This window comes from Chiroxiphia lanceolata, assembly GCF_009829145.1.
Source record: "Chiroxiphia lanceolata isolate bChiLan1 chromosome W unlocalized genomic scaffold, bChiLan1.pri scaffold_40_arrow_ctg1, whole genome shotgun sequence".
NCBI lineage: Eukaryota > Metazoa > Chordata > Aves > Passeriformes > Pipridae > Chiroxiphia > Chiroxiphia lanceolata.
This window is the reverse complement of record NW_022476499.1, coordinates 247595-316849: the sequence shown is the minus strand read 5'-3', so window position 1 is coordinate 316849 and position 69255 is coordinate 247595. Positions and strand designations below refer to the sequence as shown.

At 53.0% G+C, this 69255-nt stretch overlaps 3 protein-coding genes, 1 long non-coding RNA gene and 3 pseudogenes across 5 annotated transcripts; 4 read left to right on the top strand and 3 right to left on the bottom strand.

The window, feature by feature from the left end:
* The first annotated feature begins 15244 nt into the window (after positions 1–15244).
* LOC116781328 lies at positions 15245–16893 on the top strand (annotated as a pseudogene).
* An 8916-nt stretch (positions 16894–25809) lies between these two features.
* On the bottom strand, positions 25810–26432 carry LOC116781308 (annotated as a pseudogene).
* Positions 26433–27443: 1011 nt separating this feature from the next.
* On the bottom strand, positions 27444–32322 carry LOC116781307 (maestro heat-like repeat-containing protein family member 7). The gene is made up of 13 exons (XM_032677006.1): positions 32173–32322; positions 31741–31928; positions 31515–31652; positions 31121–31235; positions 30812–30949; positions 30425–30601; positions 30142–30291; positions 29882–29983; positions 29578–29680; positions 29251–29307; positions 28308–28491; positions 27626–27773; positions 27444–27491 (listed from the first exon to the last, which is right to left on the bottom strand). The coding sequence occupies exons 1-13, from the start codon at positions 32305–32307 to the stop codon at positions 27444–27446; spliced, it is 1683 nt and encodes a 560-aa protein (XP_032532897.1). The 5' UTR covers positions 32308–32322.
* A 227-nt stretch (positions 32323–32549) lies between these two features.
* LOC116781305 lies at positions 32550–34138 on the bottom strand. Its single transcript, XM_032677005.1, has 5 exons — positions 34132–34138; positions 33499–33924; positions 33185–33249; positions 32923–33072; positions 32550–32738 (listed from the first exon to the last, which is right to left on the bottom strand). Exons 1-5 carry the CDS (start codon positions 34136–34138, stop codon positions 32550–32552), a joined length of 837 nt encoding a protein of 278 aa, XP_032532896.1.
* A 1871-nt stretch (positions 34139–36009) lies between these two features.
* On the top strand, positions 36010–42017 carry LOC116781304 (annotated as a pseudogene).
* A 4594-nt stretch (positions 42018–46611) lies between these two features.
* Positions 46612–50184, top strand: LOC116781354. Of its 2 annotated transcripts, none has more exons than XR_004354851.1 (3): positions 46612–46747; positions 46877–47075; positions 50106–50184. It is a non-coding gene; the product is annotated as an uncharacterized LOC116781354 (long non-coding RNA). The 2 variants fall into 2 exon arrangements; XR_004354852.1 differs by lacking the exon at positions 50106–50184 and having other exon boundaries at positions 46877–46904; positions 46952–47190.
* A 291-nt stretch (positions 50185–50475) lies between these two features.
* LOC116781346 (zinc finger protein 586-like) lies at positions 50476–51295 on the top strand. The gene has a single exon (XM_032677038.1). The coding sequence runs from the start codon at positions 50855–50857 to the stop codon at positions 51284–51286; it is 432 nt and encodes a 143-aa protein (XP_032532929.1). The 5' UTR covers positions 50476–50854; the 3' UTR covers positions 51287–51295.
* Positions 51296–69255: the final 17960 nt, after the last annotated feature.

The following is a 69255-nucleotide window of genomic DNA, read 5'->3' as shown; positions in this document are numbered from 1 at the left end:
ATTTATTATATTAATAAGCCATATCTGGCACCCAGAAATGGGGCACTCCCTGTACCAGGGATGATTAAAAACTGCCTCAAAACAAGGAGAATTATAGCAGTGTTCCCACAAGCTTGTTGTAAAGCTAAGGAGCACTTCCTGAAGAAAAAAAGCCAGATGTCGCATACCGAGCTAAAGGCGGGCGAAGGATGTCGTTAAAGAAAGGACGTTGGAAACCAGTGAGAAAAGGACTGGGACATCGTGCGGTGGGGACCGTGCTGGGAGCTCTGAGAATCTGAGTATTGTGTGCATGAGAGACCTGGCAGAGTAAGCTTTGAAAGAAAGAAAAGGCAAAGCTACAGGAGAGCCCAGTTAAGAAGTCGGCATGGGAAGTTTAAGTTTAAGGAAAATAGACATAAATGCAAAAGCTTTGAGACAATATTCAAAAGAAACCTTGCAAATCAAGCTACTCGGACCATTAAAATGGATAAAAACAATCATATCAGGATTCCTGCTAAGCAGAATCCTTTATGTGACAGCTTGGAAAAAGTTTGGGAGATAGCTAGAGAGAAAGCAAAAATAGAAGATGTGGACACCTTAAAATCTGACAAAGAAACTTAAACTTTTCCATGGAGAAAAACTTTGAACCTCCTGTTCCCCCCACGAGCCCTAACAGGCAAAGAACTCCCCCAGACACTGGGAACGGACAAGGGGGTGGGAGAGAACCGCGTGCGGACCAAGAACCACGTGCAGACCGACAGGACCTAACAAAGGACTTGGGCTGGGTTTTGCGCGGGCAGGAGCGAGCACGTGGCACAGACCGTGTGGTTGTTGGGGAGAGACAGACCTTGAGTCCCCCAGACACTGCCAAGTTGCAGCCACGTGGTGGCCACGCCGTGGGTTGGGCATCACCATCTTGCCCACGGCCAGCTTGTTCTAGTGTCCCAGCTGGAGGAGGCGTGCACAGAACATGTTAACCCGGTAAGCGATGAATCGATAGAGGACACCGGGGAGGGTCGGTTTTGCCATTAACAAGGTGTGGAGATTTTGCCATTAGCAGTTTACCGGTAACTTGAGACTGTTCTCGCTGCGTGGACACTACGTTGGCCGCCTGTGGCTCTCTCAGTTCTCTGCCATCTGGGTCCCAGTGACTTTTAGCAGGGTCCTGCAGGGCGAGGGTCCCAGATGCACTCGGCAGTGCCGGAGCAGGGGAACCCCCACCATCCCACGGTCTCCCGTCCCCATCGGATGATGCAGGTCAGGCTCTAGGAATTTCCTGAGAAAGTCAAAGTGACTGTAAAGACGAGTTATCGTTCATGCCATGGCTGGCAGCTTCGCTTACCTCCTGGTGGTGCTGAGCATCTTCTTGTGTGTGGTGAGAGTGGATGACAAGAGAGAAGAGGCCACTCAAGAGCTTCTGTATGAGCATGAGGAGCAGCAGAGGCAGGAGATGGCTTGGCTGCTGCCAGAGATGGAGCAGAGGAGTCAGCTGCTGCAGGAGAGGGAGCAGGAGAGCCAACTGCTGTTTGAGATGAAGCAGAGGTACCAGATGCTGAAGGACAGAGAGAAGAGGAGCCAGAATCTTTTTGAGATGGAGCAGAGGAGCCAGGTGCTGGCTGAGAGGAATCAGAGGAGCCAGATGCTGGTTGAGAGGGAGCAGAGGAGCCAGATGCTGGCTGAGAGGGAGCAGAGGAGCCAGGAGCAGCCCGCAATCACCCAGGAGAGCGTGCTCCTCTCTGCCTGCCAGCACTGGTGGTTCTGGGTCCCTGCTGAAATCCTCCTGCTGCTCTTTGCCGCCTTCTGGCTGCCCAGGCGGAGGAGCTCTGCCTACAACCACTCAAACACCAGGAAACCTCTGGCAGAGCTAAGAAGAAGCATGAGGAGGTTGCAGTTGATGCCTGGCAGCACATACTGAAGTACCCAGCTGTATCCCATCAGGTCTTTCATGGGGGTCCAATAGCAAATGGAAAACTCTTTTTTTTTCTTCAAAACTTTGGACTTGATACTGCTAAATTCTAAGCATCTGACCCCACGCCATGGTGCTATGGACATGAATTTAAACTTAGAAATAAATTTTACAGTATTCCTAAGTGTTCATGCCAGTCACGAGCAGGACATTAGGATTAGATTCAGCTTCCACAAAAAACATTTGCAGCTTCTGTTCCAGCATTGTTGCAGGGAGGATGGGATGTGCTGGGCTTGGCTCACTTCCTGTTTCTGCCCAGGAATGGTTTGTTTTCGAATTATAATGTCTTGGAAGGGTGTTTAGGACAAGGGAATGTCCTTGGGTTTGAGTGTAGGAGGCTGGAGGGTAAAAGCAGGGAGAGGTAGGCTCGTCCAGATCATTTTAGTGGGGGAGAAACTTATGTGCCCGTCTGAGGTTGCGAGCTGTGCTGGCGGTGGTACATGCCTTCGGTAGGGTCTTCCATGCCAGACAGGTCAAAACTGAAGGGTCAGATAAAATGTGTCCATGGTCAGGATGGGCTCACTAGCCTTCCAGCAGTCATCCTAGGAGAAGGACAACTCTAATTCCAAACCCGGGCAGATGGAGCTCGCTTAGCCCTGTAAGGCCATTGTCATGGTTTGAGATAGCCCAAAATCCAATTCCCTAGCTCCATTCCCCCTCCCACATCTCAACCCAATGTGAGATGGGTTTTTCCAGACAAAACACAACCAGACTCAGAATGGGGGAAAAGGGAATATATTACAATGACTGTACAAATAAATACTACAATACATTATATACAACCTTAGCTATCTCTACTATGACATAAGTATTTACAATGGATCAGATCTCTTCTCCCCTCCAAATAAAAGTCCAGGAGGGAAAGAAGGACAGATCCCTTTCAGTCTCAAAGGGCAGCAGCTTCTTCAGAGCAGCAGTCACTAAGCAGCAGCATCTTCTAAGGCAGTAGGTTCTCTCTCTTCTGTTTCTTGCAGCAGCTGATAGCTGGATCTCTACCAGCACACACGAGGGGGTATCCGCCTCGGCCACTCGTCTCTCCAAACGAGGGGTCTTCCGTGGGCTGCGTTTCCCAGGACAAGGGTGCTATCACCACGTCATATCACGAAGCACAGGGGGTCTTCACGACAGTCCTTATCTTCGGGGGACTCAGCCCCTTGCAGAGCTCCTGTACCCTGCCTCAAAGATGGCTGCGAGCTTCTTTGTAGCTTGCAGCAAGGGAGGGCCTCAAGGCCAACCTCCCACACTCCGTCCTGGCTGAGCTCTCAGGACGACCGAGCTTCTTAGCTCCTTTACCCATTTAGGACTTCTAATCAGTAAGAGTCCACCTCCCTCCGTTTTTGGAGGGATCTCCAAGGAAGTTTAGGGGAGTTTTACAGTTCTTACCCCCAAGCTTTCTCTCTGTAGAACTTAGTTCTGTTCTCTGCTGCCGGTTCTCTACCTCGGCTTGAGCAGCTCTGAGTCTTCCTTGGCTGCATGCTGTTTCTGCTGCTTCCCTGGTTCAGGTCTTATCAGTTGGCTTTTAGCCATAACCTCTGGACGCTGCCGCCGCTTCTGCTCTGTCTCTGCTCACTCATGATGGAAAACATCCTCCAGCTCACAGCTACAGACACATAGTCCAGCTTAACACTGTTCCAAGTCTCTGTAGCCCCCAGCTGGGGCTGGGGGGGGGGGCAGAGGCCCCCCCAGAGGGCTCCTGCCCTCTCCTCGTGGCTTTTCACAACATGGCTTCTACTTCTAACCCCAAAACTACAACTCTTCTCTTCCGTTTGGTTGTGGTATGTTTACATTTTTGCAGGAGCGCTCATTGGACAGAATTTCAAAACTTCCAGGGGTTTCCACCCCTTGGGGTCTACCACTTTTCTTATCCTCTGGGGGAAAACAAAGTCCAAACCACTACAGCCATCCATCCAAGAGAAGGTCACTCTAATCAAACCTGCATCCTGAGGACTTCACTGTCACTGTCCAAGCTTGCTAGGCCCTGGCAGGTGAACCTTAGGAGTAAAGGGTGGGACCAGTTCTGAGCATGCTGTGTCTCACCTAAAAAATCCACTGTGCAAGCTCAAAGGATATATCCACATCTGTAAAGCCCTGTAGTGACAGGTGAGGGTCAAAACGGCAGGTGAAAGGTGCACTGGAAGCCGCAGACCCAACCCTGCATGCAGGTGGTTCAGGACATTGGTTGCTTGAGGCTGACCCCAGAGATGACAGCCTTGTTCGGCAACATCCTGAATGACCAAGCAGCCTTTCTCAAGGAGAGCACTGCTTGCTCCACACGGAGAGGGGCCTTGAAAAGGTGGCTTAACCAAAGCTCATCTCCACCCTTCACCCCCTTGGTTAACTGCAGCCAACAGGCATCTTCTGATGCAGTCAAATAAAGATAAAGAAACAAAGGCATACACCTACCTTTAAAGGAGTGTTCAAATTGACACTTGCATGCTGGAACATCAGAACCATGCTTGACACTGCGGACAGTGGACGTCCTGAGCGTCGCTCTGCTCTAATTGCCCATGAACTGTCACGACTTAACATTGACATTGCTGCTCTCAGTGAAGTTCGTCTCCATGAGGAAGGCAGCCTTAGAGAACATGGTGCCGCTTATACACTCTATTGGTCAGATAAACCCAGAACTGAAAGTCATCTTTCAGGAGTTGGCTTCATGATTAAAAACTCTATTGTCTCTAAACTTGAAAATTTGCCAAGAGGTCACTCCAATCATATTATCTCCTTACACCTTCCACTACACAACAAACAACACGTTGTCCTCTTTAGTATATATGCCCCAACTCTCCAAGCTGACCCTGCTGAAAAAGATAAATTTTACACCGACCTGCACCACCTTACCCAAAAGGTTCCTGCAGATGATAAGATCATTATCCTTGGTGATTTCAACGCCAGAGTAGGAAAGAACTTTGAAACTTGGAAAGGAGTATTAGGCAAGCATGGTGTTGGAAACTAACGATAATGGACGCCTCCCGCTGGAGTTTTGTGCAGAGCAGCAGCTCACCATCACCAACACTATCTTTCAGCAGAAAGATAGTCTGAAGACAACCTGGATGCATCCTCGATCCAAGCATTGGCACCTCATTGACTATGTTTTGGTGCAACAGAGAAATGTTCACGATGTTCATCATACCCAAGTGATGCCTAGTGCAGAATGTCAAACAGATCGTTGCCTTGTGCATTGTAAACTTAACTTCCACTTTAAGTTCAAACCTAAAAGGGGCAATATTCCAAGGAGGAGACTCCAAGTTAACAATCTTCAAACAGCTACAGTGAGAGACAGATTCCAGGTAAATCTTCAAACTAGACTCGAAAATCATTCCATAGATCCCTCTCCTGAAACACTTTGGCAACATATTAAAAATAGCATCCTGCAGTCCTCTGAAGAATCCTTAGGGTTCTTCTTCAAGAAGAACAAGGACTGGTTTGATGACAACAATCAAGAGATCCAGGACTTGTCGAAGAAGAAGAGAACTGCTCACCAAGCACACCTTGCTCAGCCACCTTGTTATGCAAGTAAAGCAACCTTTCGTCTTGCATGCACCAAGCTCCAACAGAAGCTTCGAGACATCCAGAACAAGTGGTGGATCAATCTAGCAGAAAAGATTCAATTATGTGCAGATTCAGGTTATTACAGAGGCTTCTATGAGGCTTTGAAAGCAGTGTACAGATCCACACCATGTTCAAAGCCCTTTACTCAGTGAAGATGGTCAAATGCTTCTGACAGATAAAACCTCCATTCTGAATCGATGGTCTGAACACTTCCAGACTCTTTTCAGTACCAACCGTGTAGTTCAAGGCTCAGCGATTCAGTACATTACACAACAATCGGTGAAAAATGAATTGGATATTGTCCCTACTTTAGGAGAAACCCTTAAGGCCATACAGCAGGTGAAAACTGGCAAGGCAGCTGGGGTTGATGAAATTCCACCTTCCAGTCTGGAAGCACGGAGGCCAAGCACTCCATGCTAAATTTCACGAGTTTGTGGTGCACTGTTGGAAACTAGGTGAACTACCATCAGACCTTTGTGACGCAGTCATCATCACCTTGTATAAGAAGAAAGGAGATAAATCAGACTGTTCAAATTACCAAGGTATTACTCTGCTCTCCATTGCTGGCAAAATCCTGGCAAGAATACTTTGGAACAGACTAACACCCACTATAGTAAAAGAACTTCTACCTGAAAGCCAATGTGGTTTCAGAGCCAACAGAAGCACCACAGACATGGTATTTGTTCTCAGACAACTGCAAGAGAAGTGTAGGGAACAGAACAAAAGTCTCTATGGAACCTTTGTTGATCTCACCAAGGCTTTTGATACTGTGAGCAGGAAAGGTCTGTGGCAAATTTTGGAACGTTTAGGATGTCCCCCCAAGTTCCTTAAAATGATCATCACACTCCATGAGGATCAGTGCGGCCAAGTCAGATATGGCAATGCACTCTCTGAGGACTTTCTAATAACCAATGGTGTGAGACAAGACTGCGTTCTTGCACCAACCCTATTCACAGTCTTCTTCAGCAGGATGCTCCAAAAGGCCACAGCAGACCTCAATGAAGAATATGGTATCTACATCCAATATCATACTGATGGAAGCCTATTTAACCTAAGGCAACTGAAGGCCCAAACTAAGACCTTAAACGGAGCTGCTTTACGCTGACAATGACGCCCTAGTTGCCCACACAGAAGTAGATCTACAGCATTTAACATCCTGCTTTGCAGAGGCTACTGGGCTTTCTGAGCTAGAAGTCAACCTGAAGAAGACTGAAGTTTTCTATCAACCAGTACTTCAGGAAGTCTTCCATCATCCCCACATCACCGTTGGCGAATCAGAGCTCAAATTGGTCCAGCAGTTTAATTATCAGGGAAGCATCATCTCCTCAGACTGTAAGATTGACAAAGAGATAGACAATAGGTTAGCAAAGGCATAGAGAGCTTTTGGAAGACTCCATAAAAGAGTTTGGCAAAATAAACACCTGAAGAAAAGTACAAAGATCAGTGTTTACAGAGCCATTGTGCTGTCTACTCTTTTATATGGGTCTGAATCATGGGTCATCTACTGCCACCACCTGCGACTCCTAGAACGCTTCCATCAACGCTGCCTCCGTAAAATCCTAAACATCCACTGGTCAGATTTTGTGACTAATGCATCTGTTCTTGAACAGGCAGCGGTTACGAGTATTGAGGCCATGTTGCTGAGAACACAGCTATGTTGGGCAGGGCACATCTCCAGGATGAAGGACCAACCACCCCCTCCCTAAGATCTTGCTTTAGAGTGAACTTACCACCGACTGCTGCAAGAGAGGAGCCCCAAAGAGGAGATACAAGGACTCCCTGAAACAACATCTCAGCCATGACCATATTGATCTATATAACTGGTCTACTCTGGCCTCCAACCGGGAGGTCTGGAGACACGTCATCTATAACGCTGCTGATGCCTTTGAGAAAACATGTAGGATCACTCTTGAGAAAAGACAACGCAGAAAGAATCGTGTCTTGCAGAATATACCATCTAAACAGTCTTTCTGCTGTGCCTTTTGCAACCGGACGTGTCAATCTCGTATTGACCTTTTTAGCCACCAACGCACTTGCAACAAACGTGGGTAGTGCCCTTCCCAAATCATCGTTCGCGAAGCCCGGCCATGATGATTATGAGTTTTGTTCTTTTACTGAGCCTGCCTGCTCAGCTCTCCACAGCTCCCCCAAAGTATCTGAGGGCCTTCTTTCCCTAAGCCTGCTATTGGAGAAAAACCTCAGAAAAACTTCCCACTTTACTCGTAGTTTATACCAGATCAAAGGATCTCAGTTTTTCAGGAAAAGATTCAAATGAAGAAATTAGGGCTAAAGAATATCCATATCCACACTTAAAACTTGTGGTGGGCTGGGGGCGGGGAGCGGTCCCTGCTCTTCCTGGCGGTGCAGGGAGAGCGGCTCCGGCAGGCAGAGTTCTCCCCAGTCCATGTGCGCCCAGCGACAAACCCTCCGTGCGCCCCGCGGGGAACAGCAAAGTTCCCGGGGCCGACCCCGTGCACTCGGCACGGGCGGGGAACAAAAGCTCGCCCAGGCCCTGATCGAGGGCTCAAAGCCCCACCCTGAGCTCATGAATATGCAGCAGGGTGGGACATTTGCATCCCCTGGGACGGCCCATTGGTGGGGCGGCGGCCAATCAGGTGGCAGGGGCAGAGGGTGGGGGCGGGGCAGTGACCTTGGAACAAAGCCTTGGAAGTCTTTGATCCATACATGGGATGACTGGAACCATCACTCACATCAGGGTTATCTCTACCTGCTGTCTTTGTGTCGTCTGACATCCAATGCGTGGGTTTCAAAATAAGAGACGAAAGGGGTTGCACTTTTTAAAGGTGCAAGGAACACTAAATTCAACCCTCACAGTTGAATAAGTAACACTACAAAAAATACCGACATCACAAAAGCATCTCTTTTAAGTCCTGAAAACCAGAAAAGGGACTTTCCACATGGGTGTCCTGTCATCCAGAACTATTAGGAAAGAATTCAATAGAATAGAGAAGTCTGGAAGTGTTCTGTCCAAGATCCAGGTGAGATTCTCTCTCTTCTATCATTTCACTGACCTAGGAAGCAAGAATTTGGCACAGAATTCATACTGGAGAAAAATGAGACCAGTGAAACCTCCTGAGCTCAGGAGAACCTGACTGTGCTGGGGAATCAGAGCTTTCCCCCTGGGAAATGAACTGCTCTGAAAGAGTGGGAAGAAGCCAGGAACAAAGGCTGAGTTCAAATGCTGCAGAGTCAACAAGTCCTTCCTCACCAAAAGGTCTGAGCTCCCCTTAATTCATCTCTAGACATCCCTGGAAATAAAACAGCCTGACCTTGAACCCAAGGGAAACAAAGACAAATTCCACGGCTTTAGCTGGAGTAAGGTTGGGGGGGATGTGTCACTCCTCTATGACATCAAATGTTCCCCATGACATCACATCCTTCCTGTGACATCACACCTCCCCTATGACATCACATCTCCCCTATGACATCACATCCATCATATGACATCACATCTCTCCTGTGATACCATATCATCACTGTGACGTCACATTCTCCTGTGACATCACACCCTTCCTGTGACATCACACCTCCCATGTGACATCACATCTCTCCTATGACATCACATCCATCATATGACATCACATATCTCCTGTGATATCATCTCATCCCTATGACAGCACACCTCTCCTGTGAAATGACACCTCTCCTGTGACATCACAGCTGACATCACATCCATCATATGACTTCACATCTATCCTGTGATATCATATAATCCCGGTGACATCACATACTCTGTGACATCACACCTCCCCTGTGACATCACATCACTCCTATGATGTCACATCCATCATATGACATCACATGTCTCCTGTGATATCATATCATCCCTGTGACATCACATCCTCTGTGACATCACATCCTACCTGTGATGTCACAGCTCCTCTATGATGTCAGATTTATCATATGATATCACACCTCTCCTGTGATATCATATCATCTCTGTGACGTCATGTCCTCCCCTGTGACATCCCACTGTCCCCATGACATCACATCTCGTCTATGACATCACATCCTTCCTGTGACATGACATTTCCCTTATGACATCCCACCACCTCATAACATGACAGCTCCCCTGTCACATCACATCTCCCCTGTGACATCACACCACACCATGACATCACAACTTCCCTATGACATCACATCCTCCCCAGGACAGCACAGCTCACCTATGACATCACATCCTTGTCATGATATCAAGGTTCCTCGATGACATCACATCCATCATATGACATCACACCTCTCCTGTGATATCATATAATCCTATGACATCACATCCTTTCTGTGACATCACATCTCTCCTGTGATATCATATCATACCTGTGACATCCCGTGCTTGCCTGTGACATCACATCCTCCCCTCTGACATCACACCTCCCTGTGGCATCAAACGCTTCCTGTGACATCACATGCTTCCTGTGACATTGCATGCTTTCTATGACATCACATGCTTTCTATGACATCAGCCCAACTGACCCAAGGGACATTGCAGACCATGGGAGGTCAGCTCAGCTCTAAAAGCTGAGGCAGGGAGCAGGAGGGGGGCATTCATTGTCTGATGGCTGCCTGCTGAGGAACCCTCACAGGTACCCAAGCCCTGCTCCTCGGGAGTGGCCGACCATGGCTGTTCATGGGAGTAGAGAACAAACCCTGCTCTTTTGCTTTAAATAAACTGCCTTATCTCAACCCACGAGTTGTTTTTTTCCACCCTACTCTCTCCTCTGTCCCGCTGGGCAGGGGAGTGATAGAGCAGTTGGGAGGGCACCTGGTGTCCAGCCAAAGTCAACCCACCACACACCTGAACACTTCCAGAGACTCCACCCCCTCCCTGGGCTACTTGTTCCAATACCTGAACACTCTCTCAGTGGAAAAAGATTTCTTTAATATCTAATATGAACCTTGCCCAAGGTGATTTAAGGCCATTCCCTCACAACCTTACACTACAGCCTTGGCAGAAAAGACCAACCCCCACCACACTAAAACCTCCTTTCAGGTCATTGCAGAGAGCAATGAGGTCTCCCCTGAGCCTCCCCTTCTCCACACTCAACCAGCCCAGTTCCCTCAGCCGTCCCTCAGCAGACATGTTTTCCAGAGCCTTCCCCAGCTCCGTTCCCTTCTCTGGACACGCTCCAGCCCCTCAAGGGCCTTTTGGCACTGAGGGGCCACAACTGGACACAGCACTCCAGGGGGGGCCTCCCCAGTGCCCAGCACAGAGGGGCAATCAGTTCTCTGCTCCTGCTGGCCACACTCTTCTCCACAAAGGCCAGGATCCCCTTGGCCTTCTTGTCCCCCTGGGCACACTCTGGCTCATATCCAGTCTCTGTCAAGCAGCACCCCCAAATCCCTTCCTGCTGAGCAGCTCTCCAGTCCCTCTGTCCCCAGCCTGCAGTGTTCCAGGGGGGTGTTGGGACCCAAGTGCAGGTGCTGGCATGTGGCCTTATTGATCCAGTCTGTCCAGATCCCTCTGCAGAGCCAAAGTCGGGCCACCAGCAGTCCAAGGTGTCAGTTCTGCTGCCCCTCCTTCCTTCACTCAGAAAGGAAAACTCTACCATTTTGGGGTCTCTGTGCCCAAGACGGTTCTGACCACCACATCCCCACCAGTCACAGAATCATGGAATGGTTTGGGTGGGAATGGACATTAAAGAACAACTTGTTCCAACCCCCGACTCTGCATCAGGTTGTTCTGAGACCCATCCAGCCTGGCCTTGAACACTTCCAGGGATGAGGCAGCCAGAACTTCTCTGAGCAACCTGTGTCAGGGCCTTATCACCCTCCCCATAAAGAATTTCTTTCTAATATCCCATCTAACCCTTCCCTCTGTCAGTGTGAAGCCATTACCCTTGTCCTGTCACTCCAAGACCTTGTAAATAATCTCTCTCCATCTTTCTGAAGGTCACAATTAGATCACCCCAAGGCCTTCTCTTCTCCAGGCAAAAAAAGCCAATTCTCTCAGCCTTTCCTCACAGCAGAGCTGCTCCAGCCCTCTGATCCTCTTGCTGCTCCCCTCTGCACTCGCTCCAACAGGTCCATGTCCTTCCTGGGCTGGAGCCCAGAGCTGGAGGCAGCTCTGCAGGGGTGACAACATTACAGCCCTGTGTGTTCCAGCAAGGACACTGTGGAACCTCCTGGAGTAAATAGGCCATTGTGACACTGTAGGGCCTTCTGGAGCCAAAGGAACCCTGGGACACTGGGGAATCTCATGGAATCAAGGGAGCATTGTGACAATGTGAAAACTCATGGAATTAAGAGGTCATTGTGACAGTGCAAGGTCTCATGGAACCAAAGGAATCCTGGGAGACTGTGGAAACTCATGGAATCAAGGGGCCATTGTGACACTGCAGGGCCTTGTGAAATCAAAGGAATCCTGTGGAACCTCATGGAACCACTCTGGAACCTCATGGAACCAAGGATTCATTGTGCCATGAAGGGCCTCAGGGAACCAAGGGAGCCCTGAGACATTTCGGCACCTCACAGAATCAAGGGGCCATTGTGACACTGAGGAACCTCGGGGACTCAAAGGCCACTGTGACACTGCAGGGCCTCATGGAACCAAAGGATTCCTGCGACACTGTGGAATCTCATGGAACCAAGGGGCCACTGTGATATGTGGGGCCTCCTAGAACCAAAGGAGTCCTGAGACATTTTGCAAATTCATGGAATCAAGGGTCCATTATCACACCACAGAGCCTTACGGAGCCAAATGGACCCTGAGACTCTGTGGAACCTCATGGAATCCAGTGGCCATTCCCACACTGTAAAACCTCAGGGATACTGTCAGGTTCCCATTATGAAAAGACGCCTCTGCCCAAATTCAGCTGCAAAGGAGACCATGTGTCAAAGTCAGCAGTCCAGGTTTGATTTAACAGTAAATAGGAGGGAGAGACAGAGAAAGAAATAGAAAGAGAGAGAGAGAGAAGAAAGGGGTGGCGGGAAGCCAGTGAGAGAGAGACAGAGATGAAGTAAATGTATCACCCCACGTAAATCCCTGAGGCTTCCACTGGTCCTTCTTCCCCCTGCTCTGCTCGGTGGAGGGTCCCCAAGTTGTGCTTCTGGGCTATCACTTTTATACAGCCCAAGCCCAGGGTATTCAGGGGGGTAGATGCTGTTCCCACAGCTTGGGTTGGCACGTGGACAAGGACTTGCTTCCTTTCCCACAGTTTGCCATGGTGGGAGTTTTGCCCGGTGTGCTTCCAGTCTGCAGGTGGGAATCTTTGTCTGGATGGGTTCCCCAGACCTGCCTTACCAGCCCTGGCTTCCTCTTGGGGCTGTCTGCTCTTTCCCACACTCTGCACAGTGCAATTCTGTCCTGGGGGCTACTTGCAAAACTTCACCTCCCTTTAGGCCTTGGAATTAAAGGCCTTCCTGTTTGCCACCAGTGCTTATGTGTTGTGGCACCTTATGGGATTTTCCTGCTTTGACAGTGTTTTGAGACAGTTCACTGTGCCCTTCAAGTCCTTCCATGTGCACACACACACCACTCTCACCAGTGTCTGGCCCTCCAAAGAACACCAGCCCTGATGATTTGTAGCTCCCACTCCAGTGGTTGGCACTTGGAGCTCCCTCTGTACCCAGAGCTCAGAGCTCCCTTGTGCCAGAAAGTTTAAAGAGATTGTGCCTCATTCTGCCAAGACAACCCTTGGAAAAAAGTGTCATTCTGTGTTTTCTGGGATAAGAGTACTCTATTGTCATCTTCCAAAACCTTGGAGAGGTCCCAGAGATGTCCCAGGAAGGAATTTGGGGCCTCAAGCCCATGACCCATATACAGAGGCTGAGGACTCAGGGGTCAGTGGAGGACAGTAGAGGAGTAGCCTGAGAGGTCTGGAAGGGGGGTGTGAGAGCTGGTGGAGCTTTTCTTGCTGGCAGAAAACAGCCTAAGGAAGAACTAGTGCCACCAAGGGCAGCTGGGGTGGCCTAGACTGGTGACAAGAAGTCAGAAATTTCCCTCCAAGGTCATTGTTGTGCTGCAATATGTCACCCAGGAGGAGTCTGGATGAGGCCAAGGCTTTGTGTGTGCAGGAAGAGCCAGGGAGGACGCAGAGATGTCAGTGCAGGAAGGTGCCAGCCAGGTGGGGCAGCCGGGGGGATGACGACAGCCTGCAGGGAAAGGGGCAGGGCATGGACACCGTAGGACAGCCTGGGCTGGAGAGGAGACAGGGAGGGGGAGAAGCTGAAAGGCCCTGACACAGCCACCTTCTGCAGGCCTTTGGCCAGGGCTGCTGTCTGTGCCCCTGAGGCCAGGAGGAGGGGAGTGCCCCTTGCAGCCCTGGGGCCTCCTGGCCTCCTTGTCCCTGCTCAGCAACCTGGCAGGTGCCACCCCATGGTCCTGCCCTTGGCATTGCACATCCCACATCCCAGTGCCCCAGGAAGAGCCCTGAGGAATGAGGCAGGGACAGGATTTGCCTTCCCAGGTGCTGGGGTCAGGGCTTGGCCCCTTGGATTAAGGAAACAAGTCAAGGTTTCTTCAGCATCAGAGCCACCTTTCCCTTGCTTGTCCATCCTTGGCATCACTGTCTGCAGTTTTCTGCTCTAACTGGAACCTGGGCACACGTTCTCAGTTGTGTCCCTCAGTGAGACTCATTAGCACTACAAGAAACTTTAGTGTTTCAATCTCACTTTGACTTCTTGAAAAGTTGTTTGAACTTCCTCTCAGGGACTGAGTCTCATGTAAACAACACCAAACTCCCCTGAGGGTCATGAAATGCCTGGGGCTGCTGCTGTGCTGCTGAGCTGGGCCGGGCTCCTGGCACACAGGGAGCTCCTGGCAAGCAAGAAGAGCTTCAAAGAGACAGCTCTGCTGGTGAGCAGCTCCTCTGCACAGCCCAGCAGGGCTGAGGGCACTGCCAGGCCAGCTCAGGGACACCAGCAGGGCACAGACAGAGCTTCCAGGGGCTCAGCACTGGCAGGATGGCTGAGAGCTCCCTGCAGGAGGAACCTTGGCAGAACTGCACATGGTGAGTCTGGGGCTGCAGGGCAGTGCAGGGGCAGCTCCTGGAGGCATCTCCTAAAGCTGGCCCAGCCCCAGCTGATGGGATGGGGGAGCAGGGGCTGTTTTGGGGCCCTTTGGCAGAGCTGTGAAGCCGGGGGTGCAGCCAGGGGTGCCCAGGGCTGTGGGGCAGAGCAGGGTCCTGCAGCCCAGGGCACTGTGCTGGGCAGGGACTCTGCTGCCTGCCAGGGGCAGCTCTCAGCCGGCCTGGGGAGCTGCTCCCAGGGCTGGGGCACAAGGGCTGTGGGCAAGGAGCAAACCTGGCAGCTGAGGGAGGATCTTTTCCATGTCTCGCTGTTGCAGGGTCAGACCTGCTCACAGCTCCACACCACTACACCATATAGAATGGAGAACTTTTTGCAAAGCTCACAAAAGACAGGGGTTACAGGAAAGGAATTAGTCCTGAGGTGTGTTTCCTGCTCAGGCATTGTAGCAGAGACATTGTTCTCTCAGGTCAGGAGGCTGCACTGAATTTCCAACTCTTTTACTCTCAGAGGTGAATATTTCAGGTAGTCTCAGAAATGAGCACAGGATCCTGGGCAGTGCTGAGCCTTCCCTTGGGGGTGGGCACTCTCCTGTCCCAGCCCTTGGCTTCTCTACAGTAGGGCTCCTGTCCTGCTCTGTCCAGCACAGCTGCACCTCTGGGCTGGCACAGGGGACACTTCCCAGAGCTGCCCTTTCCAGCAGCGCTGCCCTGCTCTCAGCACAGATCTTGGTGGGGTTTTTAAAGATGAATCTGTGTGTGAACTCCTCTTCAAGGCAGCAAGAGGGAAAGTGCAGGGCAGATGGGAAACAGGCTGAGAGGCACTGCAGCTCTCCTGGTTCTACAATAAGCAACGGAGAGCTCAGCTTTTCTGCCTGTCCTGGCTCGACACTCTTCAGATTTCTAGTCAGAAAAATATGCCCCTAAATAAACACTCCCAGGTGTTATGACTGTAACCAAAAAACCCAGTCAAAATTATTTTAAGGATACACTGTGCCTCTCTCCTGCAGCCCAAATTGTTCCAAGACAACAGTCCAGGAATTGAACTTTTCCATCAAAGCTGGGTTCCATGTGACATCCCCTGGGATCATCAGAGCTGTCCCAAACCATCTCCATGTCTGCACTGCAGCAGAGCAAAGCTGAGCCCTTGGAAGCACATGGGCAGAGCTCCTGCTCCTCACAGCACCCTCAGAGAGCACAAACCAGAGAAAAGAAATGCTTTGACTTGGAGGGGATTTCCCTGAGAACTGCACTGGCTTTGCTGAGAGAGGGCTGTCTTAATTGTTCCTTGTGCTTTCCTTTTCTGAACAGACCCTGTGCTAAGGAACAGCAAATGTCCAACAGCAGCTCCATGGCCCAGTTCCTCCTCCTGGCATTGGCAGACAGGCGGGAGCTGCAGCTCCTGCACTTCTGGCTCTTCCTGGCCATCTCCCTGGCTGCCCTCCTGGCCAACGGCCTCATCCTCAGCGCCGTAGCCTGCGACCACCACCTGCACACCCCCATGGGCTTCTTCCTGCTCAACCTCTCCCTCACAGACCTGGGCTGCATCTGCACCACTGTCCCCAAAGCCATGCACAATTCCCTCCAGAACACCACAACCATCTCCTACATGGGATGTGCTGCACAGCTCTTTTTCTTTGTCTTCTTCATCTCAGCAGAGTATTTCCTCCTCACTATCATGTGCTACGACCGCTACGTTACCATCTGCAAACCCCTGCACTACGGGACCCTCCTGGGCAGCAGAGCTTGTGCCCACATGGCAGCAGCTGCCTGGGCCACTGGGTTCCTCAATGCTCTGCTGCACACAGCCAATACATTTTCCCTGCCCCTGTGCCAGGGCAATGCCCTGGGCCAGTTCTTCTGTGAACTCCCACACATCCTCAAGCTCTCCTGCTCACACTCAGGTTACCTCAGGGAAATTGGGTTCCTTGGGGTTACTGCCTGTTTATCACTTGGTTGTTTTGTTTTCATTGTTTTCTCCTATGTGCAGATCTTCAGGGCTGTGCTCAGGATCCCCTCTCAGCAGGGACGGCACAAAGCCTTTTCCACGTGCCTCCCTCACCTGGTTGTGGTCTCCCTGTTTCTCAGCACTGGCACATTTGCCTACTTGAAGCCTCCCTCCATCTCCTCCCCATCCCTGGATCTGGCCCTGTCAGTTCTGTACTCGGTGGTTCCTCCAGCACTGAACCCCTTCATCTACAGCCTCAGGAATCAGGAGCTCAAGGATGCCCTGAGAAAAATGATGACTGGATGCTTTTCAGGAGCAATAAAGTGCCTGTTTTCTGGTGTGTAGCATTCAGAATGGGACTCACTAATGGCCCAGCCTTCCTGCTCAGGTTTTTCGTGGAGGTCATCGGATTCTTCTTGCAGTAATTTTTTCTGCAATGAAATATTATTATGCATCTGCCTTCTAATTTATTGTCTACTCACTGAATTTTACCCAGTGATGTATAAAGGATGAATTGTGCTCTCTGAGTATTTAAACAAAATAAAGGACCCTGCAGTACCTTCTTTGTCCAAGACCCTTCTTCTCAGATGTTCCTAAAGGACAGCACACTGCAGGACAGGGTGTCTTTGCAAACGGGAAGGGGACAATAATCCCAGCCCAGCAGCACTGCCAGGGAGCAGCAGTGCTTGGTCTTCCCAGAGCTGCTCTCTTGCCACTTCCACACTGTCCTCCTGAGCCCCTTTCTCGCTGTAAGGCCTGAGTGCTCTCTGAGCACAGTCCTGGGGGTTGGAAGCCCTTGGAGCACAGGCAGGGACAGGCCCTGGGAACTTGTGAAGCAGAGCTGGGCTCCCTTCCAGCATCTCCAGGATGCTCTGGGATCTTCTGAGGCCACTGCATGGACTGGGTCACTTCTTGTGTGACCTTGCTCCAGGGCTGGAACTCTCCTACAGTGTCACCAGGACACTCCTGCTCTCTGCTTTCCACGTTCCATTTTCAGATCCACTCTTCCCCTCCTGTTCCCAGGGACATCCTGGGAGTGCTTCAGAGCTGCCATCCTGGGGCAGCTCCTGCCCAGTGTGGGCAGGAACAAGGTCTCTCCACCTGCTCCTCTCCCCTCCCCAGTGCCACTGTTTTCTGCAGCCTCCTCCTCCTTGCCCAGCACAGCCCTCCTGGCACAGTTGGACACAGCCCTTGTTCTACTCCCTCCTCAGGCACCTGCCCAACCCCCTCAGCTCCAGCCTGATGGCCACAAACCTTCAGGGCAGGGAGGCACCAGGGAAAATGCTCAGGAAACCTTTCAGCTGCACTCAAATCCAATTGGAGGGGTTGGCCTCTTGGGAGAAATCCCTTCTCATTCTCCAGAACCACCAGGACAACCTGTGTTGTGTCCTGGGCACTCCTCTAGAAGTGTGGGCTATGGAAAAGGGTTTGGTGTCAGGGCTATTGGGAGGCGGGGCAGTGTCACTGGGAGACCTCTCCCAAACCCTTGGAAAGGCCAGAGCCAGCCCAGAGCTTCCTGGGGCCTTGGCAAAGGCAGACATGGAACCTGTCTGCAAACAGGGCAGCAAGGAGGGTTGGCAGAGTTCCAGACTGCTCAGGCTCAGCAGGGAAGGGGATAGGGCAAGTCCTCCTGCAGCCATTGCCAGGCATGGGAAGGACAAGGCAGGGATTGCAGAACCCCTGTGGGAGGGAAAAGAAGGGAATGTTGTGTGTCCAGTCTTTATCAAGGCCCTTGACATGGTCTCCTGTGCTCTCTTAGGGCCAGACTGGTGCGAGCTGGACTGAAGAAGTGGAAGATGTGGTGGGTGGGAAGTTGGCTGAATGAAGAGTGTCCAATAAAATCCATGGTACAAATTCCTCTTGGCAGCAACTTCCTGGTGAAATCCCTCAGTGATCAGCCCTTTAACACCTCTATAGAACATCTTTTTTATCTCTCTGCACATTAGGACAAAACACATTTTCATGTCCTTTGTGGACGATCCCAAATTTCAGGGAGCATTTGAGCAACCTGTCCTGCTTTAAAGACACATACTGGGGCAGGAACTCCAGTAAAATGAACTCACTCTCCATTTATCCCTACCAGTACAAGGAGACAAAACACAGGGATGTACAAGTGAAAAAATAGCAGTTTACTGACAAGAAACACAGCAGCAAAACCAGCAAAACAAACAGAACAGTTCAAAGCAACAGCAGAGAGAGAAATTGCCTCCTCTCTCCCCCCCTGCCCTCCCTTTTGTAAACAGATAAAATCAGGGATCAACATATGCCTCCCTTCCCCCTTTTCCCCCTCAATGAACAAAGAACAAAAAACAAAACCAAGGGAAAAGAGGGGCAAAGCAAAATGTGGGAAACTCTCTGGTCTGAGCTCAGTTGTGCTGCCCAAGAACACGCTGACTCCAGAGGTGTCCAAGTGGGGCAGAGCCGGCGACTCCGGTCCGTGCGGCGGCGGGGGGGAGGCAGTGGCTCTGCTTGATTCCATGGAGTTCTGGGGAGGCACAGTGGGTTCCATGAGACTCTTCAGTGTCACTAGGGCCCCTTGGTTCCATGAGATTCCACAGTGTCCCTGCATTGCTTTGGTTCCATGAGGCCCTGCAGTGTCACAATGACCACTGATTCCATGCGGTTCTGCAGCATCAGAGTGACCCATGGATTTCAGTAGATTCCACAGTGTCCCAGGGTTCCTTGGGTTCCCTGAGGCCCTGCGGTGTCACAGTGGCCCCTCGAGCCCATAAGGTTCCCCAGTGTCACAATGGCCCCTGAGATCCATGAGCTTCCATTATGTCCCAGGGTTCCTTTGTTTCCAGAAGGGCCTGCACTTTCCAAATGGCTGCTTGGATCCATGAGGTTCCAAAATGTTTCAGGGTTCCTTTCTTTCCACAAGGGCCCAAGTGTTTAATGGCCCCTTCATTCCACAAGATGGACAAGGACCTGGAGGGCCCAGAGCAGGCCCAGGGGGTTGGCAGAGGAATGGGAGGTGACCTGGATCTGCTCAGCTCTGCAGTGACCCCCAGGAGAAGGGCCTGGGCTCTGGGAGGGATGTCCTGTGGCACAGGGGCTCAGGATCCAAGTTTGTAAGGCCAACTGCACGTGGGGCTGCCTTGGGGGGAGTGTGGGCACCCAGATAAGGGAGTTGTCACCTCCCTGGACTCAGCCCTGGGGTCACCACATCTGGACTGGTCTGTCTGTCTGTGAGGTTCCCCATTGTGGAGGAAGGAGGAAGAACTGGAGAGGGTCTAGAGGAGATCTGACAGGATGGAGCTTTACTTGGTGCTGGAAAGAAAAAGAAACTCATAATGTGCAGCTTGGAAGGTTCAGACTGAAGGTGGGGAAAAAGGAATGTTACTCGAAAGGGGAACCTTATGGTGCCAGAGGTCACCAAGATTGTGATGGCCTGGCTTTGTGTTCCAGGGAACAGCCAGAGCTGGTGCAGAGACATCAGGGAGGGTCTAGAAATGCTGCTGGGAGGGGGTGAGAAAGCAGGAGGGGTGTGTGCAGCCTGCAAGGCCAGAGCAGCAGCAGGGCCAGGGCAGGACAGCCTGCAGGAGAGATGGCCAAGGGCTCTGGCAGGGCTGCAAGGCCCAAAGGCACCCAGGCCTTTGTCCCCTTGCCTCTGGCAGCTGCCTCTGCCACTCAGGCCACCACAAGCAACTTTCCTGGCGGGTTCTGCACTTGGGTTCTGCCTCGCCCCTCCCTCAGCAGCCTGGCAGGGGTTGCCCAGTTTTGGGCCTTTGTTGTTCCTCCCCCTCCCATCCCAGTGCCCCCCAAAGAGCCCTGAGCCAGCCGGGAGGGACAGGATCTGCTGGGCCAGGGCCTGGGGCTCAGGCCTTGGCCTTTGTGCTCCACAAAACCAAGGCAGGCTTTGCTCAGCAGTGCAGGGGCCTGCCCAGAGCCTTTGTCTGCCTGCACTCCTGGCCTCCAAGGAGCTGCTCCAAGGAGGCCCTGGGGAGGCTTTGGCAGTGCCTGCCCTCAGTGGGGCCCAGCAATGCTTCAAGGCACTTGCAGTTTGGCTTCTGACTTCTTCAGCAGCTGCTTCAATCTTCTCTCAGTACCTCAGGATCATGGGCTGGGCTGCAAACACACCGTGGGGCTCATTAAAATGCAGAAATCCCTCAGGATCTCTTTGTCTTCCTTTAATTGTCTTCAAGGCAATTTCAAAACAAGTCTTCCAAGTTTGTATTTTTTTTTTTAATTCAATGATGGATATTTTTTAGTTCAGAGGTCACAGAGGTGTTCTTCAAGTGATCTTGATGCTGAGTGTCTCCTTAGGAGATCCACACTGACCCTGGATGATCAACCTTGCTCCTCACCCCCAACCTCACCAGTTCTGACATGGCCCATCTTGGACTGACAGCTGATGCAGCTCCAAACACACTGTGGGACCCATTAAAATACTGAAAAACAAATTATTTTAAACACTGCAAAACAAATTATTTCTCTATCCTTTGATTTTCTTCAAGTCTTAAAGACTTCTACAGCTAAATAGAGTTGTTTTGTAGTTTAGCTAAGGAGGAAGATTTTAAAGTGGAAGTCACAAAAAATATATTTTTTTTTTATGTAAGGGAATGATTTACACAATGCCTTGGGATGCAAGAGGGTCAGGGCACAAAGGATTTGGATCCAGAGACAAGGGGACAAAAGAGATTGGTAGCACTTCATCATTGACCAGTTGAACAGTTATCAAGTGGTTCAATAGCATGTGCTACAATTTTAACAGTGACTGAATTAGAGATTCACAACAACAACATTCCCACCACAGTCAATTCACAGCCACACCCAGGCAGAGATGTGTGCACACATCAAGAGCTGGGGGTGGAAAGGTCCCTCTCCCAAATTCTCCTTGTTGTCAGGGAAACACTCCCACCAATCCCTTTGTGTTTGCCAACAGACAAGGGTCCCAGCTGGAGGAGTGTTTGTGGAGGGGGATCAGAATTGTCCTGGGCATCAGCGCCGCTCTTTGGAGTGTTGCAAACTGGAGGGTTCCCGAGCTGGGAGAGGCTGCCAGAGGTGTCCCACTGAGAGGGAGGTGCTGGGGAGCTGCCAGGGCCTCCGGAGCTCAGCCCTGCTGGGTGTGGGCTCCCAAGGGGACTGGCTTTAGTGATCTGCTGAATTTCCATCCTGGTGTCAGGAATGACTGGAGTTTCCAAACTATTTGGGAATTGTATCCAAACTGTTCCATTTGGGCTGTGATTCAGGCAGGGAATGTTTTAAGGCTTTCATGGGATGACTGATTTTCCTGAGTTCCCAAACTGTTCCACTCTGGATTGTTCCCACCTGTATCATCCAGAAGCACCTGGTCCAGTCCAGGGACACTTCCCCACAGCCCTGGTCCAGTCCAGGGGCTCTTCATTGCTCAGCTGGTTTGGTCAAGGCTTGTCAGGAGCTCCTGAGATCATCGACCAGGCCTGAGGACAATGGGGGGAGGATGCACCACCACAGAGACTTCTAAGAAAGATGGGGACAAACTTTTTGTAGGGCCTAGATATGGTGTGATAGGACAAATGGTTTTCAACTAAAAAAAGGCAAGTTTGAAGTAGATATAACCAAGAATTTTTACACTAAGGGTGGTGAAACACTGGCATAGGTTTCCCAAAGAGGTGATGCCTCATCCCTGGAAACATTCAAGGTAAGGTTGGACGGGGCTCTGAGCAACCTGATGTAACTGAACAGGGCCTTGCTCATTACAGGGGAGTTGGAATAGAACTTCAAAGGTCCCTTCCTACCAAAACTCTTCCATCATTCTACTGATCCAAGGCTGACAAAGATCACCCAGGTTTCAGACCCAGCTGAGCATCCCCTTTGATGGCCCATCTGGCAGCTCTGCTACAAAGCTGCTGCAAAGAACCTCCAGACCTAGAGGAGCTATAGGGCTTTGCTGCCTGGGGGGGTCTCTGCCACCGTGGAGGGCCTGGAGGCTTCAGGTGACTCTGATCTGCAGGAAGGACAAGGTGATGATGGAAATGTCCTTGGCTTTGGACATCCTGTGATCCAGGAACACTGTGAGAATCACTGGTCTGTTCCTTGGCTGCAGCATCAAAGGGATGGCTAAGGATTATCAAGCATTGGAACAGAATGTCCAGGGAAGTGATTGAGTCACCACAGAATCATAGAATTGTTAAGGTTGGAAAAGACCTCTGAGATCATGGAGTGCAACCATTGACCCAACACTGGCATTGCCCCCAATGAACCGTGTCCTCAAATGCCACAGCTCCATGTTTTTTGAACACTTCCAGGGATGGTGACTGTAAGACCCCAGGGTTGAGCTTCGAGTTCAGCAAAGGGGTTTTACTCTGAAAAATAGAAAAGGCACCAAAAGTATCCTCCCCACAGTTATTTGAAAAGGGCCTTCAGTTCTTATAATACCTTGAGAGAGATCACAAGGGAGAAGACACTGCACACATTTTCTCAAGTGGTAAATAACACACTTTTAATGGCAAACTTCAGAAAAAAACGAAGCTTGGCAAAAGGTTATAGGGCAACATTCAACCAGAACAGAGCATTCCCCAAAGCACTGACTGATCACAAGCCAACCCATCCCAGTCAGCTGGATGGTTTATTGACAATGTGTCCCGAGGGGCGGCCCCTCCGATGCCACAGAAACCCCTCCCCTGGATTAGGAAACCTTTGGAATTCAGGAGCTGTTCCAGTGGAGCATGAAAATGAACAGCAAGTTTCCTAAAGCCCAGCCCCAAGCAGAACCAAGGCAGGCCCCATGAGTGGCAGAGCAAAGGTCCCCCCATGGCTCTGTGCCTGTGGCCGCTGAGGCGGCAGCGCAGGCCCGAGGCGGTGCCGGGTCCCGGTGCAGCCGGGGCAGAGCGGCGGCTGCGCGAGCGGCAACCCCGGCGGTGAGTGCGGCAGCCCCGTGGCAGCGGCGGCTCCGGGCACAGAGGCCGGCGGCAGCCGCTGTGGCGGCGGAGCAGCGACTCCGAGGCGCTGCAGGAGCGCCGGCTCCGCTCGCAGGCGCCGGCAGTGTTGGGAAGCCGGGGCCGGGCGGCTGCGGGGCAGCGCAGGCCAAAAGCGGCAGCGGCGGCAGCCTCGTGGCAGCGGCGGCTCCGGGCAGACACGGCCCCGCTCCAGCGCTGCCGCCTCAGCCGCGCTCAGGGGACGGCGCGGCGGCTCCGGGGGCAGCGGCCGGGGACTCCCTCTCGGGGCAGCCCCGGCCACCAAAGAGGACCAGGGCCCGCCGTGTTCGCAGCTCGCTTCTCTGCAGTTCTCACGGCATCTGAGCACAGCAGGGGATGGGGAAATTGAGCTCAACCCCAACAGGAGCTCAGGGAACCGAGTGGCCACTGGGACACTGCAGGGCCTGCTGGAATCCAGGGGCCGGTGGGGCACTGGGGAGCCTCTTGGAGCCAAGGGAACCCTGGGATATTTTGGAACATGGTGGAATCAAGGAGCCATTGTGACACTGCAGGGCCTTAAGGAACCAAAGGATCCAAGAGACTCTTTGGAATGTCAGCGAATCAAGGGGTCATTGTGACACTGAGGAACCTCCTGGAACCAAGGAGCCATTGTGACTCTCTCAATCCTCATGGAACCAAAGGAATCATGGGAAATAGTGGAAACTCATAAAATCATCAGGGCCATTGTGACACTCCAGAACCTCATGGAACCAAAGGAACCCTGAGAGTTTTTGCAACCTCATGGAATCAAAGGACTGTTTCTGGCATGATGCTCTGCTCGGATAACACCTAAACTATGGTCAGAGAATGCAAACAATGCAAGGTCTCTGTGGTGAGTTACTGCTGGTGTCAAGGTGCTGTTTTTAATGTTGAATTATGCTAAACCCAAAATGCTTCCTGAAACTTCAAACACACATCCTGCTTTTTGAAGCAGGATTCGACAGAGAAGCTGCTCCCTGGCCCCCAAATATGTCCAGCAGTCAAGCCCTTGATAACTATAAAAGCCCCATCCAAGTTTCGTGGGGCAGATTCTTCCGCAGATTTCCTTGAAGTGTGTGGAGCTTCTGCCATGAAGCAGGGACAGCTCTTCATGGTCACTGCCCAGGGGTTGAGAGAACTACCCCCTGTTGTTGTGGGGTGAGTTACTTCAATCTCTACTTCAGGATTGTTTCTTTTTGCTGGCTTTGATCCAATTGCTTTAATAGAATGACTTTGACAGACTGCACTGTCCTATCTGACACTATACTACTAGGAGTTGTACTGCACAGTAAATAATTCTGTTTAATGTCTTTCATCTGTTCTCTTGTCTGATTAACTGTTTGTTTATTTGTCATAATAAATAATTCATTTTATAGAACTATTTCTGATTTGCCATCACTAAAACCTGCAGGACAAAGTGATTGAATCACACCTCTATAATTCCTTCAATCGAAACCAAACTCTGAGCCTGAGATTGGATCCAGCCACAGCCAGGCTCCTCTCTGAGAAGGAATTTGGAAAGCAAGGGGGTCCTTTCTGCCCCTCGTAGCTCAACGAGACGGCTTCTGCCATCAACTTTGTCTGAGCCTTCCACCCCCCCAGCCCCAAGCCGTGACACATGGGCATGTCTTGTGCATGCAGTGCAAACGTGGACTCCTGAGCTGGTCATTTGCTGTCCCTCCTTGGAGGGAAGAACAAGCCCAATGGCCTGGGGTGAGAGGCCAGTGCTGGCAGCGGCGCTGGCTGTGCCAGGGCACTGCTGGGTGCCCCCACCCTGAGCACTGCCCCCCTTGTGCTGGTCACTGCTGTTTTCCTCTGCAGGGTGTTGTGTTGGGCACATCCTGGAGAGCCAAGTGGAAAGCAGATGGAAGCTTTGAGGCCGTGCCCTGAGGAGATGCCCCTGCAGGATGGCAGTGCTGCTGCAGAGGTCAGCTCTGGGCCAGCAGTGCCCGTGGCTGTCCCTGCCTGCAGTCCCTGGACAGTCCTGCAGCAGGACTGGCACCGACTGCCAGAGCACTGAGGCTCCAACAACACAGGGCTCTGCAGGACAGTGTGGAAGGGAAGGGAGAGGAGGCCATGCAGGAGAAGGGCTGCTGCTCCCTGGCAGTGCTGCTCTGCTGGGACTCTTTTCTGGCCCAGCTCTGCACAGAGGCCCCGAGCCTGCAGCTGCAGAGAAGTCAGAGAGGAAAGATGTCAGGCAAACAAGTCAATGCAGAGTTTTTATTTGGTTTAAGCACACAGCGAGTGCAATTGTCAATTTGTACAGCCTGTGGACCAGGCTACAAAGGCAAACACTGAATTGAAAATGGTGTTTTTATATATATATATATATATATATATATATATATATGTATATATATGTATATACTTTTTATAGATATCTTTATATATAAAAAGATTTTTTGGTGTGAACAAATTCTCACAAAAATAACAGCCCTACCAGAAGTAAAAAATAGACAAGATATGGTGGACCTTTAATGAAGTCCATAACAGGACTGGCTTTCAATGAGGTACATTGCAGAAGAAGGAGAGTTTATTGCTTCTGAAAAACACCCAGTTATCAGTTTCCTCAGGGCATCCTTGATTTCCTGGTTCCTCAGGCTGTAGATGAGGGGGTTCAGTGCTGGAGGAACCACCGAGTACATGAGTGACACAATAAGATCCAGGGATGGGGAGGAGATGGAGGGGGACTTCAGGTAGGCAAAGAATAAGGTGCTGATAAACAGGGAGACCACGGCCAGGTGAGAGAGGCACATGGAAAAGGCTTTGTGCTGTCCCTGCTGAGAGGGGATCCTCAGCACAGCCCTGAAGATCTGCACATAGGAGAAAACAATGAATATGAAACAACCAAATATTAAACAGGCACTAACCACAATGAGCCCAATTTCCCTGAGGTAGCCTGAGTATGAGCAGGAGAGCTTGAGGATGTGTGGGATTTCACAGAAGAACTGGTCCAGGGCATTGCCCTGGCACAGGGGCAGGGAAAATGTATTGACTGTGTGCAGCAGAGCATTGAGAAAGCCAGTGGCCCAGGCAGCTGCTGCCATGTGGGCACAAGCTCTGCTGCCCAGGAGGGTCCCGTAGTGCAGGGGTTTGCAGATGGCAACGTAGCGGTCGTAGCACATGATGGTGAGGAGGGAAAACTCTGCTCTAAGAAAGATTATGTAGACAAAAACCTGTGCAGCACATCCTGTGTAGGTGATGGTTCTGGTGTCTGTCCTAGTTAGAACACCTGGGACTGATTCATCACTGGATGGGTGTAGCCCAAACCTGTGTATTCTATAGCCTTCCATGCCATTTCCCAGAAGCTGTTATCAGTAGAGGCCTGCGAAATAGGAAGATGTTCCTGTCCTCATACCCTTCTATGGAATTCCCCGCTCTGAGGGAAGGACTGAGCATTCCTACCTGAACTGGAGAATATATAAACTTGGAGTTTCGGAACCTTTTCACCACTCGTGGGATCCAGAGGAGGACTGCAGGCCACTGCTCTTGACCAGACTGCAGGCCACTGCTCTTGACCAGACTGCAGCTCACCGCTCTTGGCCAGACTGCAGCTCACCACTCTCAGCCAGACTGCAGACCACCACTCTCAGCCAGACTGCAACCACCACTCTTGACCAGACTGCAACAGCACTCTCACCAACAGATTTTTCCCTCTCCTTTTACTTTCGACTCAGGGGGGCCCAAAGAACACCACTCTGTTCGTGCCCCAGGGTGCTGGGTTATATATTTGGGTTTTGTGGGTTAAAACCAATTGTTTGTCTGTATAATCGTACTTCTTGTGTTATTTTATTAAATTGTTATTCTGACTTATAATCTCTCTTTTGAGTTGAGTTCATTTCCCCTGCTGGTTTACCTTTAAACCAGCACAAGCAGACACCACAGTGTTTCTTTCCCTCCATCCCTGAAGCTCTGCCACATGAGGCCCTGCTTTACTTCAGCTTCTGCTGCTTCTTCATTGGTTGCCCTCAAGTGCTGAATGTAGAGTTTAGAAGCCCATGCCCGTGTTTTGAAGGTGCCTACGTGGAGGAGAGGTTGAGCAGCTGCATCCCGAGGCTGGTGTCCCAGCAGAGTCTCTAAGGATGGTACCAGTGGCGCTGACTGGGGAGACCTGAGTGTGGAAGGCGCGTCCAGCCTCAAGCAGGGCCGTTGAAGTCAGTCAGGATGTCAGGCTGCAGCTGAAGCTGCCAAGGGTTGCTGTGAGGCTGGGGAGTCACTGGAAAGCTGTGGTGGCCACTTGCCCTGAAGCCTTTTGCCAAAGCGGGTGCAATTGTGCCCACAGTCTGCCCACTTTTGGTGTCCTGGCGGGTGTGGGTACCTGGGTGAGGAGGCCCAGGCGTTGTGGGTGCTGCTGCTCCTGGGCAGCCTCTGGTGCTGTTGTCTGTGGGGCGCAGAGCCGCTTGGGCAGCAGCGAGTGCGCAGGCCTGCCCGAGGAGCCCAGCGCCCTGCCCGTGGTGGCAGCAGCTCTGCAGGCCCAGAGCTCCGGCTCAGGGGGGTGTCGGCCACAGCCCCATGGCCTGGGCAGCCGCGGGGGCCCGGGCTGGCCGCCAGCCCTGCCTGTGCCACTGCCCCTGGCTGGTAGCACCCAGAGGACGTGCCCTGGCAGGGCCCCCTTGCCCTCCTTGTCCCCAGCCAGGCCAGCCTGGCCACCTTGGGGGTGTGCCCCCCCTGCTGCTGAGGCCTGGCCTCCAGGGCTTCTGCCACAGGGCTGGGAGATGCCTTGGGAAAGCACCAGAGCAGCCGGCTGGCAGGGAAGGAGGTGGCTGCCTGGGGGCTGCTTATGGCCTCTGCCCCACCCAAGTCCTGGGGGCCTTTCCCTTCACCCTGCCCCTCGGGGACTGCACCCAGTCTGTCCCCTCGCAGCCTTCTGCCACCCACCCCCTCCCAGATTCCCCTCAAGGCTTCCCACTCCCTTGTCCCATCAGGGCCTCCACAGCACCTCAGCCCTTCCTGGCCTCCCAGCGCCCCCTCCCCTGCGGGTCTCCCCCAGCCCCACCAACCTGCCCGGCAGCGGCGCAGCCCTGAAGGAGCTCCAGAGGAGCCGCTCCAGAGGCACTTGGGAGCCCGGAGCAATCCAGCCAGCAACACACAGGCAGGACACAGACGCTGCTTCCTGGCTGGGGGAGGGCTTGTGGCCATCTCCAAAGACAAGGTGCTCAGGGTTCCCCACAGCTCCAGCCTCTGCTGGAAACGTTGAGGCTCCAGCAGAACCACCAAAGGCCAAGGGGCTTCTGCTTGCTTTTGCTGGCACGCTGCACAGCGGGACAAGTGTTGCTGAGCACAAGGAGCCCTTTTCCCCTCTTCCCCAAGGCTCTGTGCACACTGGGTACCAAAAAAACCTCCTGGGCTTCTGTATGTGATAACATGGATGTAATATTCCCATGCTGAGCTCAAAGGAGGTGCTTGCAAGGAAGAAGCATCTTCCCCACAGGCTCAGGTGGCTCCAGGAGATGGAGCTTCCGCCATCAGTTCTCCACAGAGCGTCAGCAGCACAGGCAGACACTGCCCTGCAGAAAAGGCCAGGCCTGCCACGCCCTGCACAGCCAGTCTTGGAACTGCTGGAATCTGGAGTAGGGAGCCATCTGTACAGCTCTCAGCACATAGCAGTGTTGAATTGCCAGGCCTGCCATGGCAAGTCTGATGTCCTCTGTCACACATCTATGGGCTGGAAGAGGCAGGAATGGAGACTACCAGAATGGGAAGAACGGAGTTCTCCGTACAGCTCTGATGATGCGGAGCGTTTCACATGCCAGGTGTGAGATGGCAGGGCTGTCATCAGTCATGCCTTGAAGGGCTGAAAGAGAAAGGAAGAGAGCCAAGGTGAGAGGCCAGGGGTGTGGGGACGTGAGGAGCCCCTCCTGCCAGGGCCATCCCAGCCAGCTCTTGCCATGGCCAGGAGGGAGCAGGGTCCAAAGGGATTAGCTAGAAGGTGCTCTCGCTCACCTTGGCAGATGAGCTGCAGCTCTGGCTGCTCCTGCTTCATGGACCTGGCGGCGATCCCTGGGAACACAGAGCCTGTCAGGCCCCAGAGGCACAGGTCTCCCGCAGCGGCGCTGCCAGCCCGGCCACACGGCCTCCTGGCCTGGCAGGGCTGAGCCCGGGGCCTTCCCGCATGGGGACGCCCCAGGGCTGGGCTGGCACAGGGTGGCAGCAGGGGCCAGGCCACTCGGGGCTCCACATGCCCTGGGCCTCATCCTGCTGCCGCTGCAGCAGCCGGGGCTGGGGCCGAGCTGCAGCGGGGCGGGGAGGGACCCCGGCCTTGTGACTCACCCAGAAACTTGATGGCCAGCTTTCGCAGGGGCTCCTCTGGGCTCTCCAGGTACGGCAGGGCCTGGCGCACGTACTGGCCCACTCGGCTCCTGTCCTTTTCCAGCTGCAAAGAGCGCCAGGGCACAGAGGGAAGGCTGGGCTCAGGCTCTGCCCCTTGGCCGGGTGCTCCCTGCCCCCAGCACGGGGTTCCCCTGCTCACAGAGCCCTGAGGCCCATCCAGCAGCTACTGGGGCTGGGTTTGGGGGGAGCAGAGGGCTGGGTGATCCCGGGGAGCCAGGGGCTGGGGCTTTGGGACCGTCCTTACCAGGCACTCGGGAAACCTCCACGGCTGCTCCATGGTCACCAAGTGCTCAAGGTCCCTCCACTTCAGTAACCTGGCTGCACCAAACAGTGCTCTCCGAGAGGCCTGCACAGCAACAGAGAGCGGGCCATGGCACCGCAGCCCAGGGCACAGCACCCGCATCCCTGTGCCAAGGCCAGGAGGAGGCTGCAGGCGACCATGGGCCAGGGCAGGAGGCACAGCAGCCTCCTGCCATGGGGACACCAGAGCCCACGAGTCCTCACCTCTGCCACACGCTGGTTCTCATCGTGCCAGTTGAAGTAGAATGGCACCAGACTCAGGTACACGTGTGGCTTTAGGCTCTTGCTCCTCTCTGTCGCCTCCATCACCTCCCGGAAGAGGAGCATGGAGAGCTGCTGCAGCTGGCTGTGCTCCTGGGGCAAAGGAAGAGGAAAAGACCTCAGCACTGGCTTCTCCAGGCCCACCAGGGCACAGGCCTGAAAAGGCACTGGGCCCAAAGTTTCCTGGCAGCACTCAGTGCCCACGATGAGGGGCACAGAGCCTTACGTTGTCAAAGAGTGGCCGCAGCGCCTCAAGCAACTTCAGGGCAGTGGGGCTGGATATTTGGATGGTCTTCAAGTGGAGCACATTGATGAATGCAGAGAGGGTCATCTCAACGACATCACTGTCTGCATCCTGCAGTAGCTCCAGGAGGCTTTCATTCAGGCTCCAGATGCTCTTAGCCTGTGTGGAACACAATGCTGTGGTGCAGCCCCACGCTGCTGCCGCAGGGCCCAGAGGCCAAAGGTGCGTCCCAAAGGAGTCGGGCAGCTGAACGGGGAGGAGGAGAGCTGGGAGCAGCTGGCACAGCTGCCAAAGGCCAGCCAAGGCCAAGCTACTGCCTTGCACAGCCGCACGCTGCCGGCCCGGCTTCAGCCCCTGCCCCCTGCTCACCATTGCGGGAGCCTTGCTGAGCACCACCAGGCCTCGGAGCGCCAGGCGACACCTCTCCGGGCACTGGCTGCGCAGGCACCTGGAAATAATCTGCAGGACGCTGGGCCCACATTGTCTGGGGTTCAGGCAGTGCAGGACCTGAAAGGCAGGGAGCAGTGATGGGGGGCCCGGCCGGCAGGAGCCCGGACCCGCCCGGGGCTGGGCCCAGGCAGCAGCACAGGGTGCAGGCACCGTCCCGGGCGGCTGCGGCTGTGAGAGGGCAGAGAGGGGGAGGCAGCTGGGCCAGGCAGCGCTCGCCATCAGGCTCACCTCCACCAGGAAGGCCAGGGCAGGCAGTTCCCACAGGGGCTCTCCCCTGCTGAGCCGCGGGAGCAGGCTGACGGCGATGCTGCGGCAGAAGGAGCGGGAGACACGGCACAGCTCCCTGCAAGGGGGAATAAAGGTGCCAGAGACCCTGAGCCAGGTGGGCAAAGCTCTCCTGGGACTGACTCACACAGGCCTGGTCTTTGGCCACCAGCCCAGGAGAGGACGTGGGCACTTTGGGAGGTGGCTCCTCCTGTGCAGCCGCCCCTCTCCGCCTTTTCCACTCTGCTCAGCCATCCCTGGCTGCCAAGGCCCTCTGGCCCAGCAGCACGGGCACTGTGTAGGGTGGCCTGTGCACAGGGCAGAAATGACAGGGGCAGTGGGGAGAAAGGGCTCTCACCTGGCCAGCAGACCCACTGCATAGTGGTGGCTGTCAGCCTTGAGGAGCATGTCCCAGCCACACTTGCGACCGATCACCATCAGCACGTCCTCATCCAGCAGCTGGCGCAGCAGGGCTTTAATGGTCTGCACTGCAAACCTGTGTGCAGAGCACAGCCCAGGTCAGGCACAGAGCCCTGGCCCCAGCCCCAGGGGCGTGGCAGGGAGAGGGGACTGGGATGGAGCACCTGTTGGGGTTGGGGGGAAGGCTGCGCTGCTCCCGACATCGCCTCCAGAAGGTCTCGACCTGCTCTGACATCTCCTCTGTGCTGATGAAAACTTGGAAGAGCAGAGTCAGAAGGAGGCGGGGGAAATTGTCCTTCACTGCCCCTGGGCACCAGGACAGCTGGAGGATCTCCCAGAGTGCCACAGTTGCCTGCCAAAGACAAAGCACCCAGAGACAGCTCGCAGGGCCCAGATGTCCATGTGGCAGGGCCCAAGAGTGGCAGGAACAGGCCAGGGGAGACACAGGGGGATCCCCCGGCCTGCTGCCCTGAACCTGCCCCTAAGGCAGGCCTGCAGCCCAGTGCCTGGGGCAGGGAGAAGCAGTGGTGAGGGAGGATGGAAAGGCGTCCCAGAGGCAATGTGGGGGCGAGCAGAGGCCAGCTCAAGAAACTCACAGCCAGGGCAAAGACATCCCTCTCATCCCCATCAGAGGTGCGTCTCCTGTGCGCTGGCCAGTATTCCAGCACACGGAAGAGGATCTGCAGCACCAGCTCCTTAGTCCCTCTGGAGGAGATGAGCGTCTTCCACATGGTGCAAGCAGCTCTGTGGAGTCACAACTCTGGCTCAGGGGGGTCTGGGACACAGCTCTGTGGCCTGGGCAGCTGCGGGGCTCAGGTGACAGAACCACGGTGCCTTGTGGGGCAGGGAGGCAGGCTGGCCTCAGGATTGGGGGCTGCCATGCCAAAGCTGGCAAAGAGAGGAGCTGGAGTGTCCTGGAAGTCTCCATCTCTCTGGCACACCATTTGGGACAGGCTGTCCAGGGGGATGGGATCTAAAGGCAGGTGAGCCCTGAAGGCAGGTGGGTCCCATACCTGTCACAGGCTGGGGCAGAGCGCAGCAGGGTCACTGCAACATCCACAGGGTGTGCCTCGGTCAGCAGGACAAGAGTCTTGTCCAGCCTGTGCTCATCAGACACATTGGACGTGAGCCACTGGTGGATGCACCTGACTATGGCTGGCACCTGGAGGGGACACGAGGGACAGTTGGAGAGCTGCCAGAGCCAGTAACTTGCCCAGCTTCCCCCAAGAAGTGCTCCCCTTGCCACCACACTCTGCTGTTCTCAAAGGCTGAGGGGACCCAGAGCAGCCAGCATGAGGGGCCACAGCATCCCTGGGGGACTGGAGCCCTGGCCACAGGCTGCTTACTTGCTTTGCTTTGTAGACACTGTTCTCCACAAGCAAATCCAGCAGGGCAGCGCTGGTCTGGGCACTGAAGAGGTCCGAGTTTGCCGTGTCCCCAGTGGCCATGAAAGTGGCCTCTTCATGCCAAATGCACCTGATGAATCTGCAAACCAGCTACAGGAGAAAGGCAAGGAAGAGAGAGGGATGTCCCCTGGAGGGCTGGGACAGTGGTGCTGGGCTGAGCAGTGAGAGCAGGCCCAGCCCAGGCGGGGATGGCTGCAGGTACCTGTGCTGCCCTGCGGAAGCGGCCACGGGCACGGAGCTGCTCTTCTGTCCGCTCCTGGCCTGCATCTGGCAAAGAGCGAGCGCGTTCAGAGCTGAGGGGGTGCGGGAGAGGCCGGAGAACACAGCCCAGGCCTGGGCTCCAGGAGCAGGCAGGGCCAGTCAAGGGATGCCCAGTGGATGGAGCACGGCTGCCAGGAGATCAGCCCTGGCCCCTCTGCCCCCCTCCCTTTCCCTGGGCATGTCCAGAGGGGATGGGACAGGATGAGGCCAAGCGGGCTGCAGCCACCAGCCCTGTGGCCCAGCTCCAGCACTCACCCTCCTGCGGGGGCTGCATCTGCTGCACCTCTTCAGGCTGCTGTGCTGGAGCAGCCCCAGGGTTTTCCTCCTCCTTCTTCCTCCGCAGCAGCCTGAGAAGGCTGAAGCGTCTCCCTGCCATGCCACAGTCTGGTGTCGAGGGCACCTGCAAGAGAGATGCCTCGGAGAAACTCCGGGACACTAAGTCCTGCAGAATGGCCTTGAGGCCACCTGCCACAGGGATTGGAGACGCCTCGGAGAAGCTCCGGGTCTCCAAGTCCTGCAAAAGGGTCTCGAGGGCACCTGCCACAGGGATTAGAGACACCTGGGAGAAACTCCGGGTCTCCAAGTCCTGCAGAAAGGCCTCGAGGGCACCTGCCAAAGGGGTTGGAAACACCTCGGAGAAACCCTGGGTCTCCAAGTTGCGCAGAAATGCCTCGAGGGCACCTGGAAGCGAAAAAATCCTCCAAAACACTCCGGGTCAGCAAGGCACGAGTTGGCTGCACGGGGGCTCCGCACAGCACCGCTCTGTCCCGTCCTGTCCCGTCGCCTGCTCCGAGGAGCACTGTTGACACTGTGACCATGTCACCAGCAGCACCTCTGTCACCACGGGTCATAAAGGGCCCTTGGACAGCCTGCCCCCTTCCATCCCACCGGCCATGCCCAGCGTGTCACAAAGGGCCCTGGGACACAGTGCCACGTGGCCTGGGGCCTCCCCCAGCCCCGCCAACCTGCCCCACCTTGGAAGGAATCCACTCTCTAAAGTATCTAATCTGGCTGGACCTGAACTGTAGGAGCGGCTGAAGAAATGAGCAAACACTCCCCTCCTGTGCCTGCTCACGGCAGCACAAGGAGCCCCACGGCAGCACGACGCAGCCGCAGTGGGAAGGGCACGGAGCATTCCACACAAGCTGGCACGGCCTCCTTGGGAGAAGTGCTGGCTGGTGGCCATCCTAAACACGGGGGGTGACACCGAGAAGGAAGGTGTGGGCAAGGGCAGCAATGCTGCTGGGAGCCCTTTGTCCAGGGCTGCACCCAAATCAGCAGCTGTGGCAAGTCCTGGCCCAAGGAGACCTGCCACCACCCCGAGTGCTGGCAAGGCTGCTGCCCGTCTCCTGCCCCAAAGAGCTGTGCCCCCGTGTATTAGTTCGTTTGAATACATGCCCAGAATAAAGACAAGGACCACAGACATTCAAACACTACAAAACCCAAAAATCTTTTATTGCTATGAGAATAAAAAAAAACTACTGGCAAAGAGAATCAAAAGCTAAAAAAGCATACAAAATAACTACTTTATTGGTTGGCATTCATACAATACTACAGACAGCTTTTATTACAGTATTAACTAGTAAAAAGGGAATTAAAGGGATACCAAAAAAGGATATAAAATGTTTGCTTTCTCAGTTGCTTCCTATTAATAAACTGTGCTTACCCACACAGACAGGCCAGGGCTGCCAGGATCTGCAGCAGCTGGTCGGTGCCCGTGCTTAGCGGGCATCCCCATGGAACAACACAGTCTCCATGGCAGGACGAGGATCGCTCACCCCAGCAGTCCTGACACCCCATTTTATCAGCTCCACATTACACCACGTAGGGCCAGGACGCAGTATAAGGTGATGCCTGAGTGGCAGCCAAACCCCATCTGTTCATCACCTGAGAGCAACAGTCTGTGCATGCCCTGCTATAGGGCAAGGGGCCAGCAACCCCTGCTCACATCATCTTCCTCTCACCATCATCTTTCTCACTCCTATATATGACCTCTCCCACTGTGTTTCAAGGGTATTTGTGTGCATCTTGCAGTATGGGGCCAAGCCAAGGAGGAACTCAGCTCTGGTAATGGGGGACATCTCGTTGACTTGCTAAAAGACACAATGGACCTTTCAGTTAACTTGTGCCATAAAGTTACATTGTACAATACTCTGGCTGGTTTCACATCCTAATATAATTACTTTCTCACCCCTCTATGCTCCATCGATCATCTAAGTCAAAAGTACACCCTTTACAACTGCTTATAGAACCCACACACCCTATAGGCCCTTGTGCACCCCTATAAACACCCCTTGCCCCCCTATAGACACTCCCAAGCCCTGTAGACCCCCCCATTGACACCCACCTCCATAGACCCTCCCTACTTGTCCCTGGTGATCCAGGTAATAGAAATATTGGGGTGGTGTGTGGGGCTCTGTAGGGGTTGTGGGTTCTATGAGGGGGGGTGTCCATAGGGGTCAGGGGGATCTATAGGGGTGGGGGGTGTCTATAGGAGGGCTGAGGGTCTCCAGGGCGGGCACGAGCCTATAAGGTTCTGCAGGTGCCTATAGCCATTCCCAGCGTGTCTATAGTGTCCTATGGGTGTCTCTACCCATTCCCGGGGTTTCTATAGGGTTCTGTAGGTGCCTAAAACCATTTCCAAGTTTCCTGTAGTGTTCCATCGGTGCCTATACCCGTTCCCGGGGGGTCTGTGGGGGTGGGTGGGTGTCTGTATGGGGTCTGAGACCTCTAGGGGTATGAGAGGGTCTGTAGGGGTGGGTGACTATGGGGTGGGTCTGTAGGGGTGGCTGTGGGGGGATATATGGGGTGTGGAGGGTCTGTGGGTGAGTGGGACCTATGGGGGGTGTCTGTGGGGAGTCTGCATGTCTCTAGGGGTGTGGGGGTGTCTGTAGGGTTGAGTGGGGTCTATGAGGGGGATATAGGGGGTCTGAGGGTCTCTGAGGTGGGTCTGGGTGTTGGTGGGGGGGGGATCTAAAGGGGGGTTGAGGGTCTATAGGGGTGGGGGGGGCTATAGGGGTCTGGGTATCTCTAGGAGCTGAGGGTGGTCCATATAGGGGGGGGTCTGTAGGGGATCTGGGTGTTTATAGGGGTGGGACAGATCCCAAATGGATCCCTGGGAGATCCTAGATGGGTCCTGGATGGATCCCAAGCAGACCCCAAACAGACTCAGGACACATCCTAGACAGATCTCAAACAGATCCCAAACTAATCCTGGGATAGACCTCAGTGTTTTGAGGCTTTTTCCCACTTTTCCACAGCTTTTCCTGGATGACACCAAAGTGAAGAACTTCATCACCTGCTTCAAAGGTGATGAACCCCCCAGTCCCCACCCACCAGCCCTGACTAGGGTCTCAAAATTAATTAGGATCTGACTTTTAATTAGGATCCAATCCTTCATTGGGATTTGCTCTTTAATTGGGATTTGCTCCTTAATTGGGGGAACTGAGCCCCAGGAAGGGGCAGGAAAGGTGGGAACCCCCACCTTGGTCCCCTCTCCAGGTGATGCCTAATTTGCATATTAATGACCTCATTAATTACTCCTCACTAATTACTCAGTCTCTTTTTAATTAAGCACCTCCTGCTGTTGAGAAATTCCTGTTTGCTCTTCCTGAATTCAGAGGCAAATCCTCCTTTGTCCCCTTCCCAGATGGCAGCACCTTAAGGAAACACCTGCTAATTCCAGCCCTAATTCCTGGGAGCTGATCCATGAATCCCTCCATCCCAGGGAGCCATGAATCCTTCAGTCCTGGGAGCTCATTCTTAAATCCCTTAATCCCGGGACCTCATCCATGACTTTCTCAATCCCTGGAGCTCATCCAGGAATCCATCAATCCCTGGAGCTCATCCAGGAATCCATCAATGCTGGGAGCTGATCCATGAATCCCTCCATCCTGGGATCCATAAACACCTTCATCACAGGAGCTCATCCATAAATCCCTGTGGGGTCTGGGGTACCTGCACAGCCAGGGGGTCATCCACAGGTGAGACCCTATGGATCCACCCCATGGAGCTACCCCATGGAGCTCCCTGAGCCATAGAGCCCACCCTATAGATCCCACCCCATAGATCCTCCCCTTTAGGGTCTGGGGTACCTGCACAGCTAGGGGGTCATCAACAGGTGGGTCCTGCCCCATAGATCCACCCCGTAGAGCCCCCTGCCCCAGAGATCCACCCTATAGAGGCCCCAGTCCATCCCAGTTCCCTCCCAGTTTATCTCAGTCCCCCCCAAATTCCCTCAAATCCCCTCCCAGTGCCCAAAATCCCTCCCAGTCCCTCCCAGTCCCCATGAATTCCCACTTGAACCCCTTCCCACTCCCTCCTAGTCCTTCCCAATCCCTCTCAGTTCATCCCAGTCCCTCCCAGTCACCTCCCTGTCCCCCCCAGCAGGGACATCAAGGCCGGGAACATCCTCCTGTCGCCCCCTGAACTGGTCAAACTGGGCGACTTCGGCTCGGCCCCCGTGGCCTCCCCAGCCAATTCCTTCGTGGGGACCCCTTACTGGTGGGACTGGGGAAGACTGGGGGGGTCCTGGGATCGATATCTGGAGGGTTGAGGGGGTCCCAGGGGGGTTTGGGGGAGATAAAATGGGGTTTGGGGAGCCCTGAAGGGGTTTTGTGGGGTCCTGGAAGTGTTTGGGGGGGTCTCTGAGGGGCTTTAAGGGGTCCTTGGAAGGGCTTGGGGGATATGGGGGTCCTGGGATTGGTATTTGGGCCAAAAAGGGAGAAATTTGGAACAAAAAAGGAGCCAAAGAGGGGAAAACTGAACGAAGAAAAGGGAGTTTGGACCAAACATGGGGAAGTTTGGGGCAAAAAAGGGGAAATTTGAGGCAAAAAAGGGGCAGTTTGGACCCAAAAAGGGGCACTTTAGACACAAAAAAATGGGAATTTAAGCCGAAAAAGGGACAGTTTTGACCCAAAAAGGGGGTCCCAGGAGTATTTTAGGGGGTCCCAGAGTGATGGGAGAGCTCAGGAGGAGCTGACAGGGTCCCAGACTGGCTGACACTCAATGTGGGAGGCAGGTACTTCACCACTACAAGGTGAAAATGCTTTTAGTCTCAAAACAACTTGATTCCAATGCAGCAAAAGAGCTTGAAAAATAACTTCTTATGAAGTAGGAGGTCTTTGACTTCTGCCACTTTCTCTGTATTTTGTGTTCACCACCACAGTTTTGCAAGAAATCAATTCATAAACACTTTTTATATGAAGCAAAAAGGAAATTGCACTGTTTTTGTTTTCTAGAAGCACTTTGGTTAACAAAGAACTTGACAGGATGTTGGCCCACATGTTTAAAGATAAAGGGGAGTATATTGAAATAAACTTTATTTTTTTTAAGTAATTAATTAGCAAAGTAGGCCAAAGGCAGTCAAGCTGAGAATCTAAAATATCAAAAGTACCAAAGCAGAAGATAGAATTATTCTTTTAATAATTCTTTATTTCTCTGTTACCCACCTGTTTATCATCTCACAAAGTGAAAATACAACTTCCACCCACAGTTGGTATTTTGGGTGCTTTTTTGTTTGTTTGTTGGATTGATTTTAGGGTTTCATGTTATTGTTGCTCAGTTTCCTCAGGAGAATCCATGAGCAAACCCTGCCCGGGGCAGCCTTTGGGAGACAGTCAGACTCAAACCTTAGTGCTGCTTTTATTCTTATGCACTTGATAAAATAGTTTAGTTATTTAGAGCAGCAACAAGTTCATTTTAAGGTGATTCCCCACACACACTCCTCTTTTCCTTCCTTTACAAAACACCCTTTCACACGTGGAATTTTCACATCCCACCCCCTTTGGTAATAAAACTCTGCAAGTGAAGCAAATGCTCTTCTATTAATAGATCAAATTTAATTCTATATGTTAAAATACCCAATTTAATTTTATATATATATACATATATATGTTGTGGAAACAGAACTTGGGGAAACAAGCAGGATCATAGAGGAGCATTCCTAACTGACCACAGTCCTGAGTATTTTGAGCTCATTTTGAGCTATTTACGTCACGGACAGCTCATTGTAAATGATGGCATTGATTTGCTAGGTAGGTATTACCTGTCTGACATCTGAATTATTCCTCTTTGGGAGTTAAGCTTTGCCCTCCAGGTGAAGCCAGAGGGACCTTTCTGTGCTCATCTCCGTGGTTTTCTTTGGAGTTTATTTCCTCGGGATTTATTCTCGAGTGTTGCAGCTCCATGTTTCTTGATTTAATCAAGGTATTGCTTGATTTAATGAAGGTATTGCTTGATTTAATGAAGACAGGCTCTTTGTTTATCTTGGGAGTATTAAAAGTTGTCCATCCTGGATTCATCTTTGGCTGGAATTCTGGAGCTGATACCTTTAACCCAATGCTGGTGTTGCAAACATCCTGGCTGAGTGTTTTTTTCCTTTTAGCTGCAAGCAAGCTTTTCCACTGCCCAGTTACATCTAATACAATGTCTGTGGTTGTTGCCCAGCAGGGAGAAGGGTGATTTCTGCATTAACAGTTCCCTGGAAATAACAAACTCTCTGTTTCCAGGTGTCCTGCAGGAAACCAGGTTTTTTGGTATCGATTTGATATTTGAACAACTGGAAATAGCCCTGAAGGTAATTTGTTTGGAGACCTGAATGCACCTGCCCTGCTCTTGCAGGGGATGTGTAATTTAGTGCTATCTGTGTCAGCTGTTGAAGAACATTCCCAACAGAATTCCCAGCCAGCTGAGGATCACCCTCCCACCTCTCAGAAGGAGTTTGTCCGGTTCCTGCTGGCAACACCCCCAAGTCCCAGCTGTGCTGTCAGGTGAGAACACATTTCTCTTTCTAACAAAATTCTAGGAATTTTTTCTCAAATTTCTTCTCCTCTAAACCTCCCTCTTTTCTATTAAAACCACTGCCCCTTGTGCTGTCCCTCTCTGCAGTGTTGGTGTCTGGTGCTGGAATGTGGCAACGTGAAATGCGAACAATGTGTTCTCTTGAACTGAATTTGGATTCTGAGCTGTGGCACAGTGACCTTGATTTGGAATTCCAGGGTGGTTTGGGCTGTATTCCTGCTTTAGGGGGAAGCTTTCCTGGAGGAGCAATTTGTTTAAATGTAAAACGAACCAAGGACAATTTTTGAGAGCTTTGCATTTATATTTCATTAGTCTGAAGTAGTAGAATAAATGGTCTTGTGTGTATTTGTCTGTATAGAATCATGGAATGGGTTGGGTTGGAAGGGACTTTAAAGGTCTTCTCATTCCACCCCCTGCCATGGGCAGGGACACCTTCCACTAGAGCAGGTTGATCCAACCTGTCCTTGGACACTTGCAGGGATCCAGGGGCAGCCACAGCTTCTCTGGGAATTCCATCCCTGCCCCTCCCCACCCTCCCAGGGAAGGATTTCTTCCCAGTCTCCCATGTAACCCTGCTCTCTTTCAGTCTAAAAACCATTGCCCCTTGTCCTGTCCCTCCAGGCCCATATCAAAAGTCTCTCTCCCTCCTTTTTATAAACCCCCTTCCCTGGTGGGGTGTCTTCAGCTCCTCCCAGGACCTGTGTGTGTCTGTATCTATCTTGTATCCGTGTATATTTATAGACAGGATATATTTTAATACATTTCTGTCCATATATTTATACCTAGATATTTATACACTGTAAATATTAATGCATACCTGTCTACACAATGATGTTAACTTTGTGTCCAGATTTACCCCTTCCCCTGTGTAACCTTTTTGGGGGGTTTATTCCTTGGGATTTCCAGGGTCTCAGTTTCAGTGGAGCAGATCTTTCCCACCGGGATCTTTGCTATATCAACTGCAAGGTGGCCAATCTGAGCCACTGCAACCTGGCCTGTGCCAACCTGTGCTGTGCCAGCCTGGAGAGGGCTGACCTGTCAGGCTCTGTGCTGGATGGAAGAGCTGCTGCAGCTTGGGAGGGCTGGGTTTGTGTTAACAGAGAGGAGCTGGAACAAACAGAGCAGTGTAAAACATCGAGTTCTTAAATATATTCTGGAGATATTCTGGTTCCCAAAGCTTTTACACTTCCTCCCAGTAATGATTTAATGGGATTGACTCCCAAAGCAGAAATTAAAAGTGTCTTCTTTTTTGTCTTTGGTGTTGTTCTTCTGGCTCTCAGTGACTCCTGTCTGTGCCAGTGCCCACAAGGGCTGCACTGAGTCTGTGACCATCTCAGCCTGAAATCCCCTTGTCCTCCTGCAATTCACACAGCTCTGAGGCAGCACCAGTGTGAAGCTGCTGTGTTTCTGACTGTTTTTCCTCACAGAACTCCTTTCTGTGTGTGTTCCAGGTGCCAGCCTGAAAGGAGTGGCCATGGAGGGCAGTCAGATGACAGGAATTAACCTCCGAGTTGCAACGCTGAGAAACGCCAAACTAAAGAACTAGAACCTCGGGGGAGCAACGTTGGCAGGAACTGATTTGGAAGTGAATTAGGATTCATTTTCCATCCTATTCCTTTCTCTCCTATAGTCAGCTGGTAATTTGGGGGATTGCTGGCTTTTGAGTGACCTCTCCAGCTTCAGACTCCAATGGAGTTCAGGTAAATGTACTTCAAGTAAAGCTTTGAAAAGAGTTCTGGGTGCATTCCATTGACACTTCTTTTTCTTTTCCCCTTCTCAGTTGGGACCTATCAGGTTGTGACCTCCAGGAAGCCAATTTGAGGGGCTCTGATGTGAAAGGAGCCATCTTTGAAGAGATGCTGACCCCCCTGCACACGTCCCAGAGTGTCAGAAAGGGAAGAGAAGACGTCAAAGAGGAAGGAATCCAAACATCTGTCATGACTTTTTTCCCCATCCTCCCCTTCCTGAGTTAGAAGGAATGGTTATTAGACAACTTCCATTTGCAGTAGTGCCTAAGCAGACTCTTTCTGATCACTTTTGGGGAGGGAATTTTTGTTTCAGAGGTGGAAAGAGAGAGTTTCTCCCTTTGTGAAGAGAGTGAGGAAGTGGGCTGGTTCTGAAACCAGAAAGTGGGGCTGGTTTGGGGGGGAGGGTTCGAGACTTTCATTGTTTAGCATTGCCTGACTTTGGAATGCATTTTAATGTCTAAAGCACAATATATGCAATTCTGTTTATTAAGTCTGTAGCTGCAATATGAATAGAAAATGTTATTGGTGTATAGTAGCAAAGAAAGTGGAGGTTTCCAGGTAGACAAGTGTCTTTACAGTCAATGTCTTCATTCCTGCAGGGTGTTAATGCCAGGGGTGGTCACACAGTGCCCACAGGACGTGTTCAGGTCTCTGCTGGGGTGGAAACAGTGGGGAACTGTCCTCAGAGGTCCTAAATTGCTGTGGAGTAGTTGGAGTGTAGGTTTAGAGCAGCTTTATCCCCTCAAATGTGCAGAGGAAGCTGCTGCCCCTGCAGGGACCTGCCCAGAGCCCGGATTGAGTTTCCCCTGGAAGATCCCTGGGCAGAAATGGGATGTCTTAGTTAATGTTCTCCAAAGGAGTGTGAAATTGCACTCTCAATCCCAGCTGGGAAGAAAAATTCCCCTGCTTCCACATGTCCTGACCACTCCAGACTGGAGTTCCTGTAGCTTTTTCCTTCTTTGTTGGGAATTCAATGGTCAGAGGAAAACACAGAAGTGTCCCCAAAGCAGAGAGAAGCTCTGGGGCCACAGCACTTGCTCCCCCCTCTTCTCATCCCTTCAGGAGATGAATAAATGGCCCTGTTTCCCCTCAGTGTACTATGCAAATCCTCCTGGAAAGCATGGGCATAATCCCATTTGCCAGTCAGATCCACTCTGGGCTGCTTAAAGCAGCTGTAAAAGCATCTTGCCTGGGGCCAAGTGCCCTTTCCACACTTGCTTTACCTGTGGAAAAAAGCAGGGAAAGCTGTTTTTTGTGTGGGCACCCTTCATGTCTCAGTGTTTGTGATCTTGGGAATCCTCAGGAACCTGGAACAATGCCAGATTATCTGTTGTCTTAAGATTTGTACCTGGAGATTTTTTTGATTTGTGTTTAAATCTTCCTTGAAAATACCACTGATAGAAAACAATGTAAAAAAAAAGGAAAAAAAAGAAAAAAAAAAGAGAAAAAACCAATACGAGGGAAAAAAAGGAGGGAAAAAGAGAAAAAGGAGAAAAAGAGAAAAAAAAAGACAGAAAAAACAGGAAAAAATGAGACAAATAGAAAAAAAAGAAAAAAGTAAAAAGGGGAAAAAAGAAAAAAAGAAAAAAGGGAGAAAAAAGAAAGCAGGAAGAAAAAAAAAAGAAAAAAGAGAGGGGGAAAAAAAGACAGAAAAAGAAAAAAAAAACCAAATCCTCACTCCGCTCACGTGCAAATGGCCGCTATGATCCGACAAGACTACAACTCCCGTGCTGCCCCGCGCGGCGCGCAGGCGCGTCGGCAGGCGTGCGGAGGCGTGGCCCCGCGCTGATTGGCTGCGGCGGTGTTCTCTAAAGGCGGCGCGCGCGCAGAGCGGGAATCGTTGATGGCGGCGGGGCCTGCCCTTGTCTGTGAGAGCTGGCGGGGGGTGCGGGAGAGCGGGGTCTGGGGATCCCCTCGGGGGCTGCGGGGAGCGCGGCTGTGGTGGGAAAGGCTGGAGGGCTCGGGAGGGTTTAGCGCGGGGGATCGGGGGTTCCCGAGGGTCAGAGCGCAGGGCATTGGAACCCTCTCGGGGGCTGCGGGGCCCGGGGGCCTCCCAAGAACCCGGATGTTCGATTCGATTCCGAGAAAGTCCCTCGGAAAAAAAAATCAAAACCACCCAACCAAAAAAAGAACCCTAAAAAAAGGAAAAGTGAGAAAAAGGTGAAGGAAAAACTGCAAGGGCCAGGATGATTTTATTGCTTTGCTTCAGTTTTTCCTTGGTCTCCTCCTTCTCAGATTTTCTGCTCTCTTCCTTTACAGAAAGCTCTTTTGCTGTTCTGTGGGTTTGGGGTCCCTGGGGGGTCCCTGAGGAGGTTTTGGGGGGTCTCTGAATGGGTTTAGTGTCCTGAGGGGACTTAAGGGAGGGGTTGACGGTCCCTGAGGGAGTTTTGGAGTCTCCGAGGGAATTGGGAGGTCCTGGGGGGCCTTTTGGGGGGGGTCTTTGAAGCAGTTTTGGGTGTTTCTAATGTGATTTCGGGAGTCCCAGATGGTTTTGAGGGTCCCTGAAGGGGTTTTTGGGGTCCCTAAAAGGGCCTGGGGGGGTCCCAGGTGGGTTTTAGAGGTCACTGAGAGGGTTTAGGGGGTGCTGGGGAGGGATGAGGTCTCTGAGTGGATTTGTGGGGTCCTTGAAGAGGTTTGGATGGGTCCAGAGGTGGATTTCTGAGGGGATTTCAGGGGTTTTGAGGAGATTTTATGGGGTCTCTGTGTCGGCGGACTGACCCCAGGGAAAGGGGATCCCAATGCCTGTCCTGAACCCCAGAGACCCCCAAAACTCAGCACACAGAGATCCCACAGGGAGGGGGGCCTGAGGGTCCCCTAAAGCCCAGCAGTGGGGTTCAGGAGGTCTCTCAGTCTCCAGGGGAGGGGTCCTGTGGGTGCCTCCGAAAATCCAGGAGGAGAGATGTACCACATCTGGGTAAGGGGATCCCAGTGCCCCCAGTGTATCCCAGTGACCCTCAGTATGGCCCAGTAACCCCTTCAGTGACCACTCAGTGTGTCCTAGTGACCTCCAACTGCCCCCCAGTGTGGCCCAGTGATCCTCCAGTGAGCACCCAGTAACCCCCAGTATGGCCCAGTAACCTCCCAGTGTGCCCCTGTGTGTCCTGGTAATCCCCCAGTAACCCCCCCGTGCCCCCTGGTTCCCCCCAGTGTGTCCCAGTATCCCCCAGTAATGACCCAGTGCCCTGCAAAGCCCCCCAACTGTCCCCAGTGTGTCCCCAGATGCCCTGGGCCTTTCTGTGAGTGTGGGGGAGGGGACGTTTTTGTGGTCAGAGGGTCCAGGGGGGGCTCCTGGGGTGAGATGGAGGGTTGGGGACATCAGGGATGGTGTTTGGGGACAGTGGGGACGGGTTTGTGGACAGTGGAATTGGGGGTGTCAAGGGGGGAATTGGAAACACCAAGAGGGTCTTGGGGACACGAGGGGGGTCTCAGGACTGACCTGCTCGTAGGGAAGCCCCTCCTCTCCCCCTCTAGGCCCCATTAATTCCCTCAAATGTCCCCCAACTCCCCTTTTTTTCCTTTAATCCCCTCCCCCCAGATACCTTTGACCCCCCAATGCCCACAAGACTCTTTTAATTCCCCCAAATGCACCCAAGGCCCCCCAAACCCCCCAAATCCCCATCCAAACCCTCCAGATCCCCCCAAATCTCTCCCAAGTCCTCCTTCAAATCCCTTCCAACCCCCCCAAATAAGGATCACCTGGCACCCTGGGACAGGAACACAGTGGGCTGTACTGGGGGCACTGGGCTGTACTGGGAGGGCACTGGGGGGGGCTCAGGTGTCCCAGGACAACGTGGCCCAGCTCCAGGAGAGATCTGGGGAGCAGTGAGGAGGTACTGGTCTGTCCTGGTCTGTCCTGGTCTGTACCCCCAATCCCCAAAGCCCCTCCCCAGCTCCCCCAGGACCCTCCCAGACCCCAAAGCCCCCCAGGCTCCCCCAGGCCTCTGACTTGGTCCTGCTGCCCCTTGAGCATCTCTAGCTCCTGCAGAACCAGGCATTTCATCAGCAAATGTGCAGGTGACACCAAGCTGGGGGTGTGTTGATGTGCTGGAAGGCAGGAGGGCTCTGCAGAGGGACCTGGCCAAGCTGGATCCATGGGCTGATTCCAAGGGATGAGGTTCAAGCAGGCCAAGGGCCGGGTCCTGCCCTTTGGCCACAAGAAGCCCCGCCAGCCCCCCGGGCTGGGGCCAGAGTGTCTGGAGAGCAGGCAGGCAGAAAGGGAGCTGGGAGTGGGGATGGACAGGAAGATGAACAGGAGGCAGAGTGTGGCCAAGAGGTCCAATGGATGGTGGCCTGTCTGAGGAAGAGTGTGGCAGCAGGAGCAGGGAAGTGATTGTTGGGCTGGACTGAGCTCTGGTGAGGCCACCCCTGGAGTGCTGTGTCCAGCTCTGGCCCCTGAGCTGAGGAAGGCCCTGGAGGGGCTGGAGCAGGTGCAGAGAAGAGCAGCGAGGCTGGGGAAGGGAGTGGAGCACAAGTGGTGTGAGGAGAGGCTGGGGGAGCTGGGGGTGTTGAGGCTGGAGAAGAGGAGGCTCAGGGGAGACCTCCTGACTGTCTGCAAGTCCCTGCCAGGAGGTTGGAGCCAGGTGGGGGTGGGGCTCTTGTACCAGGCAGCAGCAGTAGGACAAGAGGGCTGGGTCTTGAGCTGTGCCAGGGGAGGTTTAGGTTGGATATTAGGAAGGAATTTTTTGCCAAGAGAGTAATCAGGCATTGGAATGGGCTGGGCAGGGAGGGGGTGGAGTCCCCGTCCCTGGAGGTGTTGAAGGTGAGAGTGGATGTGGCCTCAGTGCCATGGTCTGGGAAGCACGACGGGGTTGGATCAAGGGTTGGACTTGATGGTCTCAGAGGTCTTTTCCAACGTGGCTGATTCTGTGATTCTCTGATTCCCATTCCTATGGCAGCACATGCTTGAGGCTCCATCCCCAGGGTGATAGAGATGTCTGTCCATATCTATCTCCAAGGTTAGTCTGTAAATGTGTGGTGTTAGAAAAGCTGACTAAGTTCTGGGTTGGTTGTAGAAGGAGAAAGAAACCCCCAGGCCAGTGCAGGCAGGCAGCCCTCAGCTTGCACCTCATGTCCCCTCCCTGCAGGTTCCTGTCCTTGAGCCCAGGCCCTGAGGTGAGGCTGAGAAGTGGCGCGGAGGTGAGCCCAGAGCTGTCCCTGAGGTGAGGCTGAGAATAAGTGCAAGGCAGAGGTGCTGCTGAGGAAGGAGAGCCCCGTGGTGGGGAAGGCACAAAGCTGTGTTTGCCCATCCCCAAGAAGGTGCTGTGTCCATCCCCTGTGTGCCAGGTGAGCTGGGGCTTTGCTGCAGAGCTGCGGGCGCTGATTTGAGCGGCTGCAAGTGCTGAGATGGTGGGCACCCAGGAACACAAACTGTGCCTGGCCACGGAGCCTGCAAGGAGGAGCAGAGAGAGCCCTGGCAGTGTGGGGGGCCAGGTTGTCCCTGTGCCTTCCCCTGCAGGCCCTGGCTGTCCCTGCTGGGCCCCTGTCCATCCCCATCAGGTCCCTGCCCGTCCCCCCCGGGCTGAGCTCCCCCCAGGAAGTGCCGTGGAGCTGAAGCTGCTGCCATCCCCCCCCTGCAGCCGCTGCCCCAGCCAAGGGAGCAGCAAAGGCAGGGCCAGGAGCAGAGGCAGCAGCAGGGGAGCCCTGGGGGGGCCGGGAAGCTCTTGTGTGGGGCAGGAAAGAGGCGCTGGGCACGAGGCCGGGGCTGTGCTGAGCAGGCCCAGCCCTCACATCCCCCCAGCCAACGCCGGCTGCCCGGGGGGCACGGGAGGGACCCCCAGCCCGTGTGCCCCACACTGAGCTGGCAGAGAGAGAGCCAAGGGACAGGGATGTGGGCAGGGCCACGGGTGAGGGACAGGCAGGGCCCTTGCAGGGCCACGGTGAGGGCACAGCCTGTGGCAGCAGAGCTGCCCAGGGCCGGGGGCAGCCGGGGTGTTGGTACCAGGCACTGCTGGGGCTGAGCAGAGCACAAGGCCTCTTGCAGAGCCCTGGAGCAGCCTCCCACTTGCCAGCCCTTCCCTGGTGGGGTGACACTGTCCCCTCCCTCCAGGACACTCCCCCAGAAATCTTCGTGGGGGCCTTTTGTGTCTATTCCTGGTTGCTGATTCCTGCTGGGGACCTGAGGGACTCTCTGCAATCCCATGCATGGGGCACAATCTCCTCTCCAGAGCTTGACTCACTGCAGACTTTGCAGGGAAATCTGTGCTGGCAGCTGCATCCTGAGTCCAAGGGCAGTTTGTATCCCTGAGTGCTGATCCATCCTGGGGACCCAAGGGATCCTCTGCCATTCCATCCATGCAGCCGGAGTCACCCTCCTGCCCTTGACTCCCTGCAGAGGAACAAGTGCCATCTCTGTTTGGGAGAAGCCAGATGTTGCTCCCAGGCCATCAGAAGTGGTGCTGAAGCCTCTTTCAGCCCAGCCCTGGGTGCAGTTTTCTCATCCACTCACCAAGTGCCCACTGCCCCAGCCGGCACTGACCAGCCAGGGCGTTTGGCACACTTGGATTGGTGGTTTGGAGAAACAGCCCTGGACTGGCAGGGGGCCAGATAAGGTTGTGGAACAGCCCTGGCGAGGTGCCTGCACTGGCAGGGGGCCAGGGGATCACTGCTCCACGGAACCAGCTGGAGCTCTGGGTTTATGCAGGATGGAGCAGAGACCCCCCTGCAGCCCGGGAGGAGCCCGTACCAGAGCAGGGGATGCCCAAAGGAGGCCAAGAGCCTGTGGGAAGCCCCTGCAGAGCCGTGGGAGCAAAGCCCTGGTTTCCAGGGCTGCCCCCCCGCCCCAGTTTGTTGGGTTTAAGTGCAAACTGCAGCAGGGCCCTCCCTTGGCAGCAGCTGGTGCCGTGACACAGGCTGGGAGATGTGCCAGCCCAGGAGGGACTGAGGGCAGGGGGGTTTCTAGGGACCATCCAGCGCCCCTCGCTGCCCACGAGGGCTGGAACGGCCCGAGGGAGCGGGGGCTGTGGGGGCTGCTCACCCCACCCGGGCAGGGAAAGGCCCGAGGGACCGCCCGGGGGAACCGGGGGCCCTGCCCGGCCCCTGCACCTTCCCCGCCCAGCGCTGCCGCGGCTGGAGTGCAGTGGAATTCCCAGCACGAAGAGGTGGCGAAGGTGGAGCCGCACAGACACGGGGGGCTGCCTTCTGCTCCCAGCGCCTCTTGGAGCCGAGCAGTTGCTGGAACTGGACAGGGATGGGTCAGCAGACTTGTCTGGGCACTGGTGGTGCTGGGAGCCCCCCCGGCTGCGGGTGAGGAGCTCTCGGATGAGCAGGGGATGGGAAGGGGGAGGTCGGTGGGAAAAGGGGGGTCAGAGGGGACAGAAGGGGTGGTGGGACCCTAAACTGAGTGGGAGAGGAGGGTATCCACCAAAAGTGGAAGGGGAGGGGCACTGAGGTTTGGGAGATGATGGGAAATGGGTGGGAGAGGTCAGAAGAGTGGGGAAAGGGGAGGGTGGGACCCTGAAACTGAGCATGAGGGGGCTGGGGAGTGGGGGGATGATGTGAGAGAGGGAGGAAAAAAGTGGGGGTTGGGACCCCAGAAGTGATCCTAATTGGGCTGGGAATTGAGGGGACCGTGAAAAGTGGAAGGAATAGGGAGAAAGGTGGAAAAGGGGAGGTGGTCTGGACAGTCTGACAGTCCCATGGGAGTCTTTGGGCACAGGGAGGTTGGCAAAGGGGGGTGGCCCCCCTGAGCTCCCAACTTCCTCTGGGGTACTGGGGCTGCTGGATCCAATGTTCTTAGGGCCCAGACATTTCTTTGGGCCAAAGAACCCTAATACACTTGGCACAGACTACATTTTACCACCATCTGTTCTCAAACAACTCTGCTGGTTCAGAGCAGCACAGTAGGACAGTGGGGACCCCTGGCTCCCCAGGACAGCAAGGTGGAGAACCTGGAGAGGGGGAATGTCTGGGAACGTGGCAACGCAAAGGCGAGAGTCAGAGGAGAAGAGACCCTTGGGACCCCCAACACTCCCAGCATTCCCTAAGGGGGACCCCCAGCATCGCAGACAGGGGAGACCCTCTGAACCCCAGAGGGGAGAGACCAGAGAGGGGGAACTCCTGGGAGAGTTTTTTTGGGTTAATCTTCATATTTTAGAGTACTTTTTAGCTGAATCTCAACTTTTTGCAGTTTGGATGGGCAGGAGTTTTCTCACTATTTCTGAGGAGCTTTTGCCTGAATTTCGATTGTTTGGGTTTTTCTGGGCTGAATCTTGGGTTTTTCTGGACACAGGATGCCCAGTGAGTTCTAGAGATGGTCTTGGGCAGGAGGAACCCCCAAGCCAACACGCTTGGCCCTTGTTTTCCCCCCCCCATCAGGATTTTTCCTTCCCAAAGCTTGGGCGGATGGAGGAGGAGGCTGCGAGGAAGAGGAAGATGCCTTGGGCCCCCCAGGCAGGTGAGGAGGAAGTCAGTGGCCCTTTGGGCGGGTGTTGTGCTGGCTCTGGCAGCCGAGCATGGCCCCGGCTGCAGGACAACCCCGCTGCCACCGCCGTCCTGCCGGGGCCGGAGTTGGGGGGATGTCCTTGGCCTTCCCTGTGGGCCGGAGGCAAATCCCCTCCCTGTCCTTGTTGCTTCCTGCCCCAGGCCCCGAGCTGAGGACGGAGAGCCCGGAGGACAAATCCCCCCTGGTGGGAGAGGCTGTTTTGAAGGGCTCCCCGGTGCAGGAAGGCAGCGGGGAGGAAAAGGTCCGGAGATGCCCCCGCAGGAGGGGCTCCAAAGCCATCCCAGGGTGCTCTGAGGAGGAAAGAACCAGCCTGTGCTGGGAAGGCAGCCGGAGCTTGAGGCGGAGCTCTGAGCTGGTGGTCCCTGAGCAGCCTCCCAGCAGGGAGAAGCCCTTCAGGTGCTTGGAGTGTGGGAAGAGCTTCAGGAAGAGCACCAAACTCCTCACCCACCAGCACATCCACACTGGGGAACGGCCCTACTCATGTAGGGAATGTGGGAAGAGTTTCAGGGACAGCTCCTCCCTGATCAAACACAAGCGCATCCACACTGGGGAACTGCCATACCCATGTCAGGAATGTGGGAAGAGCTTCAGGAACAGCTCCAACCTGATCCGACACCAGCAAATGCACACTGGGGAACTGCCCTACCCATGTCAGGAATGTGGGAAGAGCTTCAGGGACAACTCCAACCTGATCCGACACCAGCACATCCACACTGGGGAACGGCCCTACACGTGTCGGGAATGTGGGAAGAGCTTCAGGTACAGCTCCAACCTCCTCACCCACCAGCACATCCACACCAGGGAACGGCCCTACAAGTGCTTGGAATGTGGGAAGAGGTTTCAGCGCAGCTCAAGTCTTCTCAGGCATGAGCAGACACACACGGATGAGAGGCCCTTCCGCTGCACCGACTGCGGGAAGGGCTTCAACCAGAGCGGCAACCTTGTCAGGCACCAACGCATCCACACCGGGGAGAGGCCCTACAAGTGTGGGGAGTGTGGGAAGAGCTTCACTGACAGGTCTTATTTGACCAAACACCAACGGACCCACCAGTAAGACAAACCCTACAAGTGTTCTGGCTGTGGGAAGAGCTTTGATCTCTGCTTCCACCCCGAATGAACCCCCTGATGATGAGGCAGCCCCTGGAGTCCAGTGACTGTCAGTCCATCCCTTTCAACCACAAAGGGCCAGTCCCCTTTCCCAGGGGCAGCTTCTTCCAACAGAACCCTTTATGGGGGGGTGTGGAGATTCCTGCCTTGGCTGGGGAGCCCCCAAGGTCACTGCTGGAGGTTGAGAGCAGAGATCTCCCCACGAGCGTTGGTCTGGGGGAGTTCCATCCATCTCTAAATAAGAATTATTGCTTTTGTGCCAGCTTGAGTAGAATTGCTTCAACAATTGCTTTAGTGTAGAGCACTGTCCTCTCTTATCCTGTACTCCTGGTAGTTTTAGTGTTTCTATTGTGCAGTAATTAATTCTGATGAAGATCTTTTGTCTGATCATTTGTATCCCTAAATAATTCATTTCTATCAACAGATCTGATTTGCCATCATTAAAACCTTGGGGACAAAAGTGTTTCAGTCACAGCTCTGTAATTCCTCTAAACTGAAAGTGCTGGGATAATGCAAGGCTGAGATTGGATCCAGCAGCCCCCAGCACCCCACAGGAAATTAGGAGCTCAGGGGGGCCACCCCCCTTTGCCAGCCCCCCTGTGCCCAAAGACCCCCATGGGACTGTCAGACCCGCCAGACCACCCCCCCTTTTCCATCATTCTCCCTGTTCCTCCCACCTTCCCACTGTCCCCTCAATCCCCAATTTCCCCCCCCCGAACAGTTTTGGGGTCCCAACCCCCACTTTTTGCCCCCTCTCCTGTGGGTGCTGAAGGAGAAAATGAGGCTGCACACACAGAGTTCCATTACAGGACTTGTCCTCCCATCTTTCCCTGTCCCCCTTTCATTGGGGTTCCTTTGGAAACAGCGCCTGGGCTTTGTCTTTTAGTCCACTGGAATTCCCAGCGTGACCCCAAAGCAGTGCCCTGATCCCACACCTTCCCCTCCCCTCAAGTGCTGGCTGTGTTCAGCCACCAGAGAAAAACACAGGCTGCCCTGCAGAGCATTCCAAGTGATTTCCACTTTGGCAAACAGCACTCTCTGGATGGAAAACACCAGTCAAGGCCAAAACACTCCTTGTTGATCCTGATTAACTGAATGCAGCTGCTGCTGCCTTAACTTGTTCCCATAGAAATTGTCAGGGTTCCTTTGCTTCCAGGAGACCCCACATGTCCCAATGACCCCTTGATTCCATGAGCTTCCACGAGCTTCCACAGTCTCCAAAGGTTCCTTTACTTCCATGAGGCCCTGCAGTCCCAAAATGCCCTTTGGATTCTCAGAGATTTCCCACTGTCCCAGGGTCCCTTGTGCTTCAGAAGGAGCTGCAGTGGGACAGTGGCCCCTTGGTTCCGTGAGCTCTGCAGTGTTCCAGGAATCCTTGGGTTCCAGGAGAGCCTGCAGTTTCACAAGGACCACTTGAATGCAGGAGGTTCTGCAGGGTCACAGTGGGCCCTGGATTCTGGGAGGTTCAGAAATATCTCAGGGCTCCCTTGGTTGCAGGAGGTTTGACAGTGTCCCAGAATTCCTTTGATTTCATGAGGCCCTGGATTGTCCCAATGGACTCCTGATTCCAGGAGCCCCCTCAATGTCACAATGGTCCCTTGGTTCCATGAGTTTCCACAGTGTCCCAGGGTTCCTTTTGTTCCATGTGTGACACCTGCAGTGTCACAATGGGCCCTGAATTCCACGAGTTTTCCCAGGGTGACAGTGCTGCCTTGATTCCATGAAATGTCCCAGTGTCCCAGGGCTCCAGAAGGCCCTGCAGTGTCACAGTGGTCCTTGGTTCCATGAGGTTACTTATTGCTTTATTTGCCTCAGTCTTTAACACCCAAAGCAGTTGTCCTCAGCATCCCCAGCTCCCAGGGCTGGCAGTTGGTGATGGGGAGCTGAGTGAAGCCCCCATAATGCAGAAGGAAATGGTCAGGGACCTGCTCTGCCAATGAGACCCCCCCAAGTGTCTGGGCCCACATGGGATGCACCCAGGAGTCCTGAGGGAGCTGGAGAAAGAGCTGGCCAAGCCACTCTCACTCATTGCCCAGCAGTGCTGCACAACTGCACAAGTCCCAGCTGACTGGCAACAAGCAAATGGGATGCCCATGCACAGGAAGGGCCAAAAGGACCATCTGGGCAACTCCTGGGCTGTCCCATTGACCTCAGGACCAGGGAAGTCCATGCAGCAGATCCTCCTCAGTGCCATCCCATGGAACGGGCAGGACAACCAGGGGATCAGGCCGAGCCAGCGTGGGGTTGGGAAAGGCAGGTCCTGCCTGACCAACCTCATCTCCTTCTCTGACAAAGGACCCGCTCAGCAGCTGAGGGAAAGGCTGGGATGTGTCTCTCTGGAATTCCAGAAAGCCTTTGGCACCATCTCCCCCAGCATCTCCTGCACAAACTGGCTGCTCAGGGCTTGCCCAGGGAACTGTTTGCTGGGTGACAAAGTGGCTGATGGCCCAGGGAGTGGTGGGGAATGGAAGGAAATCCAGGTGGGGCCGGTCACTAGTGGGGTTCCCAAGGGCTCAGGGTTGGGGCTGCTCCTGTTTAACATCATTACTGATGATCTGGGCCAGGGGATCAAGTGCCCCCTCAGTAAAGTCGTGGACAACACCACGGTGGATGTGAGTGTGGATGTGCTGGAGGGCAGGAAGGCTCTGCAGAGGGATCTGGACAGGCTGGATCAAGAAGGCCAAGTGTCAGGGCCTGCCCTTGGGTCCCAACAATCCCCTGGAACACTCCAGGCTGGGGGCAGAGGGGCTGGAGAGCTGCTCAGCAGGAAGGGACTTGGGGGTGCTGCTTGACAGAGACTGGATATGAGGCAGAGTGTGCCCAGGGGGGCAAGAAGGCCAAGGGCATCGTGGCCTTTGTGGAGAAGAGTGTGGCCAGCAGGAGCAGAGAACTGATTGCCTCTCTGTGCTGGGCACTGGGGAGGCCCCCCCTGGAGTGCTGTGTCCAGTTCTGGGCCCTCAGTGCAAAAAGGCCCTTGAGGGGCTGGAGCGTGTCCAGAGAAGGGAACGGAGCTGGGGAAGGCTCTGGAAAACATGTCTGCTGAGGGACGGCTGAGGGAACTGGGCTGGTTGAGTGTGGAGAAGGGGAGGCTCAGGGGGAACCTCATTGCTCTCCGACCTGAAAGGAGGTTTTAGTGGGGTGGGGGGGGGTTGTGTCTTCTGCAAAACCTTTAGTGACAGAAAGAGAGGAAACAGTCTTAAGGTGCATCAGGTGAGGCTTAGATTAGATGTTAAAAAAACCCTTTTTCCCCTGAGAGAGTGTTCAGGCATTGGAACAAGTAGTCCAGGGAGGTGGTGGAGTCTCTGGAAGTGTTCAGGTGTGTGGTGGGTTGACCTTGGTTGGACACCAGGTGCCCACCCAGCCACTCTATCCCTCCCCTTCCCAGTGGGACAGGGAAGAGAATAAAGTGGAAAAAAACCCCAACTCGTGGGTTGGGATAAGGCAGTTTATTTAAAGCAAAAAGCAAAGCGAAGCTTCTGCACACAGAAGCCAAAGACAGCAGGGTTTGTTCTCTACTTCCCATGAGCAACCACGGTCGGCCACTCCTGAGGAGCAGGGCTTGGGTATCACAGAAGGGATGTCATGTCACAGGAAGGATGTGATGTCACAGGGGAGTTGGGATGTCATAGGGGAGATGTGATGTCACAGGGACAATGTGACATCACGGGGAGGGGAGGACGTGATGTCACAGAGGTGATACAATATCACAGGAAGGATGTGATGTCATATGATGGATGTGATGTCATAGAGGAGATGTGAGAAGCCCTGAGCCTGCAGCTGAAGGGCCCTGCCCAGCCCTGCCCTGCCCTGAGGGGTCACTCCTTCCCCCCACCCCTTCTCCCTGCAGGGCCGTGGCAGCTCCTTGGCCGGGCTGAGAGCTGAGCCTGGCAGGCAGCAGAGTCCCTGCCCCAGCACACAGAGCCCTGGGGGCAGGACCCTGCTCTGCACCACAGCCCTGGGCACCCCTGGCTGCACCCCCACCTTCCCACCCCACAGCCAGCCCTGCCACAGGGAACCTTCTGGCCCTGGGCCTCTGAGGGGGCAGCAGCAAGTCCTGCTCTGCACCAGCTTCTCCTGCTGCACCCCAGCAAATCCAGCAGAGCCATCCTGACAGCTCCTGCCACTGCTGCCATTTGGCAGCTGGCAGAGGCACTTGCAGCAACTCCCCTGCACTGCTCTGCAGCCACAGCCTGACCGTGGCAAAGGGCTGGGAAGGTTCCTACCCTGAGCAGCTCTGCCCTGTCCTCCCAGCCCAGGATCCCTTCAACCTCCTGCTCCCTTCTCCTCTCTACCCTTGCTGCCTGCAGCTCCTGCCCTGCTCTGCCCTATGGCCACTTCCCCTGCACTGCAGCAACTGGGAGAGTCCTGCTGAAAGATCCTGGAAGCTGTGGGATGTGCCAGCTTTAGGAGATGCCTCCAGGAAGGCAAGTTGAACTTTCCTACAGGCAGAAAATTCTTCCTTCAAATCCTGGGAAGGTTTCTCGTGTGGTGAGAGCTCAGTCCCCTCCCAGCCCAGGCTGCCTCTCATCTCTCTGCCTTCTCTCCTGTGCCCTGGGTGCTGCAGGCAGTGCCCTCAGCCCTGCTGGGCTGTGCAGAGGAGCTGCTCACCAGCAGAGCTGTCTCTTTGAAGCTCTTCTTGCTTGCCAGGAGCTCCCTGTGTGCCAGGAGCCCGGCCCAGCTCAGCAGCACAGCAACAGCCCCAGGCATTTCTTGACCCCCTGGGGGTGTGACATCACAGGGATTATATGACATCACAGGAGAGATGTAATGTCATATGATGGATATGACATCATAGAGGAGATGTGATGTCACAGGAAGGATGTGATGTCATGGGGAACTGTGATGTCATGGGGAGATGTGACGTCATGGGGGACATGTGGTGTCACAGGGACGATGTGATGTCACAGGAATGATATGATATCACAGGAGAGCTGTGATGTCATATAATGGATGTGACATCATAGGGGACATGTTGTCACAGGAATGATGTGATGCCACAGGGGAGGACGTGATGTCACAGAAAGGATGTGATGTCACAGGAGAGCTGTGATGTCAAAGGAGAGCTGTGATGTTACAGAGGAGGATGTGATGTCACAGAGGAGGATGTGATGTCACAGGTAGTAGTGATGTCACAGAGGAGGATGTGATGTCATAGGAGACATGCGATGTCACAAAGGTGGATGTGATGTCACAGAAGGGATGTGATGTCACAGGAGAGCTGTGATGTCAAACAAGAACTGTTACGTCACAAAGGAGGATGTGATGTCACAGGAAAAAATGTGATGTCACAGAGGAGGATGTGATGTCACAGGGAGGATGTGATATCACAAACAGCTGTGATGTCACAGAGGAGGATGTGATGTCACAGAGGAGGATGTGATGTCACAGGGAGCAGTGATGCAACAGAGGCGAATGTGATGTCACGGGGAGCTGTGATGTCAGAGGAGGCATGCGATGTCACAGAGGGGGATATGATGTCACAGAGAGGGATGTGATGTCATAGGGGACATGCGATTTCACAGAGGAGGATGCAATGTCAAAGGGAGTTGTGATGTCACAGGAAGGATGTGATGTCACGGGGAGGATGTGATGTCACAGGGGAGTTGTGATGTCATAAGAGAGATGTGATGTCACAGGGAGGATGTGATGTCACAGGGAGGATGTGATGTCACAGGGGAGCTGTGATTCACGGAGGAGGATGTTATGTCACAGGAAGGATGTGATATCACAGGGGAGGTGTGATGTCACGGGAAGGATTTGATGTCACAGGAAGGATGTGATGTCACGGGAAGGGTGTGATGTCATATGATGGATGCAATGACATAGAGGAGATGTGATATCAAAGAGGAGGATGTGATGTCACAGGGGAGCTGTGACATCACAGAGGAGGATGTGATGTCACAGGGGATGACCTGACGTCACAGATGCCCCTTGTCACAACAATGATGCTATGTCACAGGGCAGGTGTGATGTCACAAAGGAACACGTGATGTCACAGGCATGATATATCATCACAGGAGAGCTGTGATGTCATATAATGGATGTGACGTCATATGGGAGATGTTATGTGACAGGGCTGATGTGATGTCACGGGGAAGCTGTGAAAATGCAAAAACTTCTTTCAGGCAGTCAGTTCTCCTGGGCAGGGCCGTCTGACTCTTGGTGTGTTTCCCTCCATGTGCTCAGCACCGGCACAGGGCACACTGAGGGAGGTCTCCAAACTTTCCTGTCGGTGATTCTGTCAAAACTGATCCCCTCCCAGGACATCACAAGATGATGCTCATCAGCTCTTCCAAGTCAAAGGATACTTCTTTTGCCCCAGGGCAGAAAAGGTGGAAACATGCTACCGCTGCAAGAGAGGGATAGCAGAGGCCCATCCTCTGCCATGGGGGCGGTGACCAGACTCCCTGTTTGTCCTCTAGTCCCTCTGGGAGCCCTGAGCTTTCCCTCTGGTCCCCTCTGGCTCCCTCTGCTTGGAAAGCCTTCCAAATCCGTTCTGGTGAGGGGAGGTGGTGATGCAGCAAGAGCAGACGCCTCGTGGGATGCCTGGACACCCTTGGGGAGGCAGAGCTGGGGCCACTCCTTCTGTGCCCTATCCTGTCTGGGTGCTGGGGGGACTGCCCTGAGGAGAGACCAATGAGGCTTCTCCTGGGGAAAGCCTCAGCCAGAGCTCAACTTCCCAAACAAGCCTGGGGCTGGGGGTGTGCCGAAGTTGTCCTGCAGGCAGCAGGACAGGACGAGCAGGACACAGTCTGCTCAGGACACGGTGCATCTGAAAGTGGAATGGTTTTGAGTCTAGGCCTTCCTTCCTGGCAACCAGGAAGGAAGGAAGGAAGTATTCCATCCTATTCCTTTATGTAATCAGGCACCTTTATGTAATAGGCGGACAGGGAAGGTTCTTCCTCTTCCTCTCTTCCGGTGAGGTTTGGAGACAAGAGACTCCCGTGGCTGGTCTCGCTTCTCTGGGGGAGCTGAGGTCTGGTCGGGCCTACGGGGTCGGTTGTTTCTGCCGATCCAGGGTCCGGTAGCGTGGCGGTGACGTTGGGCATGATTGTGCTTTCTCAAGGAAAGTATTATGGTTTTCTTTGGCTATTTCTTTATTGAGTGTGTATACCTGTTTTTGTTTGTTTGTTTGTTTTGTCCCATTTTTCCCTTCCCCTTTTCTGTTTTTGGGTGTTGGGGGTTTCTTTCTTATGTGTCTATAGTTTTTGTATATAAATGTAATATATGTGTAAATATATTTATATATTGCTTTCGCTTTCTCTCATTTCTGTTCTCTTGGGGTTTTTTCCTTTTCCCTTGGTTTTGGGGGGGAGAACTCTTGGGGTGGGGTTTGGAGATGTGGCAGGGAGCCAGCTCTAAACCACCACAGAAGGACATCATATGTATGGGCCAATTGTTGCTGCTTTATTAAATCACAGCCAGCTACAACTGACTCAGTGGCAACAGAAGAGCAGTGCTCGTAGTTTGAATCGTGGTTTTTGCTGAAGATTTGAAGGTATCAGGATTCCAGTTTTCCTGCCTGTATAAAAGACAGAGTTTCTTTTTTGTGATAACATTTACGACTGGAAAGATCCCCAGGCAGTCGCCAGGGATGATGTTACAGGGATGATGTGATATCACAGGAGAGATGTGATGTCACGGGGGACTGTGATGTAACGAGGAGGATGTGATGTCACAGGGAGGATGAGATGTCACAGGGAGGATGTGATGTCATAGGAGATGTGATGTCAAAGAGGATGTGATGTCATGGGAGAATGTGATGTCCCATGGGAGCTGTGATGTTAGAGAAGAGGATGTGATGTCACAGGGAGGATGTGATGTCACTGAGGACGATGTGATGTCACAGAGGAGGATTTGATGTCACAGTGAGTTGTGATGTCATAGAGGAGGATGTGCTGTCACACAAGAGGATGTGATGTCATAGGAGACATGCGATGTCACAGAGGAGAATGTGATGTCACAGAGGAGGATGTGATGTCACAGGGAGTTGAGATATCACAGAGGAGGATGTGATGTCACAGAGGAGGATGTGATGTCACAGAGGAGGATGTGATGTCCTAGGAGACGTGATGTCACAGAGGGGGATGTGATGTCACTGAGGAGGATGTGATGTCACTGAGGAGGATGTGATGTCACAGAGGAGGATGTGATGTCACAGGAGAGCTATGAGGTCACAGAGGAGGATGTGATGTCATAGGAGAAATGCGATGTCACAGAGGGAGATATGATGTCACTGAGGAGGAGGTGATGTCACTGGGAACTGTGATGTCACACAGGAGGATGTGATGTCATAGGAGAGTTGTGACGTCACATATAGGAGATGTGATGTCACATAGGAGGATGTGATGTCACAGGAGAGCTGTGATGTCACAGAGGAGGATATGATGACATCACAGACAGTATGTGATGTCACAGGAGAACTGTGATGTCATTGGAGATCTGTGATATCACAGAGGAGGATGTGAAGTCACAGGAGACATGCGATGTCACAGAGGAGGTTGTGATGTCACAAAGGGGGATGTGATATCATAAGGGACATGCAATGTCACAGAGTGGGATATGATGTCACAGAGGAGGATGTGATGTCATAGGAGAGCTGTGATGTCACAGAGGAGGATGTGCTGTCACATTTGAGAATGTAATGTCACAGGGAGGATGTGATATCATAGGAGACATGTGATGTCACAGGGAGGATTTGATGTCACAGAGGAGGATGTGATGTCACAGGGAGGATGTGATGTCACGAGGGGCATGTGATGTCACAGGGAGGATGTGATGTCACAGGGAGTTGTGATGTCTTCGAGGAGGATGTGATATCACTGAGGAGGATGTGACGTCCCAGCGGAGGATGTGATGTCACAGAAAAGGATGTGATGTCACAGAAGAGGATTTGATGTCACAGAGGAGGAAGGGATGTCATAGGAAACATGCGATGTCACAGAGGAGGATGTGATGTTACAGGGTGGATGTGATGTCATATGAGACAAGTGATGTCACAGAGGGGATATATGATGTCATAGAGAAGGATGTGATGTCAAAGGGAGCTGTGATTTCACAGAGGAGGATGTTGTGTCACACAGGAGGACTTTATGACATCACAGGAAGGATGTACTGTCATATGAGAGTTGTGGTGTCATAGAGGAGCTGTGATGTCACAGTAGAGGATGTGATGTTACAGAGGAGGATGTGATGTCTCAGAAGTCATGTGATGTCACAGAGTAGAATGTGGTGTTACAGAGGAGGATGTGATATCACAGAGAGGATATGATGTCATAGGAGATATGCAATGTCACAGGGAGGATGTGATGTCACAGAGGGGCATGTGATGTCACAGGGGAGGATGTGATATCACAGGGAGCTGTGGTGTCACAGAGAAGGATGTGAGGTCACAGGGAGCTGTGATGTCACAGAGGAGGATGTGATATCCTAGGAGACATGTGATGTCCCAGAGGAGGATACGATGTCACAGAGGAGGATGTGATATCACAGAGGAGGATGTGATGTCACTGGGAGCTGTGATGTCACAGAGGAGGATGTGATATCATAGGAGACATGTGATGTCCCAGAGGAGGATACGATGTCACAGAGGAGGATGTGATTTCACAGGGAACTGTGATGTAACAGAGGAGGACGTGATGTCACACAGGATGATGTGATGTCATAGGAGACATGCGATGTCACAGAGGGGGATATGATGTCACTGAGGAGGATGTGATGTCACAGAGAAGGATGTGATGTCACAGAGGGGCATCTGATGAAATCACAGGAAGGATGTGATGTAACAGGGAGGATGTGATGTCACAGGGCGCTGTGATGTCAAAGAGAACTGTGATGTCATTTAGGGGGATGTGATGTCACACAGGAGGATGTGATGACATCACGGGAAGGATGCACTGTCATATGAGAACTGTGGTGTCAGAGGAGAGCTGTGATGTCACAGAGGAGGATGTGATGTCACAGGGAGGATATGATGTCATAGGAGATATGCAGTGTTACGGGGGATATGATGTCACAGACGGGGATGTGATGTCATGGGAGACATGCAATGTCACAGAGGGGGGTATGATGTCACTGAGGAGGTTGTGATGTCACAGAGAAGGATGTAATGTCATAGTATATGTGATGTTACAGAGGATGTGATATCATATGTGATATCACATGAGGATGTGATATCATAGTGGACGTGATGTTACATAGGATGTGATGTTACAGAGGATATGATATCATATGTGATATCACATGAGAATGTGATATCATAGTGGACGTGATGTCACAGAGGGGGATGTGATGTCACAGGGATCTGTGGTGTCACAGAGGAGGATGCGATGTCATAGGAGACGTCATGTCACAGAGGGGGATGTGATGTCACAGAGGAGGATGCGATGTCACAGAGAAGGATGTGATGGCACAGAGGATGATGTGATGTCATAGGAGACATGTGATGTCACAGAGGGGTATGTGATGTCACAGAGGAGGATGTGATATCATAGGAGACATGTGGTGTCACAGAGGGGGATATGATGTCACTGAGGAGGTTTTGATGCCACAGAGGAGGATGTGATTTCACAGGAGAGCTGTGGTGTCACAGAGGGGGATGTGATGTCACAGGGAGGATGTGATGTTACAGAGGAGGATGTGATATCATAGGAGACGTGATTTCACAGAGGGGTATGTGCTGTCACAGAGGAGGATGTGATGTCTCAGGGAGGATGTTATGTCACAGAGGAGGATGTGATATCATAGGAGTCATTTGATGTTACAGAGCAGTATACAATGTCACGGAGGAGGATGTGATGTCACTGAGGAGGATGTGATGTCACAGAGGAGGATGTGATGTCACTGAGAGCTGTGATGTCACACAGGAGGATGTGATGTCACAGGGAACTGTGATGTAACAGAGGAGGATGTGATGTCACAGAGGAGGATCTGATGTCATAGAGGAGGATATGATGTCACAGAGTAAGATGTGATGTCACAGAGGGGCATGTGATGTCGCAGCAGAGGATTTGATGTCACACAGGAGGATGTGATGACATCACGGGAAGGTTGTACTGTCATATGAGAGCTGTGGTGTCATACAAGACCTGTGATGTCACAGAGGAGGATGTGATGTCACAAAGGAGGATGTGATGTCACAGAGAAGGATGTGATGTCACAGGGAAAATATGATGTCATAGGAGATATGCAATGTCACAAAGGGGGATATGATGTCACTGAGAAGGGTGTGATGTCATAGCAGAAGAGATGTCACAGACGGGGATGTGATGTTACACAGGAGGATGTGATGTCACAGGGAACTGTGGTGTCACAGAGGGGGATGTAATGTCACACCGGAGGATGAGATGTCACAGAGAGCTGTGCTGTCACAGAGGAGGATGTGATGTCACAGGGAGGATGTGATGTCACTGAGGAGGAAGGGATGTCATAGGAGACATGCTATGTCACAGAGGAGGATGTGATGTCACAGGGTGGATGTGATGTCATATGAGACATGTGATGTCACAGAGGGGGATATGATGTCACAGAGGAGGATGTGATGTCAAAGGGAGCTGTGATTTCACAGAGGAGGATGTTATGTCACAGGGAGCTGTGATATCACAGAGGAGGTTGTGATGACAAAGGAGACGTGATGTCACAGAGGAGGATGTGATGTCCTAGAAGTCATGTGAGATCACAGAGGGGGATGTGATGTCACAGAGGAGGATATGATGTCACAGGGAGCTGTGATGTCGCTGAGGGGGATGTGATGTCACACAGGAGGATTTTATGACGTCACAGGAAGGATGTGCTGTCATACGAGAGCTGTGATGTCACAGAGGAGGATGTGATGTCACATGCAGTTGCAATGTAACAGAGGAGGATGTGATGTCACACAGGAGGATGTGATTTCATAGGAGATATGTAATGTCACAGAGTGGGATGTGATGTCATACAGGAGGATGTGATGTCACAAGAGACATGTGATGTCACAGAGGGGATATGATGTCACAGATGGGGATGTGAAGTCATAGGAGACATGCGATGTCACAGGGGGGATATGATGTCACTGAGGAGGATGTGAGGTAACAGAGGAGGATGTGATGTCACACAGGAGGATGTGATTTCATAGGAGATATGTAATGTCACAGAGAGGGATGTGATGTCATACAGGAGGATGTGATGTCACAAGAGACATGTGATGTCACAGAGGGGATATGATGTCACAGATGGGGATGTGAAGTCATAGGAGACATGCGATGTCACAGGGGGGATATGATGTCACAGAGGAGGATGTGAGGTCACAGAGGAGGATGTGATGTCACTGAGAGCTGTGATGTCACAGAGGAGGATGTGATGTCGCAGGGAGGATGTGATGTCACAGAGGAGGATGTGATGTCACAGGGAACTGTGATGTAACAGAGGAGGACGTGATGTCACACAGGATGATGTGATGTCATAGGAGACATGCGATGTCACTGAGGGGGATATGATGTCACTGAGCAGGATGTGATGTCACTGAGCAGGATGTGATGTCACAGAGGAGGATGTGATGTCACACAGGAGGATGTGATGTCACAGAGGAGGATGTGATGAAATCACAGGAAGGATGTGATGTAACAGGGAGGATGTGATGTCACAGGGCGCTGTGATGTCAAAGAGAACTGTGATGTCACTTGGGGGATGTGATGTCACACAGGAGGATGTGATGTCACAGAGGAGGATGTGATGTCACAGGGAGTTGTGGTGTCACAGAGGAGGATGTGATGTCATAGGAGAACTGTGGTGTCACTGAGGAGGATATGATGTCACAGAGGAGGATGTGATGTCATAGGAGACATGCGATGTCACAGAGGGGGATGTGATGTCACAGAGAAGGATGTGATGTTACAGGCAGCTGTGATGCAACAGAGGAGGCTGAAGTGACTTTAATGGGAGAACTGGGAAAAGCACCCCACTGTGACTGGCCGAAAGGCCCCTTGTATCCTTGCCATTGATTACCTCAGGAGGGGTATCGATGGGCTTTTGGTGTGGCTACTGTGGCTACAGAGAAGGTCAAACAATTACCTACCCTGCCTGACCTCTCAAAGGATCCTCCCATTGTGGGATTGCTGCAAGTCAAAGACCAACAAGTGCCCATTGCCACCAGAACAGTGCCCTGAAGGCAGGATGGCACCAACTGAGACTCCACAATTCCCATTCAGGAACCAGTTCATCGACTGCAGAAACAGGGAGGGATCAGCAGGACCCGCTCACCCTTTAACAGCCCCATATGGCCAGTGTGGAAGTCTAATGGGGAGTGGGGGCTGACAGTGGACTATCGTGGCCTGAAAGAAGTCACGCTGCCTCTGAGTGCTGCTGTGCCAGATGTGTTGGAACTTCAGGATGAGCTGGAGTCAGAGGTAGCCCAGTGGGGCCACAACTGATATTGCCAATGTGTTTTTCTCCATTCCTCTGGCAACAGAGTGCAGACCACGGTTTACCTTCACCTGGAGGGGTGTCCAGTACACCTGAAATCAAGTGCTCCAGGGGTGGAAGCACAGCCCAACCATCTGCCAGGGACTGATCCAGACTGTGCTGGAACAGGGGGAGCTCCAGAGCACCTGCAATATATTGAAAATATCACTGTATGGGGCAAAACAGCAGAAGAAGTTCTTGAGAAAGGGAGGAAAATAGTCCAAATTCTTCTCAGAACTGGTCTTGCCATAAAGCAAAGCAAGATAAAGGGACCTGCACGGGAGATTCAGTTCTTGGGAATAAAATGACAGGATGGATGCTGCCATGTGCCCCTGGATGTAGTAAACAAAATAGAATCTATGTCTCCACCAGCTAACAAGAAGGAAACACAAGCTTTCCTAGGCCTTGTGGGTTTCTGGAGGATGCACATTCCAGGTTACAGTCAGCTTGTGAGCCTCCTCTGTCGAGTGACCCGGCAGAAGAACCATTTTGAGTGGGGCCTTGAGCAACAACAGGCCTTGGAGCAGATCAAACAGGAGACAGCCTGTGCAGTAGCTCTGGGGCCTGTTGGAACAGGACCAGCTGTGCAAAATATCCTCTACAAGGCAGCTGGGGAGCATGGTCTCACCTGGAGCCTCTGGCACAGAACACCAGGAGAAACCTGAGGTCAACCATTAGGGTTTTGGAGCCGGGGTTACCGAGGATCAGAAGCCAACTGAAAAGGAGATACTGGCAGCCTCTGAGGGGGTTCGAGCCACCTCAGAAGTTGCTGGAACAGAAGCGTGTCTCCTCTTGGCACCACGTTTGCCTGTGCTGCACTGGATGTTCAAAGGGAACATCCCCTCAACTCATCATGCAACCAGTGCTACAACGGAGCAAGTGGAGCAAGCTTTGATCACACAGCGAGCCCGAATGGGAAAACCCAGTTTCCCAGGGATCCTGGAAGAGATTATGGACTGGCCAGAAGGCAGGGATTTTGGAGCACTGCCTGAAGAGGTGACTCGTGCCCAAGAAGCACCACCATATAATGAGTTCCCAGAAAATGAAAGAGGGGATGCTCTGTTAACTGATGGATCTTACTGAGTGGTAGGAAACCATGGGAGGTGGAAAGCTGCCGTGTGGAGTCCCACACGACGGGTCGTCGAAGCTGCTGAAGGAGAGGGCGAGTCGAGCCAGTTTGCAGAAGTGAAAGCCATCCAGCCAGCCCTAAAGATTGCCAAAGGAGAAAAGTGGCCTGTGCTACACCTCTACACTGACTCCTGGATGGTGGCTAATGCCCTGTGGGAGTGACTACTGCAATGGAAGAAGGCCAATTGGCAATGCAGGGGTAAAGCCATCTGGGCTGCTGCATTGTGGCAGGACATCACTGCATGGGTGGAAAACACGACTCTGAAAGTGCATCACATCAATGCTCACGTGCCCAAGGGTTGTGCCACTGAAGAACATCAGAACAATAAGCAGGTGGATAAGGCTGCCAAGATTGGAATGGCCCAGGTAGGCTTGGACTGGGAGCAGAAGGGTGAGCTCTTTATAGCCCAATGGGCCCATGGAACATCAGGACATCTGGGAAGAGATGCGAGGTACAGGTGGGCTCATGATCCAGGGGTCGACCTGACCATGGAGGCCATCACACAGGTCACTCATGAATGTGACACGTGTGCAGCAATTAAGGGAGCCATGCAAGTAAAATCTGCCTGGAATAGAGGGCGGTGGCTGGATTTCCAATATGGTGAGGTCTGGCAAATTGACTGCACTGGACCACTGCCACAAACACACCAGGGCAAGAGCTACAGACTCACCATGGGGGAGGCAACAACTGGCTGGCTGGAAATATATCCTGTAAACCAGGCCACTGCTCAAAACACCATCTGAGGCCTCGAGAGGCACATTCTATGGTGACATGGTACCCCAGAGAGAACTGAATCAGACAATGGGACTCACTTCTGGAATAATCTCACAAGTTCTTGGGCAAAGAAACATGGCATTGAATGGATCTATCATATCCCTTATCACCCACAAACCTCTGGGAAGACTGAGAGGTATAATGGACTGTTGAAAACCATGTTGAGAGCATTAGGTAATGGGACATGGAAGCATTGGGAGGCAAATTTAGCTGAGGCCACTTGGCTGGTCAACACTGGGGGATCTGCCAACTGCCCTGGTCCTGCCCAAACAAAACCCCTACACACTGTGGGAGGGGATAAAGTCCTGGTGCTACACTGGGGAAGTGAGGGGGGAAGTCAGTGTGGGGTTCTCCTCCCATGAGAAAAGGCAAACCCATCCGTGGGATTGCCTTTGCTCAGGGACCAGGGTGTACCTGGTGGGTAATGAGGGAAGATGGGGAGACCCAATGTGTGCCTCAAGGAGATTTAACCTTGGGGGAAAGATGATCTGAGTTGTGTGTTGCAGGAGGTAAAGTAGCAGGAACGACATGAACCAATGAAGAACAAATTGTGTGAGGAGGAAGGAGAGTGTGATGATGACCCAGGACGGGCTGGTGTCGGTACCTGACAATTGATTGTGTTGCTTCTGCTGTCCTGAGTACCCATCCTGATGGAATGGAGCCCAGTATCTGGAGGGGGGAAGAAGGCCATGAAAATGGGAAAATAAGACCTATCTGTAAAAGGGCAGGGAATAGTAGTTAATGAAAATGTATAAATATGTACGTTGGGTCTAAAGACAGTTTAGGAATGTAGTTTAAGTAGCATGTGTTGGTAAGGAGGGATCTCAGTAATGAAGAATAAATACAATGGAATAGTCAGAAGATAAATAAATTATGTGGGGTCTGAGTATGACACAAATAGTGTGGAATAAGGGGTGGAGACTGTATGGGGTCTGGTTGAGCTGCAGTTCATTTCCCCAGAGCAGCACTCCCAGAGCTGTGCTCTGCAGTGGGAGCTGGAAAGGTGTTGATAACACACTGGTGTTTGGGTCACTGCTGAGCAGGGCTGGCACAACATCAGCACTGTCACATTCCTCCCCAGTTGAGGGCAAGACCCTGGGAAGGGACACAGCCAGGTCAGCTGAGCCCAACTGACCACAGGGACATTGCAGACCATGGGAGGTCAGCTCAGCTCTAAAAACTGAGGCAGGGAGCAGGAGGGGGGCATTCATTGTCTGATGGCTGCCTGCTGAGGAACCCTCACAGGTACCCAAGCCCTGCTCCTCGGGAGTGGCCGACCATGGCTGCTCATGGGGAGTAGAGAACAAACCCTGCTGTCTTTGGTTTCTGTGTGCACAAGCTTCACTTTGCTTTAAAAAACCTGCCTTATCTCAACACACTATTTTTTTTTCCATCCTACTCTCTCCCCTGTCCTGCTGGGAAGGGGAGTGATAGAGCAGCTGGGAGGGCACCTAGTGTGCAGCCAAAGTCAACCCACCACACACCTGAACACTTCCAGAGACTCCACCACCTCCCTGGGCTACTTGTTCCAATGCCTGAACACTCTCTCAGGGGAAAAAGTTTTTTTTTAATATCTAATCTGAGCCTCACCAGATGCAATTTAAGGCCGTTTCCTCTCTTCCTGTCTCTAAAGACTTTGCAGAAGAGACCAACCCTGACCCCACTAAAACCTCCTTTCAGGTCATTGCAGAGAGCAATGAGGTCCCCCCTGAGCCTCCCCTTCTCCACACTCAACCAGCCCAGTTCCCTCAGCCGTCCCTCAGCAGACATGTTTTCCAGAGCCTTCCCCAGCTCCGTTCCCTTCTCTGGACACGCTCCAGCCCCTCAAGGGCCTTTTGGCACTGAGGGCCCAGAACTGGACACAGCACTCCAGGTGGGGCCTCAACAGTGCCCAGCACAGAGGGGCAATCAGTTCTCTGCTCCTGCTGGCCACACTCTTCTCCACAAAGGCCACGATGCCCTTGGCCTTCTGGGCCCCCTGGGCACATTCTGCCTCATATCCAGTCTCTGTCAAGCAGCACCCCCAAGTCCCTTCCTGCTGAGCAGCTCTCCAGCCCCTCTGCCCCCAGCCTGCAGCGTTCCAGGGGGTTGTTGGGACCCAAGGGCAGGCCCTGACACTTGGCCTTATTGATCCAACCTGTCCAGATCCCTCTGCAGAGCCTTCCTGCCCTCCAGCACATCCACACTCACACCCAGCTCAGTCAGTCTCCCAAACAGAACAAAGTCTGACCACCAGAAGTCCAGAGTGTCAGTTCTGCTGCCCCCTCCTTCCTCCATCCAGAATGGAAAACTCCATCATTTTGGGGTCTCTGTGCCCAATGGCTCCAGCCACCACATCCCCCACCAGTCACAGATCCATGGAATGGTTTGGGTGGGAAGGGACCTTAAAGAGCATCTTATTCCAACCCCCTGCCATGGGCAAGGTCACCTTCCACTAGACTCAGAGCTCAGAGCCCCATCCAACCTGGCCTTGAACAACTTCCAGGGATGGGGCAGACAGAACTTCTCTGAGCAACCTGTGCCAGGATCTCACTACCATCTCAGTCCAGAAATTCTTCCTAATATCTCAGCTAACC

Bases quoted from the DNA above. Each gene is read 5' to 3' on its own strand.
- LOC116781305 (XM_032677005.1), bottom strand. The intron at 33,073-33,184 runs GTACCTGCAGCC...TTTCTCCTGTAG, and splicing joins GCTTCCGCAGGGCAGCACAG to CTGGTTTGCAGATTCATCAG. The intron at 32,739-32,922 runs GTAAGCAGCCTG...TGTCCCCTCCAG, and splicing joins GTGTCTACAAAGCAAAGCAA to GTGCCAGCCATAGTCAGGTG.
- LOC116781307 (XM_032677006.1), bottom strand. From the start codon at position 32,307: ATGTGGAAGACGCTCATCTCCTCCAGAGGGACTAAGGAGCTGGTGCTG. The intron at 30,950-31,120 runs GTGAGCCTGATG...CCTGCCTTTCAG, and splicing joins CCCTGGCCTTCCTGGTGGAG to GTCCTGCACTGCCTGAACCC. The intron at 29,984-30,141 runs GTGAGGACTCGT...GTTGCTGTGCAG, and splicing joins AGAACCAGCGTGTGGCAGAG to GCCTCTCGGAGAGCACTGTT.
- LOC116781346 (XM_032677038.1), top strand. From the start codon at position 50,855: ATGCACACTGGGGAACTGCCCTACCCATGTCAGGAATGTGGGAAGAGC.